The sequence below is a fragment of the Cupressus sempervirens genome, chromosome 3 (genome assembly GCF_028749045.1).
Source record: "Cupressus sempervirens isolate cs-2001-9-10 chromosome 3, ASM2874904v1, whole genome shotgun sequence".
Classification (NCBI taxonomy): Eukaryota; Viridiplantae; Streptophyta; class Pinopsida; order Cupressales; family Cupressaceae; genus Cupressus; species Cupressus sempervirens.
This window is the reverse complement of record NC_143120.1, coordinates 142837746-142909834: the sequence shown is the minus strand read 5'-3', so window position 1 is coordinate 142909834 and position 72089 is coordinate 142837746.

Sequence of the window (72089 nt, the reverse complement as noted above, 5' to 3'; positions counted from 1 at the left end):
AATTATGGTGAATTAGAAGGTATAAATTGGAGGGAGCATTAAAATTGTAATTTAGAACATTCCAAAAAGAGAATCAAGTCAAAAGGATGCATGGTTTGAAAGTTATCGCAGTTTTTCAGGTTTTGGAGACCTCCTAAGAATGCTTCAAAGTTAGGTTTGAGGCATTAAATGACATTGTATAAGGCCAAATAACGGGGGACAAGTGAAGCTGGTCCATAGGTCTATAGAGCACTCTAAGAGCTTTTCAAAAATGTAAACAGTTCGTTGATCGAATCTATGGTTCAAAAGTTATGCCTCCTGAAAGTTTGGCTACCATTTCTAGATTCTTCTAATTTTGTACTGACTTCTAAAGTGACTTCTGGAGCCTTCCATTTTGGCGGTGGATGCCAACTAGCACTTTCTAGAATGTATTCCTAATCCTTAACCCATTGGGGTCTATTTAAAGACATTTTTGGCATTGTAAAAGGCAGTTCGGAGTGGAGTTTGAGAGAAGGTACTGGGAGAAAAAATTATCTCTAGATTTATGCTACTGTAAACCCATAGGGCATGTTTTGGAGTTTGTTTCCTCTACACTAAGTGTACTAGCATATTTTCATAGTTAATAAAGTTTTCCCTTTATTATTGTGTCCATTTTTTTCTTAGAGCATACCTCCATCAAGTGGTATCAGAGCAAGTTTTCCTGAGTGTGTAGACAAAGCACCACCTGTGAGGCAGTTTGCACTAAGACTATATGGTTCCGGGTTTGAGTTAAGAAGATGCCTCCATGAAGAGAGTGTGGTGGAAGGGCTGGAGCTATTAATCCTAAGGAGGTTAGAGCTCTCCAAAGGCAGGTTCAAGCATTGCAGGATGAGCTCTGTAGAGGAACAAATGTTGTTGCAAGTGACAAAATGAGGACGACAATGAAGAAGAAGAAATTGGACCAGAAGGGGAAGTTGAAGGGGAAGTTCTAAATCAGACATAGGAGAGGCTTTTTAGGGCCATTACTAAGTTTGGGAAAAGACCTACAATTGATGTGGGTGTATTTTCAAGAAATCTGAAACTAGATGAGTTGATCAACTGGATCAATGAACTAGAAGAGTACTTTGAGTATGAGGATATCAGGGATCCAGATAGGGTTAAGTTTGCAAAGGCCAAACTGAAAGGCCATGCCAAAATTTGGTGGCAAGAGGTTAAATTTGAAAGAAATAAAAGAAGAAAGGAGAAGATCACAAGGTGGGATCGCATGGTGGACAAACTAAAGAAGCAGTTCATTCATGTTGACTATGAGCTTGATTTGTTTAAGAAGATGCATAGGTTAAAGAAAGTAGGAAAATTAGTCCAGGAATATACCAAGGAGTTTTATCAACTTCTGATTAGAGCAAGGCATGTAGAAGAAAATAAGGAGAAGGTTTCTCATTATATCAATGGGTTACGACCTAGCATCCAGGAGGAATTAAGTCTGGTAAGAATGACCAGCATTGAAGAGGCATAACATTTTTCCCTACGAGTGGAAGAGAAGCTAAATAAAAGGTTTGAAGGGAGATAAAGAGGGTGTGGTTAAGGAGGAAGGGGTAGTGGTAGGTCATCTAGAGGTCAAAATGAGACCCAAAAGAAAAATAAAGATGTGGATACTAGCAGGAACCAGAGGAATGAGGATTTCAACCACTCTCGTGATCAAAACTTTGGAGATTAGAGAGGAAGAGGTAGAGGATGTTGACAAGGTTCAGGAAGAGGAGGTTTTCCTGGTACCTATTTCCATTGCAATGAAGAAGGTCATCATGCCTTTGAATGCCCTCAATGACAAGGAAGGACAGATAGGAGAGTTGAGGGCCAAGCTAGGGTTACTCACGTGGATGAGGATGCATAGTCATCACATTCAAAGGATGCAAAAAGAGGAGAGACTTTAGTAAATGAAAGTGTTTTACTAAGTGGTGAGATTAAACCTGGACAAAGGAGGAGTCTATTTCGTACAAGGTGCAAGTGTGAGATTAAATGGTGTGATGTGATCATTGATGGTGGTAGCACTAACAACTTGGTGTCAGAAGAGATGGTCTCTAAGCTGAAGCTCAAGAGGGAGAAACATCCCCAATCCTATTGGATCGCTTGGGTGAAGGATGATCATAAGGTCTTGGTAAGTGAATAATGTTTAGTGAAGTTCAAAATTGGGAGTTACCATGATGAAGTTCTCTGTGATATTATTCCAATGGATGTCTGCCATCTACTGTTGGGAAGACCGTGGCAGTTTAACAAGCATGCATTACATGATGGTCATGCAAACATATACTCTCTAATAAAGGATGGAGTTTGCCACAAACTAAAGCCCATGGTAATGGAAGGTGAAAAGTTATGCAGCAGTGCTAGGATCTATCTTGTTGATGGAAAAAAGGTTTTAGATGGCATGAAACATCAGCGTATGTGTTATGCTTTGATTCCAAGAAAAGATAAGGAAGGTAGTAGTGAAATACTACTTGAAGTTTCAGATTTATTAAGTGAGTTTGGAGATATCATTTATGATAATGTTTTAGAAGGATTGCCACCAGTAAGGCAAATCAGTCATTAGATAGATTTAATCCCTGGAGCTAGTTTTACTAATAAGGTTGCTCATAGGATGACTCCTACTGAAACCGAGGAGCTAAATAGACAAGTTCAAGAGCTATTGAGGAAGGGTTTGATTTGAGAGAGCCTGAGTCCATGTGCATTACCTATAGTACTAGCATCAAAGAAGGATGGAGACTGGAGAATGGATATAGACTCTTGAGCTATAAATAGGATAACCATCAAGTACCAGTTTCCTTTGCCAAGAATGGATGATCTTATGGACTGCTTGAGTGGAGCTCAGTACTTCACAAAGATAGATCTCAAGAGTGGCTATCACCAGATATGGATACGAGAAGGAGATGAGTGGAAAACTGCCTTCAAGACCAAGGAGGGTCTTTATGAGTGGCTAGTCATGCCCTTTGAATTGATGAATGCCCCAAGCACCTTCATGCGGCTTATGAATGAGATACTTAAGGAGTTCTTGGCAAAAAAATTTATTGTCTATTTGGATGATATTTTAATTTTTAGCAAGACTTTGGAAGAACATTTATTGCATATTTGTAGTGTCCTTGAAAGGTTAAGGGAAGAGAAATTATTAATTAATTTGAAGAAGTGTAGCTTTGCTAAAAAAGAGTTAGTCTACCTAGGATTTGTTGTATTACCTGAAGGTCTCAAAATGGGTCCAAAGAAAGTAAAAGCCATCTTGGAATGGCCTACTCCAAGGTCTGCTGCTGAGGTGAGATCATTTCATGGTTTGGTTAGTTTCTATAGGAAGTTCATTAAGAATTTTAGTGGCATATGTGCACCCCTAACTGACACAATAAGAAGGGATAGAAAAGAGTTCAAATGGACTACGGCAGCTACGAGAAGTTTTGAATTGTTGAAGAAGAGGGTGATAGAACAACCTGTGTTGGCACTTCTTGATTTTAGAAAAGTGTTCCAGGTGGATTGTGATGCTAGTGGCAGTGCTATTAGGGCTATATTAAGCCAAGAAGGTAAGCCTATTGCATATTTTAGTGAAAAATTGAATGATACAAAAAAGAAGTATTATGTTTATGATCAAAAGTTCTATGCAATAGTTCAGGCCTTAAAGAAATGGAGGCATTATTTATTGCCAAAGGAATTTGTTTTATATACTGATCACCATGCATTATAGTATCTAAATAGCCAAGGTAAATTGAACCAAAGGCATATGAAGTGGGTAGAGTTCTTGTAGAGCTATACATTTGTGTTGAAGCATAGAAGTGGAAAATCTAACAGGGTTGCAGATGTATTAAGTAGGAGGCAATTGTTGCTTACAGTAATGCAGGTTGAAGTAGTTGGGTTTGATGAACTCAAGAATCTGTACCCTGAGGGTCCTAATTTTGTTGAAGAATGGAAAGCTTGTAAAGAACCTATTGTTGTAGACAGAACTAAATGGTTAGACTATTTGATTCAGGATCGTATGTTGTTCAAGGGCAGTCAATTATGCATTCCAAGGAGTTCCATGAGGGAAAATCTAATTAAGGAGAAACATAGTGGAGGGATGGCAGTACATTTTAGTCAGGATAAGACCATAGCCATTCTTAGAGAACATTATTTTTGGCCTCAAATTTCACAAGATGTGAAGAAGTTTGTACAGATTTGCCAAGTTTGTCAAGCGGCCAAGGGATTTAGTTACAATACTGGACTTTATCAGCCATTACCTATTCCATCAAAGCCATGGGAGGACATAAGTATGGATTTTGTTCTTGGATTGCCGAGGACACAAAGGGGTAATGACTCATTATTTGTGGTGGTTGATAGGTTCTCCAAAATGGCACATTTCATTCCATGCCATAAAACTCATGATGCTATCCATATTGAAAACTTATTTTTCAGAGAGGTGGTAAGACTACATGGCCTCCCAAAGAGTATAGTTTCTGATAGAAATGCTAAATTTGTGGGGTATTTTTGGAGAACATTGTGGAAGAAGTTGAGAACGGACTTGAAATTCAATTCCACACATCATCCATAGATTGACGGCCAGATAGAAGTGGTAAACAGAAGTCTGGGAAACTTGCTAAGATATTTAGTTGGGGATAAGCCCAAGGGATGGGATTTGATTCTACTACAAGCAGAATTTGCTTACAATAACTCTATAAATAGGAGTACTATTAAATCACCATTCCAAATTGTATATGGAAGTAGCCCAAGGACTGCACCAGAATTGAGGAAGATGGAGCAAGGGGAGAGGACAAGTGCTGAAGCAGAAGAGTTTGTTGAACATATCAAGCACCTACATGAGGAGGTCCAGGCACACATTATCAAGATGAATAAATAGGATAAAGCTAGGGTTAATCAAAGGAGAAGACATAAGGAGTTCCAAGTAGGGGATCTGGTCATGGTACACTTAAGAAAAGAAAGATTTACAGTAGGCACTTACAACAAGTTGAAGATGAAGAAATTTGGCTCTCGCAAAATTTTGAAGAAACATGACTCAGGAAATGCATATGAGGTGGAGTTTCCAGATGGAATTCACATTTCTATTATCTTCAACATTGCAGACTTAACAGACTATCATGATGATGGTACAGATGAGGAGCTAATGTTAGAGCCATGTCCAATTCTTGCTTCTAAGAAGGAGGAGATAGAAGAGATTCTGAATAGTCGTGTGGGCAGGAGTACCAAAAATAGGCAGTATGAAGAGTATTTGGTTAAGTGGAAAGGACAACCGATAGAGGACTCAACTTGGATATCAACAGCTAAGGTTTCCCATTTGGGATTTTCTCTACCATCCATAAAGTGATAGGGTTACTTTTCAATCTACCCTAGGTATCTGATGCAGGAGCATCCAAAGGTATAAGGGCAATCCTATGTCACCCAAAAAAATGTACCTAGACATAGTTTTTGTTTCATGCATTTTCATTTCTAGATACCCATTTGTGTCAAATAAAGGTTCCAACTCTCACAATTCAACTATTAGTGTTTTGGGTTAGAGTATTTAAGCACCTTGGGATATGTGTAAATGCCAAAAAAATAGGACTATGTAATTGAGCCATAATTATGGTGAATTAGAAGGTATAAATTGGAGGGAGGTTTTAAATTGTAATTTAGAACATTCTAGAAAAAGAATCAGGTCAAAAGGTCGCACGGTTTGAAAGTTATCGTAGTTTTTTGAGTTTTGGAGACCTCCTAAGCATACTTCAAAGTCAAATTTGAGGCATTAAATGATCTCATACATGGCCGAAAAATGGGGGATGAGCAAAGCTGGTCCATAGGGCTATAGAGCACTCTAAGAGCTTTTCAGAAATGTAAACGGTTCATCGATCAGAGCTACGGTTCAGAAGTTATGCCTCCTGAAAGTTTGGCTACTATTTTTGGATTCTTCTAATTTTGTACCGACTTCTAAAGTGACTTTTGGAACCTTCCATTTTGGCGGTGGATGCCAACTAGCACTTTCTAGAATGTATTCCTAATCCTTAACCCATTTGGGTCTATTTAAGGACATTTCTGGCATTGTAAAAGGCAGTTCGGAGTGGAGTTTAAGAGAAGGTACTGGGAGAAGAAATTATCTCTACATTTATGCTATTGTAAGCACATAGGGCATGTTTTGGAGTTTTTTTCCTCTACACTAAGTGTACTAGCATATTTTCATAGTTAATAAAGTTTTCCCTTTCCTATTGTGTCCATTCTATGCTCAGAGCATACCTCCATCAGATTTGAAAAGATGTAAAGTTTGGTAATATCTTAATAAGGTCCCTTTATAATTAATTGGAAAAGCCTTAAGGCTAACTCAAGGAATTATTATGAGGATATGTATAAAGAAAGGTTACTTTCCTTGTGGTGATGTGTGTGATTAATGCATTAATGTGTGTGATATGTGAAGTATTTGGTAAATGTAAGTAAGTGATCCAAGAAATTATTGGATGTGAAGTTGGAAATTTGGTATTGAGATCTAAAGAGGATAAGTCTAGTCAGAGGACAGAGAAGGAGCTATACATTTCTATTATCCTACAAGGAATAATACAAAGACCAATTGGAGAGTGAATTCAATGGTCTTACTCCTAAATTTGTTTAGAAAGTAGGTCCCTCTACCTTCTACAACTCCTATCAAGGTTGGCACAATTACTAATAGGGTTGGAATCTCCTGATAGTGATTCAAAGTCTCCTAACAGGGACTAATATGTATTGAATGCATTTCATTGGCTCCTAATAGAGTCCATCCTCTGACAAGGAACATTTATATCATTTTGGGCGTACCATCCCCACCAATGTTTTCCCTCTGATCAAGGGTTTCCCTAGTTAACATATATGGTATTATTGTGTATGAGTATCTTGTTATGATTATAATTAATTATATTGTTCACATTCTTAAGGATTAATAAGGTTGATAAATGTTTTAATAATTGGATAATTGATTCACCCCCCACTCTCTCTTAATTATCTTGGTGGACTTTACTTTCAAATGATTGCTTCACTCATAAAAAAAAAGATCATCAAGCATATGAGTGTAGATATAAGGTCAATAAAGCACCACTACTTCTAGATTCAAAGGTTACTATTATACATGTAAGAAGTATGGCCATAAGTCACAAGATAGCAAATCTAAGGAAAAGAACAATTGGACACCTAAAGGACAAGGCAAAGCATCTAAGCAAGGTAATACCATAAATTGGGATTACAATATTTGGGTATATTGTCAATATTATGAAAGTATGGACAAATTACAAAAAATTATGCTAGGATACATCTCAAAGGAAGATCTATAAACTAGAGGAATTTTGGACTAGTATGTTTTAATTGTTAGAAGGTTGGTCATCTAAGAAAGGATGGTATGAACTAAGAGTCAACATCAAATGTTGAGATAAACAATGGAAAGGCATAGGTCAATATTGTTGAAGGAGTGAAATGAATCAAACATGGAGAAAGAAGTCAGATGAAAGCAATAATGCAAATGGAGAAGTTGTGATCATTAAATCCAGTAGATTAGGTGATCCCCCACCTCAAACTAAATGATAAGGTATGTATGGAACTATGTTTCAAATTGCTATATCATACATTGGTTCCTAATACCCTATTCATGTAAGTCCAAATCATCATGATTCAAGATGCATAAGGACAAAGGTTAATGTTTGAGCTAAGATGATTTTCTGTACTGAGTTAAACATTTGCTAGAGACTGAGTGCTAGTATTGCATATTAGTATGAACCAAGTCTTGATACTAACCAAGAAAAATTGAAGGATGTGTTTGTGTCAAGTTTCATTGATTAAGTTGAGACAAATTTTATACACCCATTGTTTACCTAAATATCATATAGAGAATTTAATGGAAACTCAATTCAACCGTTTGAAGCTATACAATGGATTTTGAAGTTCATATTTACTCACTAGGTTTTTGAGTTTATAGAGTGATGAATTTAGGAAATTTTCATGGCTATTTGTGCAAAGTTGTGAAGAGATTCAAGAGTGTGTCATTGATTTAACAAGTAAGTTGTGTAAATTATTTCAGTCAAGTTGCAAATTTATTTGATTTTGAAGCCTTAGATTGCAAAAATGGCATCATTTGCATTTATAAGTTAGAAGATGGAGGCATTAAGAGATAACAATGCATAGATTGTTCAAAATGATGCGTGTCCTCCACCAATGTTCAAGGAATATCCTAATATGATTCCACATAGGGTGATTATCTATGATTCCACGTAGGGTGATTATGGTACATGAAGCATATCATGTTATATTTGTAAGATCAGAGAGATAAGTGATTTTGAGCTAAAGAATGCTTATGTTAAGTTGTGTGATAATGAGATATTGAAAGATGAGAAAAAGTTCATGGCTGAGAAAGGATTAACTCTTGCACTAGCATTTCCAAAAGTATTCAAAGTTGAATGGATAAAGATTGTGTGGAGCAAGATACATGACATGAAATTATGGTTGGAGAACAAACCAGTCATGATCACAAAGTCCATTATTCATCACGTTATTGGATACCCTATTTTGGATCGAGTGAAGACTTTTTGATGTCAAGCAAGGGATGTGATTATAAATCTCACAAATGAAAAATGGAATGGTTGAGGTACATCAATCAATACTATTGAGGACCTTGTGATAGAGTTTTTAGTTTAGTTAATTGCTCAAAAGTTTTATCAGTCAAGTTGACTGAACATCATGCCATATGTAATTGTTGACATGGGCTATAAATTGGTGAAGAAGGGCTACAACTATGATTTGGTTGAGTTGCAACTTATACAATAGGTAGAGAACCTCAAAGCCATAAGGAAGGTGAAGAATACATCTTTTAAGTTTGATTCTCTTATTATATGCATATTTTTCTATGTACATAATTCATGTCCTTATGTTAGAGATGTTATTTGGGATAAAAATAGACCAATGAGAAAGCATGTAAATGAGATCATTAATCAGATGGGTGAGAACTTTGAAACCATAATGGATGGATACTTTAAGGACTTCAAGAAGAAGATGAAGAACATATTCAAAATACCTAAATTGTTCATTGACCAGTACTACGATCACATATATTTTCTTGCTGATATAGATTATACATATGTTCAAGTTGTTATTCCTAAAGTGGCATGGCTAAGACCTCTACACTATGAGGTAAATGTTGATGAAGTTTCAGCGGCAATTACAACTTTGTTAGCCAAGGAAATCAATAAGAATGTCAAACCCTATGAAATTGCTAAAATCAAAATGATGATGAAAACCAAGGTTCCCAAGATGGATAGGAAAAGAAAGAATACTATCCAAGATTTAGAAGGAAAACTTGGAGATGCGCCACTACAGATTACTAAAGGAAAAGTTGAAGATCTCAATAGGGATGATGATAAAGAAGAACATAAAAGCAAAGGCAAGGAGCTATTTTTTGTTGATCCTAAGGCAAACAAAGGAAAATAATTTGTTGTGGTTGAGCCTAAAGTGAAGAAGAGTTTGTAAAAAGTTGTAGTCCACCCCACTACCACACCACAATGGATTACTAGGCAAAGATCTAAGGCAACAAGTCTTGTATCTACCAAGCAAGTGAGAAAAGGGATTTTGAAGATCACAAGGTTGATTAAAGGAAAAATTCCTAGGAAGAGGACATTAGATGCTATAGGGGTCAAGAAAGGCCAATAAAAGAAGCTAAGAAGAATATTAGTTTTTAAACCCAATGATGATGAAGAAGATGAGGTTGAACGGACCAAATCAAATAACTTGAGCCAATTTCAAATTATGCCTAGAAAATATCCTCAAGACCTTGAAAAGTTATGTAAAAATTTGAGTTATGTAAGATTAGAAGGTTTTAAATATATTAAGTATGATAATTTAGAAAAGGTAAACAAGGAGAAAGTAGAACAAGTTGTTATTGACATGATGGTGAATTTTAAATATACACCAATTGAGTTAGGAAAATAATTACCAAAAGAGATGTACAATAAGATAGATTCTAAATAGAAATGGGCTTTGACTAATGAAAGAGACTAGATTATCCCAAATCATGCTTGATTTAGACAAGCATAATATGTCAGTAGCTATGAAATACTATGCAAAAAAGTTTGTGCCAAAGAGAAGGGCATACAAAATTTTGATAAATAAAATTAAAGAGGTTGTAAAAAAAAGAAAAATAGTATGGAAGAAATTGTTTGGGCTTATGCCTCTAGATGAAGATAAAGAAGATAAGGAAGAAAAGGATGAAGGAGAAGTAGAGCTAGATAATAACAAAGACATCTATAATGATGTTGAGAAATTGGTTGAAATACTTCAAAAGATAGCAAAGGAGAGTGTAAAGAAGATTGAGGTAGTCACTATTGAGTATGAAACTCTAGATAATACATTGCCTAATGTGACTACTGACGATCAAGAGTGAGAGAAGGCCATGACTACCGAGCTAGAAAAGAAGGAGAAAGCTCCTAAATCTTTTAAAGAGATATTGATGGAGACAAATCTATTGATTTTGAAAATCAAGGAATATCCAAAGATTAGTGAGCAATAACAATCTTAATAGGTAACACTAAATATAATTGATACATATATAGTTATTGTTGATACTAATGTACAAGTGGTAGAAGAGGCAAAGGATGTTGCTACTGTCAAGTGACAGAGTGGGCCAACAAATAAGGAGAAAGATCAAGTAGAGGAGAGAAAGGAACAAGAGAGTCAAAAAGATCAATTAGAGTAATATACTACCAACAATGAGAGGCTAAATGTCTGAAGACCTCTGATTGAGGGTGAAAAGGAGATAGTGCAACTGAGTTTAACTAGTGAAATCATAATGACTAAGGACTAGAATAAAAGTGTTGAGGGCATACATGCAATAGTTTAGAGACCGAGTTTGGAGATCCCAACACAAACCCTATAGGTATCTATGTTGAGCTCCAACACTCCAAGCAAAAGGACTAAAAGGAAGAAAGTTCATTCTCTTAGTTCATTTCAAGCTAAGCTCATTACACTTGATGAAGATATTGTTATACTAGATTGGGACAACTCAAACCCTATTGAAAAAATGAAAATTTTGAGTGAGCTATTTTCACACAAGGAAAAACAACTTGAATTGAGGAGATAGCACTAGCAGAAGCAAGCACAAAAATAGTTTCTATATGATATTAAAGATATATTTGTTGATTCTTTTGTTATTGATAATTTCAATGAGAATGCTCCTATTGAGGCTTATTTTTGTCTTCTACATCCTTGTATTAGGTCTTTTGCAACCCGGTAGTATTTTCAAACACCAAAAAAATGGTGACTCTAGTGGGGAGTTGTTTAATACAATCTATTGTTCAAAGTATACTGCAGTCTCTAGTGTAAAGTTATATGTCAATATTTTTTTATTTATACATTTCCCATTTTTACATTAGTCTTTTATACTGACAAATCTTGAGAATCTACAAAATTCCAAATAACACAGGAGTATAGTGATGTATAGTGTCCTTGCATTAGTGCCTTATCTACTAAAGAAGAGTTGTAATCCCCAAAGTGTGTTGTCTTGAAAGTATTTTTTCTTGGCCATTTGTGTCAAATCTATTTTAAATTTTTCCCATGATATTTTTCCAAATCCCAAAGCCATTTCAATTTTTTTCCCTCAATAGGGTGGCAACTCGGTCAAGGTTTTGAAGCTAGTGTTATATTTTCAACTAAAAAAAATGGCAGACAAGAGGAAAACTACACGAGCATTTACAAAGGTCAATCTAGAAGCGTTATTATACACTGACTTACCTCATGGAGGTAGGATTAAACACGCAAAAAAGAAGATAGATTCTTATTCTACCTGGAAACCTAGAGGTAGTGTGTCAATACATTCTTAATACTAGCCTATGGCAGAGAGAGAATCTTTTTCCTTGAATTCTGAATCAAAAACCACTAAATTCTTGGGAGAGATGTTCACCACCCCATTGCAAAAAGAAAGAGTTTATCATGATAAAAATGTTTCTTCTATGGGGGATATTCCTTGTAGAATAGATGTGATGAAGGAAATGAACCATAGGTGGGGACATAAAGGTAATGTTGATTCTGGATTCAATCTCAAACAAATCCTATTAAATATGCAAAAAACCAAGCCAACATACCTAATTTTTTTAATTTTTAAATTTTGTTGGTGTTTGAAAATACTACCAGATTGCAAAAGACCTAATACCATGATGTAAAAGACAAAAATAAGCCTAAGGACTAGCTAGATCTGATATTTAGTAGGATTTTCTTCATATTTGGACCAACTTCAATAGAATCATAGAGACTCTACACTTCAGGCTCTACAGGGTTGATATTCTTCTTCACAATTCATTCATTCACACTTTTCTCTTCTTTTCAAATCTATCCCCTATGGCAGAAAGTGGTCAACAATTCTTCTTAAATATGTAATGACTCCTTGATTACAATAGCTAACTATAATTTAGAGGGAAACTATCACAAAAAAGCAATGACCAAAAGTTTCATTCTTCATATAGAAAACTAAATATTGATTTGATTTTATATGTGCTTTGTGAAACCATGTGAATTTATCAATTTGCATCTAAATTGATGATTAGTGCCTTATCCATTGCTATGCATAGTCATACTAGTAAAAATTTGACCTATTTAATTTCTTTGCAATCAAATTTATCAGTTGCTAACCCTAAACCCCATTCTTATGATATCCTTTCATATGACTAGAAACCCTATCAATTTATGGAAGTATTTACTTAACTCCTTGAATTAAAGGCAACAACAAATTGATACACAACCTATCCAAGTTGCATGAACCTTGCTCACTCAATCCCAAGATAACATGCATATGAAAATGGAGACATGAATTTTAGAGATATAGTTATTGTAGAATATTCCTTTGTATTAATCTTCCTTGAAAAATAATACATTATTGGTATAAACTCATGAATAACTCAAGACATGATAGAACTATCATTCAAGATTCATTTGTATTCTCAAATTTGCACAATTGAATCCATCACAAAAATTGACACAAAGACTAACTAGACCCCCTACAAAATAGCATAAACACTAAAAATATACATACTTCAGACCCTCCTCTAGCCTTGGAAACTCACTTATATAGTGTGAGATGGAACAAGCTACGGGTATAGAGGGAAAAAGATAGATGTCCTTAGAACAAAAGATTTACAAAAAGGACAAAATTTATCACTATCACAAAAAGACAAAAATTGGTGCTTGCTTGCATCTTTGCAATAGAATGGCTTTATCATTGATTTTCTTGTGGTGGGGCCATTTTTTTCATGGAAAATTCTTGTGGATCCAATAAATTTTATGATTGGCCCTATTGTATATGTTTCTCTTCTAGTTGTGGGACCACTTGGCTTGCATGCGATGTATCAGGTTTGGCAATCTGGATATTAATCAAAATTGGTTGATCCTCTACAGATCATTAGTTTGAATGGCCATGTCCATGGTTGCAACTAGTTTTTCTTTTTCTCTCTCATCTATTTGAACTAATTTATCAAATATTTACACCTTTTTTATGGCAACTTCTTTGTCCACACTCTTTGTTTCAACTATCATTTGCAATAACTATGTTGTTGATGAGTAATCTGTTATCCACTTGTCAAAAAGTGCATCATCAGGCTAGTTGAAGCTTAATATTTCTTGTTCCTTCTTCAGGACCCCTCTTCTTATTCTCCTTAACTAAAAAAAATCTTTCTTGAATGAACAAAAATTAGTTTTACCTGTACAACTTCCTCAGTAGTTTTAGCAAACTAGATTTATTTTTCATCATTAATTACTTTATTAAGCCCGATGCTTATCAATTGTTTCAATTTTTTGGCCCATTCCTCCTTTTCTCTTATTTGATTCATGCCCCTGAGTGCATTTCCAAAGAGATCAAAAATTTTACCAAGATACTTTAGGAAATAATTATTTGTCTATCTACAAAAAATGTATCTTATGATCAAAATCTAAGAGATCAGTAGGTTAGTCAAAAGTTGTTTCAATCTGCTCATCAGAAAAATCAATGACATGACAACAAAGGGTTGTTATGGCATCATCCCTGCTAATCCATTTGTTTAGAATTGGCCTTAAGGTTGCCTCATTACTTATTAATTCATTCCATATCTCTATTAATTTTGAAATTCCAAATAGAATGAGGGCCAACCTACACTATCTACTAGATACAAAACTGTATCTATAATTCTATCTTCATGTTTAATACCCAATTCCACATGTAGTGACCATATGTTTTCTTTCTCCTCATCAAACTCCTCTTTTGTATACATTTTTGGCTCTTGAGGAGTACTTAGGATTCTACAATTGGAATGGTGTTAAAAGGTGGTACTAAGAGAGGAGGAGGAGTGATCCTAAGTTGTCTTGATTGCCCTTTATATATTGACCTAGGACTTGTTCATATTTCTCTAGAAACTTTTACATGTATTTCTTCTCTTTCCTGGAAGTAGCTAAAGTTAGATTTATTTTTTCAATATTTAATTCTATTGCCTTTTCATTTAGAGTGTCCTCTACTCTTTTGACAATTAATTTTCCCATTAGATCAGAATCACCAGGATCAGAAGAATTTGTTCTAGATCCTTTATTCAATGACCAAATAACCAAGATATCATGATCATCACTATATTTAGCACCATTAAGTGCCCTTTTCTTTTGTTCTTCAATCTTCAACTCTTTTGTAATGGTATTAAATACCATTACGTTCATAATGTCCCAATTAGGAAGAAATAAAACTCTAGCTAATTTGATCATCTTTCTTCCTTCTTCTAGAGTCACATTATTGAACTCTTGTACTATTTCCTCTTTGACCTCATTCTATATGGCCAATTCTTCTTTCTCTGGCTATTCAATTTTCTTCTTGTTACATATTTCTTCAAAATTTACAATGTTCATTCTCCATGCAAATTTATAAAAGTCTCTTGACTTAATAAAATTATCATCAGAAAAAAATTCATGGCTAGCCTGTTCAATTACAGGATCTAGCTCTTTACCTTAGAAATCAGCAATAGTCAATTCTAAGCTAGGCATAGGAGGTTCCTTAGGGTTTCCTTTGTTCTACCATAGTGATAAACACTCCACTCTCGGATCCAAGTTGCTCAATTTTCTCACTAGAAAGTTTTTTTCTCCTATACACAAGGGAGATTGGGATGGTGTATAATCTTTTTCTTGTAAAAATTTCTTTCCTTCTATTTTTTTGCCTCTTGGGCATTGGTTCTAACTATAGACACCTAAAAACCTTTAGAAAATAAAGTATTTTTATTTTCTGAAAAAATCCTGATGACATCATCATTTATTAATTATTTAATTATTTAATTTATTTAATTTATTTACTTATTTTTATGCCATTAAATCCCTTTATCTTAATTAAAAATATTTAATTAAGGAATCCCTCCCAAAAATGTTTAAATATTATTTAAACATGATTTTCTTATTTATTAATTATTTAATTAATAAATTGACCAAAAAACCCAAAATAAATTAAAAAATTATTTTTTGCCCAAAACTTGGCCAATTTCCTTAAGACCACTAACCTCTTCCAAAATCTTCTAATCCTTCTTTAATTTTGATTAAAGGCTAATCCCATCATTTCCTAACCCTAATCCCAACTCAAAATATTTAATTAAGATTAAATATTAATCCTCATGTTTATTAAAAAAGTTTTAATAAATATCTCCTCAACTCAAACCCTTGAAATAAATAAAACTTTATTTATTTTCTAAAAATCTAATTTATCCTCATCCTAAGAAGTTTTAGACTCTTCTAGAAAGTCTTCATCCTCATCCTAGGAAATTCTAGACTATTCTAGAAAGTCTTTATCCTCATCCAAAGTCTAGACTCTTCTAGAAGATGTCTTTAAACCTAATCCTATCCCCTCCTAACCTTGTCACATTCTCTAAACATGGGTTAAGACTTACTAACCCAAGCCAAAGTTAACAAATATCTCCTCCTTCACCCACCCTCATTAAATGCCATCCACTTGCCTATCCCTAAGCTAATCCTAAACCATCCTAATCCATCCTCTAATCATTTGCACAAGCCTAAGCAAGCTTAAAACCCTCCTAATCAAGCCCAAGTCAAAATTGCTCTCATCTCCCTCAAAATATCTCAACCATAAAACTTTATGAAGCCCACTAGGCCATAAATGACTCTTCCAAGCCCTTTTATTGCTCTTACAAGCCATTATGAGGGTCTTTATGAAGATTTTATCCCTTGAGCCTCCTTTGTTGACTCATCCTTCCCCTTTCCTCCATCCTCTCACCTTGTGACATGTGTCACTCCCTGATTGGTACTAAACAAGCACAAACCATGTGCTCTCCTCTCATTCAATCTAAGCCCTCCATGAGATTTTTCCCATCCTTGCATCTTAGCCCGCCATCCCTCAAGCCCTTTGCCTATTTAAGGAATCCCCTCTCAAACCATTTTAATACAATCCATGAAGTAAAGTCATAATGCCATTTTAAGAAGCCATTTTACATCAAAACCATACACTCACACCCAAATTCCAACTCCATTTGTAGCCCTTTTTGAAGCATAAGCTTGAGCATACATCCTATCTATTTAGACAAAGCCACTCAACAAGAGAGCTTCTCATTGAGAGAGTTCATTAATGGCTCATATTCTCAATTGAGAGTTCATCTTAGTCTATCTTGAAGTTTATGAATTTTGTTTAGTTTGTAGAAGCTTTATTTAAATTTGGTTTCTATTAGCATACTAACATTGCTCATATACACTAACGGCCTTTCTTCAAGATGAAGTTTCCTTGTTAGGACATTGGTGTTTGATCCTAGCTTTTTCTTCCCCTTGTCATTAATATGATCCCCAGTTATGACTATGTTGTAACAACTTTTCTTTTGAATAATAATTTTCTTGTACCTACATCAAGGGTAAAAGATAGTATTTTCATTACCTCTCTTTCTCTATCAAGGTAAGTACTAATAAGGAGGGCTTTCTTTTCATTCATAGTGTCCATGATTTCTGTAAAAGTCATTATTAACTTATTCACCTTGTCAACTGATGTCTTGGCCTCTTTCAATGGACTATACTCATTTTCAAAACAATTAATGAATTCCAAAACTCTAGAATAAACTCTCCACTTTTCTTTCTTTATTTCTTGTTCTTACAGGGAGAACTCATTTCTTATTATATCCTCTAGAAAATTGAATTCATGTTGGTGAGCTTTGGCTTTGGACCTTTGTCTAAAAATTTCAAAGAATCCCTCACTGTTATTGAATTTGGGATGGGAAACTATCATTTTATAAGGGTTCAAAATTTAATAAAGGAAAATCCAACCACCTATTGTAATTACAAACTGATGGGCCATAGTACAAGATTAAAAAATGGAACCATTTGATCTACCAATCAACTCTACCTCTTTAACCCACCTATCTGCCACCAAATTTCAACTATCCCTACCTTAAAAGGTACCTGGTAAGGTAGTATATGTGGGGTTCTGTAGGATCCATATACCCTAAAAATTGTAGATACTAGATATGGAATAATGTCTGCCCAATTGTGGGAGACTTTTAGATTGTTAGAGCAATCCATAGGTTTAATAAAATCAAATAACAGTTTACATATCCTAGGATTATCATTTGACAAGAGGATCCTCAACCTAGATGCAAAGTATCTATCGAATCTTACAAAGCTAGCTTCTTTTGCATCCTATGTCATACTATGCTCCATAATTGGACTAGTAAAGGCTCTATTTCGTGCTCTCTAGTCAATTCCATTTCTCTCTCAAAATAATGAACTCCCTTTAAAAGAATCATATGCATTAACATAGAGTAGAAACCCAATTTTTTTCAATTTTTCCTTTAGCAATCCCTACCAATCCAACATGGATTTCTTTAGCCAAAAAAGATTGAAAATTAAAAATAGCATCAACCCCAAAGGAAAAAATTTGAATCATCATATACATAAACTTTATGGGCATGTAATCTTGCTCACCTTCACCAAAAACCCTACATAGAGACATGTATATGTTTACGGCTCTAGAATTAAATAATTTATTTTTAAGATGTTCCTTAGTTGAGGCTGTGACTAATGTCAAATTTCCAATTGTGGCCAAATTTCCTCTTAGTGCCCCTTGCCTAATCTGATCTTTGTTAGCCATATACTCTTTTACCAAACATTGAAAATCAATGACCTTGGAGGTTTCCAAAATAAGTCAAGATAATCACACCACTATTCCTCTCACAAGAATACTATATCCATTTTAAGGACTATCTATTCCATTACGAAAATACATTTGAATTGTCAACCCAAGGATGTAGGACTTGAAATGGGTCAGCACAGTTTGTGCACTAAGTTCCTTTAAGAATCTTAACACCTATGTTGCAGGAGAATAAAATGCATGAAAGGAATCTATACTACTGACATAGAATAGTAAACACACTTAGACTATCAACAAAGAACTATGAAAACTATAGAAAAGAGAAGTCTAAACTAATTAACAATTCAAACATCCACTATGATCTTTTTCCACAAGTGCTACAAGAACTTTCACAATAATTATGTTGCAGGACTAATATAGTAAATCTATCTTAAATAGGAAATTGCAATAAATGAATCTACTCTACCTAAATCTATTCCACCTCCCAAGTGGGCCCCCTTGGTTGGCTTCAACTAACTAAGACCACAACAGGTAGTCCAAAATCACTCTTTCATTATAACTCTTCTTTTGTTACATGACTGAATAATTTGTAGAGAATAGAAAACCAACTTCAGAATCATTTTCAACTAACTCTAAATTTTTTCTATATTTCCCTTATATATAGAGGATCGGAACTTATTGCAAACATAACATAAAAGAAACTGAGAGCAAACATTGTCAAAAGAAAAAAGTAGAATGTCAACCATGACTTTAGAACATTGATTAAGCAACAGAATAATGGTCCATAGATAATGTAACAAGTTGGGTCTCTTGGAATAACTCCCCTTTCATACACGGCTTATCACCCAAAATTGACTTGTGCTTCTCATGCTATGACTGGTCTTCATTACTCCTTTTTAATACGGTGCTCTCCACTCTTTGTACCACTTTTGAATTTCCTAAAAATTAGAAAAATTTGAACCATATACATAGCAACATATCTACTCTCATTCAAATGTTAAAACATAGCTGAAAATATTTATATGAAATATTGCACTTTATATATAATATTAAGCAAGGTATGTTATATCCACTATCCATAGGTTTAATAGGTTCTAGCTACATTTAGCATAAGTTCACAAGACATTTAAAATAGATATATTGGAAATGTTTTTCCCATAGCTCAAAGAGTAAGTTTAGACTATAGAAGAACTATATCAAATTTGAGACATTAATATGCCTCATCAAATCTCATAGTATTGGGAAGAGGTATCCATTCCAAACACTCCCTGAATTTCTTCAAAACTAATTTTTATCAAGAATTCTTCATTCATTCCCCTTGCCATGTGGGTTGTAGGGTCATGATTTTGGGTTACAGAAGTGAGGAGGTTTGAGTGCATGAACACTCCTAGGACTACAAGCTTCCCTAAGTCAAAATTCCAAATATAGCCATGAGGAATGAACAACTTCCTCTCAAAGAACCATTTCTTAAACAATTGTAATATGGTTTTGGATGCCACTGCATCCCAGATCCAGTTCCCTCTATCATACAAACCCTCTTCTATCTTCAACATAGGGCTTACAAGGATTAATTTTTTCATTTGTACAGCCTTATTAGAGGACTCACTCAATTTCTCTAGAAAATCATCATGAACATTTCTATGAGTGTAATCCCTTTGCCCCAAAAAACCATTCTTTGGAGGCATTGTAACTATCAAACACAAAATGCCCAAATTCTGCTTTGCAGGCTGAGAGAGGTTCTTACTTGTTTTATTCAGTTCATTTTTTTTTTTTGTAGTAGATTGTTGATGCAATGGTTCTCATGCAGAGGCTCTAGACCAACTTCAATAGAATTACAAAGACTCTCTATTTAAGCTCTGTAGGGCCAAGTCAGGTGCACCTTAGGGATGGAAATGTGTAGATATTTTGATATTCATCTTCGAAATTCATTCATTCACACTCTTATCTTCTTTGTAGATCTATCCCCTATAGTAGAAAATGGTCAAAAATTCTTCTTAAATTTTCAATGACTCCTTGACTACAGTAGCTAACTATAAGTTAGATGGAAACTATCACGAATCAGTAATGACAAGTAGTTTGATCCTTCATACAAAAAAGTAAATATTGATTTTATTTTAAATGTGCTTTGTGCAACCACATAAATTTATCAGTGCATTTGAATTGATTATTAGTGCCTTATCCATTGCTATAAAAAGTCACACCAGTAAAAAGTTCACCTATTTAATTGCCTTACAATCAAATTTATCAATTGTTAACCCTAAACCCCATTCTTATGATATCCCTTTCATATAACTAGAAACCCTATCAATTTATGGAAGCATTTACTTAATTCCTTGAATTAAAAGCTATAACAAATTGACACACAACCTATCCAAGTTGCATTAAATTGTATAAACCTTGCTCACTCAATCTCAAGATAACATGCATATAAAAATGGAGATAGAAATTTTAGAGACATGGATATTGCAGAACATTCCTTTTTATTAATCTTCCTTGAAAATAATATATTACTTCTATAAACTCATGAATAACTCAAGACACGATAGAACTGACATTCAAGATTCATTTGTATTCTCATATTTGCACAATTGAATACATCACAAAAATTGACACAAAGACTAACTAGACCCCCTGCAAAATAGCATAACCACTAAAAATATACATACTTTAGACCCTCCTCTAGCCTTGGCAACTCACTTATATAGTGTGAGATGCAACAAGCTATAGGCATAGAGGAAAAATGACAGTTGTCCTTAGAACAAAAGATTTACAAAAAGGACAAAAACTATCACTATCACGAAAAGATAAAAAATGGTGCTTGCTTGCATCTTTGCAATAGAATGGCTTTATCATTGACTTTCTTGTGGTGGGGCTAGTTCTGTTGTGGCAACTTCTTGTTGATCTACTACATTTGATGATTGGTCATGTCATATCTATTTCTCTTCGAGCTCTAGGACCACTTGGCTTTCATGTGATGCATTAGGTTCAACAATCTAGATATTAATCACAATTAGTTGATCCTCTACCAGATCAACAGTTTTGAATGGCCATGTCCATAGTTGCAATTGGTTGCTCTTTTTCTCTCTCATCTGTTTGTATTGATTTATCAAATATTTGCACATTTTTGTTAGGATTAAACCACAGACAGAAATAATAATTACATCCAAATATAAACAATATCAAAAAATATTGAATCACACAAAAGAGAAAACAAGACACCAAGATTTAACGATATTCACCCAAACCTTGGGTTACGTACACCAAATAGTGAGTCCAATATTATTACAATATAGTAATTACAACTTGATTACAATTCATAATCCCTTACATCTCAATAACATAGCAAGAAACAATTTTTGCATCACGCATTATGAAAAAGTCCCTAACCCTAAGCCCTTTCATATAAGTGTTTTTCTACTTTAGGGTTAAAATTAGTTACAACATGTCAACCATAAAATGCCAATAAAATAGCCATTATGGAGTATGTATAGTACTTCCCTAATCAGTCACCACAATCTAACACTTTTCAATGGAAACTACTTTGTCTACACTCTCTATTTCAACAGTCATTTCCAACAACTATGTTGTTGGTGAGTAATCTATTATCCACTTGTCAAAAAGTGCATCATCAGGCTAGTTGAAGCTTAATATTTCTTTTTCCTTCTTCAGGGCCTCTCTTCCTATTCTCCTCATCTCAACAAAATCTTGCTTGAAAGAATCAAAAAATAGTTGTACCTGCACAATTTCCTCAATAGTTCTAGAAAACTAGATATATTTTTCATCATTTACTATATTATTAAGCTTGATTCTCATCAATTGATTTAGTTCTTTGGCTCATTCCTCCTTTTCTCTTATTTGATTCATGCCCCTGAGTGCATGTGGAAAGAGATCAAAAATTTTAACAAGATACTTTAGGAAATAATTATTTATCTTTCTCTGTAACAAATTTCTCCTATGATCAAAATCTAAGAGATTGGTAGCTTGGTCAAAAGTTTTTCAACCTATTCATCAAAAAAATCATTGACATGACAATAAAGGGTTGTTATGGCATCATCTCTACTAATCCATTTGTTGAGAATTTTCCTTAAGGTTGCTTTGTTATTTATTAATTCATTCCATATCTCTATTAATTTTGACAATTCCAAATCAAATGGGGGGCAACCTACTATGTCTACTAGATAGAAAATTGTGTCTCTGATTCTATCTTCATGTTTAATACGCAATTCCACATGTAGTGACCATATTTATGCTTTCTCCTCATCAAGCTCCTATTTTTTATACATTTGTGGCTCTTGAGGAGTATTTAGGATTTCTACAATTGGAATGGTGTTAAAAGGTGGTATTGGGGGAGGAGGAGGAGCGATCCTGAGTTGTCTTGATTGCCCTTTATATCTTGACCCCCTATTTTCAAAACTAATCCTTTTTTGGATTTCATTACTATAGGCAACTAGGACTTATTCATATTTCTCTAGTAACTCCTACACATAGTTATTCTCTTTCTCGGTAGTAGCTAAAGTTAGATTTATTGTTTCAATATTTAAATTTGTTGCCTCTTCATTTGGGGTGTCCTCTACTCTTTTGACAATTAAATTGCCCATTAGATTAGAATCACTAGGATCAAAAGAATTTTTTCTAGATCCTCTCTTTAATGACTAGATAACCAGGGCAGCATGATCTTCACTATATTTAGCACCATTGAGTTCCCTTTTCTTTTGTTCTCCAGTCTTCAACTCCTTTGTAATAGTATTAAATACCATTGCATCTGCAATGTCCTAATTAAGAAGAAGTAAAAATAGAGCTAATTTTATCATCTTTCTTCCTTCTTCTAGAGTCACATTATTGAACTCTTGTATCATTTCCTCTTTGACCTCATTCTATATGAACAATTCTTCTTTCTTTGGCTATTCAATTTTCTTATTGGTACATCTTTCTTCAAATTTTGCAATGTTTGTTGTCCATGAAAATTGATAAAAAGCTCTTGACTTATTAAAATTATCATTAGACAAAAATTCATGGCTAGCCTATTCAATTACATGATTTAGCTCTTTACCTTTGAAATCAGAAATAATCAATTCTAAGCTAGGCATAGGAGGTTCCTTAGGGTTTCCTTCTTCCAGTTCTAATGTACTGATAAACACTCCATCTTGGGATCCAAGTTACTCAATTTTCTCACTAGTAAGTTTTTCTTCTCCTATACAGAGGGGAGAATGGGATGGTGTATAATCCCCATCTTGTAAAAATTGATTTCCTTCTATTTTCTAACTCTTAGGCATTAGTTATGAAGGCCTTTATTCAAGAAAAAGTTTCCTTGTTAGGACATTGGTGCTTGATCCTACCTTTTCCTTCCCCTTGTCATTAATATGATCCCTAGTTCTAACTATGTTGCAACCACTTTTCTTCTTGATGGGGACACAACCCAACAACAGAATGGACACAATAGAAAAGGGGAATTATATTAACTGAGAAAATAAGCTAGTACAAATAGTGCAGAGAAAATAAACTTCAAAACATGCCCTACGGGCTTACAATAGCATAAATCTGGAGAATATTTCTCCTTTTAACACCTCCTCTCAAGCTCCAATCTGAACTGCCTTTTACAATGCCAAAATCTCCTTAAATAGACCCCGAAGGGTTAAGGACTAGGAGTACATTGTAGAAAGTGCTAGTAGGCATTCACTGACAAAATGGAAGGTTCCAGAAGCTGCGTTAGAAGTCGGTGCAAATCTAGAAGAATCCAGAAACGATAGCCTAACTTCCGGGAGGCATAACTTTTGAACCGTAGCTTTGATTGACGAACCGTTTACATTTTCGGAAAGCTCTCGAAGCGCTCTATAGCCCTATGGACAAGCTTCACTCGTCCCCCATTTTTTGACCCTTTTTGAGGTCATTTAATGCCCCAAACCTGACTTTGAAGCATTCTTAAGAGGTCTCCAAAACCTGAAAAACTGCAATAACTTTCAAACTATGGGGCCTTTTGACCTAATTCTTTTTCTAGAATGCTCTAAATCTCAATTACATTCATCTGGCCAAGTCGCACCTTCCAGGTCACCAAAATGATGGTCAAATTGCATGCTCCTATTTTTTCGGGATTTTCAAATGCACTGATAGTTGAACTATGAGAGTTGGAACCTTTATTTGAGCCAAATGGGTATCCAAAAATGTAAAGACATAAAATAGAAACTAAGTCTAAGTACATTTTTTGGGTGACACAGGATTGCCCTTATACCTCTAGATGCTCCTGCATCACTTCTGAATAATCAATTTGCATGTACCTACAACAAGGGTAAAAGATAGTCTTTTCATTACCTCCCTTTATTTATTTGCATTCATAGTGCCCATGATTTCTACAAAAGTCATCATTAACTTATTCACCTTGATAGCTAATGTCATGGTCTCTTTCAATGGGCTATACTCCTTTTCAAAACAATTAATGAATTCCAAAACTTTGAAATAAACTCTCCACTTTTCTCTCTTTATTTCTTGTTCTTACAGGGAGAACTCATTTCTTACTCTATCCTCTAGAAAATAGAATTCATGTTGACGAGCTTTGGCTTTGGCCCTTTGTCTAAAAATTTAAAAAAAATCCCTCACTATCATTGAATCTAGGATGGGAAACTACCATTTTATGAGGGTTCAAAATTTTATAAAGGAAAATCCAACCACCATTTGTAATTACAAACTAATGGGCCATAATACAAGATGGAAAAATGGAACCCCTTGATCTACTAGTCAACTCTGCCTCTTCTAACCCACCTATCTGCCATAGAATTTTAGTTAGCCCTACCTTAAAAGGTACTTGGTAGGGTAGTAAATGTGGGGTTTCCTAGAATCCATATACCCTAAAAATAATAGATACTAGATATGGAATAATGTCTGCCCAATTATGGGAGACTTTAAAATTGTTAGGGCAATTCATAGGTCTAATAAAGTCCAATAACAATTTAGTTATCCTAGGATTATCATCTAACAAGAGGATCCTAAACCTAGATGCAAAGTATTTATTGAGTCTCACAAAGCTAGCTTCTTCTACATCCCAAATCATATCAACATTCCATAATTGGACTAGTAAAGGCTCTCCTTCATGCTCTCTAATCAATTACATTTCTCTCTCAAAATAATGAACTCCCTTAAAAAGAATCATATGCATTAAAAGATTATAGACCAAAAGTTTTTTCAATTTTTCCTTTAGCAATCCTTACTAATCCAACATGGATTTATTTAGAAAGAAAAGACACAAAATTGAAAATAGCATCAACTTGTAAGGATGAAATTTGAATCATCATATACATAAACTTTATGGTCATGTAATCTTACTCATCTTCACCAAAAAACCTACATAGAGACATGTATATGTCTACGGCTCTAGAATTAAAGAATTACTTTTTAAAAGGTTTCTTATTTGAGCTTGTGACTAATGTTAGATTTCTAATTATGCCCAAATGTCCTCTTAGTTCCCCTTGCCTAATCTGATCTGGGCCAAATGCATTGTTTTAAGCAGTAACTGTGCTATTTCAGTGTCTTTCAGCAGTTTTCTCATTTTGAACTTGGTTTCTCATATCAATTTATAGTTATGTCTTTTGGAAGGATTTTGATCCAAACTGGAGTTTGTTATTAAGTTTTAAGACACCTCCAAGCATAATAATAATAGAAACCATAATAAAATATAAAACCACACACACCTAGAAAATGGAAGAAAAGGGATTCCTAACAAGGTTGTCTAGAGCTGGTGACTAGTGGGTTTTAGTTTTTAACCAACAATGTTCAAATTTACCTCTCTTGTGACAGAGAGCAGAGGAAGGTTGTATTTCAAACATGGGTGTCTTGTATTTGATTGGCAATACAAGATTGGGAGGCATTCCCTCTCATCAACCCTACTAAGGAAACTCGAGAGGTAACCTTTCTATGGCTGAATAATCCTACCTAGTAGAAAGTAGGAAAATGGAAATCAAAAAGAGGTTTGGAAATTTGATCACTCTAGGAGAGTGAGAGCATATCCCTACTATCCTAACCTCCCAAATACAACAAATATAGTTTTTCAATTATAGGCCCTTATACTACAGAAGACAAAAGGGCTCCTAATTAAGCTATGTGTGGGTTCTTTTGTCATTCAATTGTAACTGATCATTATACAAGGTTGGGCATTCTGATAAACTCAAAAGAGTTGAAATCATAGGTGTACTCTTGTTTAGGTTAGTGAGATCAAATTTTTTTATTAAACTAAGTTTTGAACTTAGAAATGCCACACTTTGAATTGAAAAGGGCCAAGGTCCACTTATCTAATTCAACGCTAGCAAAGGCTAGGTGCATTTATAAGTGTCTTCATTCTTGTCACACACTGTCAGCAGTCTGGGAGTTCCTATTAGCTTAGAAGAGACCTGTAAGTAGCTGATAATTAGATCTAGAAGCTAAATTCAACAATTTAGAAATTTTATTAGATGCACTACATGAATAAGCATTTTCATTACATAATGTATCATATGCACTATTTAAACTAGTAAATGCTCTATAGAAAGTGGCAAATGTGTTGTGGGAAACTTTAAATGCACTACATAAATTTTTAGATGTGCTACAAAAATCTTTAAAAGTGTTATAGAAAGCTTTAAATGCATTAAAAGATTGCTTGAAAGCATTAAAACAAAGTTTAGAAGCATTGTAGTGTCTAAAGATTACAGGTCCAACATTTGTGCATTTGGGGAAGCCTCTGAGAGTTTGTTGTCACTGTTGTGAAGCCTCCAAAATGTTGTAGAACTTGTAACCAATTAGATCTACACAAGAAACCAACAAAAAATACACAAATCTACAATAAAAATAAAATATTAGGTAGAAATATTGAAGAATAGAGAGGCTTTGAGTTCAAACCCCACTGTGGGCACCAATTTGTACATGGTATATTCATGTATTCATGAGACTTTAATGCAAAATGTAGATAAAATGACAATGAACTAAGCTAAACCCAAGAAATCATTGTCAAAATATAAACTCTATGAGCATCTCATGTTTCCCTAACTACAACTGGTAAGAAAGCTCTCAGACCAACATCTCATTGACAGTTCTAGAATGAGAGTATGCTTAAAATGTAGATCTACAATAAAGTATGCAAGATCTATGACTATAATGCAGATTATATGCAGGTAACAACTCTAGAATGCTAGTAAATAGATATGCAATGAGCTAAACATGTGCTAAAATGATACTAAATAACATGAAAAAAAAGATAAAATGCTATCAAAATGACATGAACTTGCTATAATGACAATGCTAAAAAGATGATAACTCAAAAAGTGCCTATAATGTAGATGCCTAAAACTTGGGTCATTTAGTTCTTGAATTTCCATCCTATTTATAGGATTTCAAAAGGGGTTGGGGTAAGAATCAAGATTTTTACCTTTGACTAGTGGATGGAGGTGAAATTAAAATTATCTCATAAGGGACCACGAGGAAGGGTCCAACAGACTTAGTTTTGAGGATAAATGAGGATTTTTCCAATTCTTTTAAATGTAAAAGGAGGATTTTCACTTTTCTGAGGATAAGTGACTTTATTGATTTAATAAATGTTCTATTTATTTTCAAAAGTTTGTCTTTTTCCTTTTCCCTTTTTGAATTTCATTTTATGATTTTGAATTATTTTTCTCCTCTTTTTGAAGTTGATATAGGTATTATTGATTGGATAGATGATTAATGACCCAATGTGACCCTTGATATGAAAGTATGTTGTGTTCCTATGATTTCCTCCTTAATTTGTGTTGATTGATTAAAATTGTGTATTTTAGGTCTTTGCAAATTTTTGGCTATCTACAATTCAAGTAAAGATATATTTTAGGCCATGGTGATTGGATTGAAGTCTGAAAAGTTTCCCAATCAAATAGTGCATCCACATTTGGAGGGCATGCACTATAGCTCCTATTTCTAGATCATGAGGAGAATAATTTTTCTCATAATGATTTAACTTCCTTGACTCATATGCAATCACTTTCTCTTCCTGCATTAGTACACCTCCTACTCCTTCCCCTGATGCATCAGTTATGACTACAAATTTAGTTTGTGGGTCAAGTACTTTAGTACAGGTGTAGTAGTTAACTTTTATTTCAAATATTTAAAAGCTAATTGACATTTTTCAGTCTATATGCTTTTTTTTTCCCTTCCTCTAAAGTGATGTGATTGGGTAAGCTATTTTGGGGAAATTCTAAAAAACTTTCTATAGAATCCTGGCAACCCCATGAAACTTTTGATTTCTGTCACATTCTTAGGTATAGACGATTTGCTAATTGCTTTGATTTTTGAAGGATCTATGACTATTCGCTTAGCCAAAATAATATTTCTTAAATATTAGATTTATTTCTAATAAAAAGTGCACTTAAACAACTTCTCATACAGTTTATGCTCTTTCAGCCTTCGTAGGACTTTTTCTAGATGCTCTTGATGTTCTTTTTCATTTTTTGAGTAGATTAGGATATCATCTAAGAAGACCAATACAAAATTATTCAAACAATCTTGAAAAATGTTGTTCATAAAATTCATGAAAGCTTTTAGAGCATTGGTTAACCCAAAGGGTAATATTGTAAACTCATAATGCTCATATCTAGTTCTGAATGTAGTCTTGTGAATGTCTTCATCCTTGATCCGAAGCTTGTGATATCCAAACCTTAAATCAATCTTTGAAAATAATGTAGTGCCTTTCATTTGATCAAAGAGGTCATTGATTCTAGGAAGTGGGTATCAATTCTTAATTTTGACTTTATTGAGCATCCTATAGTCTATGCAAAATCTCATAGTTCCATCCTTCTTCTTAACGAACAATACTTGGGCTCCTAGGGTGAAACACTGGGTTGATTAAGTTGCTTATCTAGCATATCTCGCAACTATAATTGTAATTCCATTAACTTTGTGATGGTCATCTTATAAGGAGCTTGAGAAATTAGTTTTGCTCTAGGTATTAAATCTATGGTAAAATTAAAAAACTCTAGATGGAGGTAGTCTGGGGAGTTCTTTTGGAAACACATCCTAAAATTTCTTAAGGTATGGATACTCCTCCTTGAAGGATTCCTTCAATTTTTCTCTAATTTCTCCCTCTTCAAGGATGTGGTCTTCTCTATACGTGGCATCCATAGGTTTTCTTGAATCTTCAATCCTTACTGCAAAAATCTAACAACCTTTTCTTCTACATTTCTTGAGTTGCATGACAGATATCTATCTTGGTTTAATTTCATGTACTACTCCCTTAGTGCTTACAAGTTTTCCTTGGTCATCCCAATAGTCTATAGTTTTGGAAAGATAATCAACCTTGGCCTTATGCTCACTAAGCCACTTAATGCGTATAATAATGTCGTAAGACCTAAGAGGTACTACATACAAGTTCAGTTCGGTGGAGAAGTTTGGAAAATCAACCCATGCCTCAAATAGACACTGCTCTACCTTATCTCTTGACTAGTTTGTGTACTCAACTATCCATGGTTTTGACATAAAACTAGATCTCTTTGGAATTCTACTTAATATTTTAGGTGATATAAAGCATTCAAAGACTCTAGTATCAATTAATATAGAAACATGGTTTCTATAGATCTTACCCAGAGTTTTGATTAGGCCTATCTATTGTTTTTCCTATTGATTATCAAGTTTTGTGTGAATACTTTGTTGATAAACATGTTGTTGTGGTGGAAGGGGTGGTCAGGATTATTGATTGGTGTTTTTCTTATCAAGGCATTTGTTTGCATAGTGATCTCCTTCACAATTGTAGCATCTTGAAGGCAACCCCTTCTTCTCATTTCCCTTGCCATTCTTACTTGTATTGGGGTTAATTTTGAAATCCTTAATACTATTTCCTCTTGGTTCTAGTTTTTTGAAATTGTAGTCCTTAAACTATTTCTTTCCTTCTATATTCCAATTTGTTTTCCTTTTTTTATCTCAAATAGAATCATCTCTCTTAATTTTATATTCCTGACGAACAATTTTTTCTAGGGCCTCTTCCATGGTTCGAGGAATGAGAACATCAACTGCCCCTCGAATCCTATTGTTCAACCCCATGATAAATTTCCTCACCTTCATATTCCTATCTTGTTAGTAGGGAGGTACATATCTCAACAGTCAAGTGATTTTCTCCCAATACTTATGTACGATCACATCTCCTTGTTTGAGATTTTGGAAATCCAATAACTTTTGGTCATAGAAGGTTTGCACTAACCAATAGTTTCTAAAGATGGTTACAAACTTATCACAGGTAATTTCAATTGTTTTTATATACAGTTCAACCTTGGTGTTTCTCCACCATGTGGCAGTGTCTCCTAAAAAATGATATATCCCCCAAACTACCTTTGAGGTCTCTAAAAAATTCCTAATTTTAAAATATCATGCCATTTCTATTAACCTAGCCTCTACATCCTCTCTGGATTCAAAACCAAAACTTAGGTGGTTTGATCTTTTTAATGTCTGCAGATAGGTCACTTACTATTTCAAGTTTCTTCTATTTTTTAGTTTGGGTAAGTGTGGCTTGAGGGTTTTTCTCATTGTGTTTAGAGATTTCTATTTCTATTCTAGGAGGGGGTGAGGATTTCATTTCCTCTTGGTTTTTCCCAATCTGGGCTAACAATTCATTCATCCTCTTCTCCATATTGTCTAACTTCATTTGTGCATCTTGCAAAATCTAAAGTAGCAAATCAGTAGGAGGTTGTGGATTTTTCTCATGGACCATTTTGTGCTCTAGAACATTCTCGTCGATGCTCATGTTTTCTTCGTTATTTTCCCTGAAAATATTTGCAAGATTCTTATGTCAAATTTTTATTTTTATTTTACACATTTATGATAAAATAAGATAAATTATGAGTAGAAGGAACAAACAAATAAACCAATTTATTCATTCAATTCTAAATCTTCTTTGATACATTTACAATAGCCTTTATTTACAAAAAAATCCTCTTTTGAGGGCATTACATTATAAATTCAATTACTCTAAAATTTTATTGTTAGCTTCTCATTCGGTTTCAATTTTGGTTTTATACATATCCTGCACCATCCAAGACCTATGGAAATGCATTAGAAGGTTGGCCTGGGGGGTCTTCCAAGTTTGAATCATTTTTTTTCTGTAGGCTACTTTCTTGGTAGGAGTCCACCTGATTCTTTCCTTCCTCATTCATTGCAGAGCTTATTTTAAGGTTTCATTGTCAAGGCATGGAACAACAAGTGTAATCATAGTTTGGCATGTTCCTAATCAAGTATGGAAAGATGAGATGTCATTCTTTCTTGTGAGGTATCTTATGTACTTGCATCCTACTATATTTAATCTAAGAAAATCTTATATTTACTAATCTTGTTAAGTAGTGTACCCAAGGTTCAGTGTTGAACCCAATGCTCTGATACCATATGTAACAAAAAAAATTTCTAAACTAAAAAAGATAGAGCTATATTGCAAATTAAGAACATATATGAAACCAATACTTCAACTAATTTACCGAAGTGAACATCTTTAATTCCATTTCATGTGAAACTAACTAAATTAACATTCAATTCAAATAACAACCAACTAAAATAATTGATTTTCATCATAATTACAAAAGGGACTTAAGTCATTAACATTAATTCTATGATATTCAATATTCACAAGAGAGAGTAAATACATAGTAAAAGGTGGTAGAAAAACATACAAAATCTAATTGGAGAATCTCGTATTGGTTGTGCAAGCCTTGAATGTTGGATAAGAAAAGAAGCATTAGCTTAGTCTTAACCTCCCAACCTTAGACCATATCAATCCCCACACAATCTTTTGATAAGAAAGGCCCTCCCTACCCCGGGGCTAGGCTTGGGACATTATTAGTCCACCCATCTGAGCAATACCGATGTTTAGAATGTTCGCTCAATAATAAATAGGAATGTCTAATTAATTAGTGCCACCAACATATGTGATCTTTAGAAGGAAAGAATTTCATTAATGACCTTGGCTAAGGTTTTTGGATGGGTTCCTAATACTCAATCACCACTACTCAACTTGACAATAGGGTAATTGAATGGACATGCACGAGCTATTGAATAGTTCTTTAAAGGTAATAAAATTATCATATTAAATGTTATTTCATTTTCTTGTTCTTGCAAAACTTTCTTTCCACCTCTTCACCTTCTTTCTTGGCCAACCAACTGAGTGATTCCTAGGTGTCTATTCATAGATGATATCAATTCATTTGCTAAAACTCAACTGATGGAATAATATTTTAGTATTGGCATGATACAATCCTTAAGACTCAAGAGCTTCACTTAAGAAAACTTTAGAGGATTATAACTCAAATCTAAAAGACCAACTAAAATAAAGAGGAAATCATAACATGACATGTGTATTTGGTTCAAACTTAACATGGTGAGATAACTTGGTGTACTTGATCAAATGTGTTATTCAATAGTCTTAATTTACATCACAACCAAGCATTTTTATTTGAAAATCCTTGAAACTATTCTTGCATCTATACTTTTGAATGCAGTACATATACCAAAATAAGATTAGGAAAATTGATTACATAACCTAATCAATGAAAGAATGGATCTTTGCTTAACTCTGAATGATTAGCTCTTGAAAGTCTGATTTTTAAATGCAAATTTCAGATTTGAAGACCATTTAATGATAGGAACAATAGCTTGGTTTCTCTTTAATATCAATCATAAGAAATAAGGAAAGAAAAAGGGAAGAGGAAACAAAAGTAGAACTACAGTATTGGGTGCTTTCTCTCAGACTTCTATTCGAGCATAAATCATATGAGAATAATATAGAAGGCTTAAAATGAAGTAGTGACTCTTGGTAGAAGTTATAGAAAGATAATTGGCTTCTTGGTTTATTGATTTTTTTTTAAAAAGATCCTAAGTGTACTCCTCGTCTCTTATAGTGACTTGTAAAAATGAGAAAAAGAATTTGAAGGTCTCCTTATTAAAAGAAATTATATATTTATTTATTTATTTATTTATTTTTCATATTTATATATTATTTTTGAATGGTGTCAACATATTATTATTGTGTCCAAGGTTATACCTATTAGGATACACATGTCTATATACTTGCATAATTGAGAGATTATTTTATCTTCAATTCCTCTCAATGCATATGCATATATATGTATGTATGTACGTATGTATGTATGTTAATAGAGATGAGTTTGAATGATTTAATACTATGGTGAAACCATACTTTTTATACTTATGTGCACAAGTGTGCACATGCATGCGCGCGCGCGCACACACACACACACACAATGAAATGATAAGAATGTCAACATAAACCATTTAAAGGTACGTATCTTGATTATGTTTAAATGTTCAATGTTTTATTGATTGTCCAATAGTTCATGTGTGTCCAATGTATGTACTTTGTTATGCAGTCACTAGGTCCTTACCAAGATAGTTAGAGGTCATACATGTTGATCAGACAATTGGACTCAGGTAGTGCCCCATTTCATAGATCTTGTTAAGCAATGCTTCCCCTCTTTGTTTTCTCCTATAACCACCTGTGCAACATTTCCCACAATAATAACAAGTTCCCATGATAAATCCATATCAACATATAACATAGATAGTAGTAAACAAATTAGTTAATAACCATCATTCAGAAAACAAGCAACTACTAACTACAATCATCCACATATGACAAGTAATTGTTAACTACCATAATCAACAAATAGTTATACATAATAATTGATAACAACCAATTTCATATGAAACAATAGTTACATATAACTACCCTTTTCACATGAACAAGGAAAAAAATAGTTTTTAAATAATCATCTGAATGGCTATAATAATTTTTAAATAGACAAAAATTTTGGGATGTAACAATGAAGGTAAAATTGCAGTGGGGATGACACCCACAAAATCTTCACTACTACAACAATAAAGTTGTACCTATTAAGGTTCCAATGATTTGACCACTTATGGTGATCTACCCTATTAAAGGCTAAAAGAACTGGTAGGTTCTACCTTGGTTAAAGGATTTTACATCACAATGAATTGAGTACCCTATTATGAGATTTACATAAGCTTATTGAAGATACTTTGTTAAGAGATTTAAACCCTAAAACACATGTTAGAATTTTTAGTACCTAATCCTTTGGTTATCACTTCAATGTTTGATAATGGATCTCCTCTATTCAATATAATATCACCTTACTATGCTGGGTCTTCTCTGTCTCTTCTCAAAACTCTTCACTACACTATTTAGTCTCTACCTTTGATTCACCTCCAAAACTTCTCATGCAATCAAAATCTCCACACACATGCACCCATATGTTGATTACTTTGAATTAGGTCATAGACCCTCCTTAAATATATCTTTGGATGAACCATCTAGATCCAAATCAACAATCTAGAATCAATCATTTTATCATTTAGTCCTTGCATTTTCTGATTGGTAGATTGTCTTACCTAGGGATTAATGATCTTCCTTTGAAAACGTAATAATCCCCTTGATTACCTCTTTGATCTTCAAAACATTCTTCCATCTCGATAAAAATCATTAACATAGTATTCAATGTCATTCGAAATAAAAATGTTAAATTGTGTTACTTGACACTTACATCACACTGATGCTCAACATAAACTATTTCTTTATATTTTCCCTCAACCTAAACTGAATAACTCAACCTTTGTATCACTCGACATCCATTATTATCTCTAACAAGCTTAACAATCACTAGAGTACACAAAAACCATTAGCTCGCTTCATAGTAACTACTGCTCAACATATGATAGTAAATTTACAAGTCTTCACTCCTTTGCTTGTCCTATATAGAATAACTTAGTCATAGTGATGACCAAATAATCTTTCCTTGTGAATAACTAAGTATTTGACACTAATAGACACCATGTATTAGGGATCAATAATATCCCCCTTTGACATTAGTGGCAAAAATACTTCTTCATGATCAAAAACATTGTTCAGTACAAAAATGAAACACAAGTACTCCCCCTAAGAATATAATCCATACCTTTGTTTGGTATACATTATACATGTTTTTACTCTGCACTCGTTATATACATGTTCAAAATTTCAAAACTTGCAATGAAATCTATCCTCCTTTATTACCTTTATATAACACTTGTGTTCTTCTCAATATCACCCCTTGTTTTTTTCACTTATGTCTTCTAGGGTGGGAATGTCAAACCAAACTTATCCAAAAATGGTTTATGTATTTGTAAACTACTATTCAAATTATAATCCCAATTAGTCCACATGGATTCAATAGACTGAATCTCTAGCTCCAACTTGGGCAAGACCCACCAGACTGTCAATAAATGACAAATTTGGATCAACATGGACTAATTCCTTTACATCCTTAAAATGTAACTACATAATCTCAAGGTGAGGTGTCATCATGGCTTCTATAGAGATCAACTTTTCTCTCATTCTACTATATTCAACAGTCACTTTTGTAAGCCTTGCATATTAAAAATTTACCTTGGATAAATGTGCAACACTAGAACATGCATAAGATGTTAGTAGAATTGCACTATATTAAAATTCAACTTCTAGCTGATCCATCCTCTCTCTAATATCCTTTGTATAGATGGAGCTATCACACTATTTTCTAAACATTATATTTACATTAGTTGAAACTTGTTCCAAATTGGTCACAAGTTTAGACAAGTCAACCTAACTTACACCAATCTTAGTTGCAACTTTTTCTATTACCTTATTTTCAAATTTTTTCTTTGACCATTACATTAATTTTTCATTGGCATCGGGGTCATTTGTTTCCCTACAATTTTAATCAATTTCACTGTTGGACTAGTTTTTTGCATTTTTTATTTTTTTGCAAAATTATAGTGAAAAAATAAGTTATTATATTGCAATTAGGGACCACATGTCTTTTAATTGGTTGTGCCCTAGAAAAATCCCTAATTTGTGTTTCCCTAATGTCCATTGTGCCCTAGATTCCTTAAAAATGATTTTACATTGTTCATATTTTCTAAATGTGTATAGGAAGATTTTTGAAAAAAAAAATTGTGTTATTTTTGCCCTACCCTAGTTCCTTGTTATTAACCTAAGGTCTTATCATAATACATGTTTCTCTTACTAAGGGTTACTTTTAATTTCAAATTTATGGTTATATAACAACAACCCTTGATCTTCCTCAAGATCAAGGGTTGTCATTTTGTCGCTATGGAAAACTGGAGGTATTTTAATCTTAATGACATGGCAATAGGGTGACACCTATCCATGAGACCCAGTTGTGGTAAGACTTCAAGAATAAATCACTATTGTAGATCAAGTTAGAAATCTATGGTCATTTCTATATCATTAGTAGAAGTTTCTTGATCTTTAACTATGGTGACATAGTGATACGATGACACGTGTCCTAGTGGGCCATCTCCTTTTATGATTGGTGGGGTTTTCAGATGAGATGACAGTTGTTCATATTTGATTAGCAATTATGAAAAGTAAGTTAGGTCCTTAAAGTGTTCTATTCACCATTGATCTAGGGGGTAATCAATGGATGTCGTTATGTCACCATAGAAAGTTGCACAATTTTTAATCATAGCGGCATAATGACAATAGGACACGTGGAATTGGCAAGAGCCCTTTTTCTTCTCGAGCCACCTTTTTGAGATAACTAAAGAAAATCAAGAGGATCATTAGATCAAAGGGTGATCAATGGTTATCATTTTATTGTTATGGAAATATATAGGTTTTATAACCATAGCGAGATAGTGATAAGGCAACACGTGTCCCAATGGGCCTGTCATTGTTTATAATATGGTTTTATGTTTTGCCATCAAATTGAAGATTGATCAAAGGTTGTCACTATCTAAAAGTGCAAGGTTGTTAACTATAGATTAATGGTGATAACTTGACACATAGAACAAGTGGCCCACTTTCAAATAAGGCTGAAGTCTTAATTCTCAATCATTAGATTTGTGGAAGATCTACAGTTGTCACTATGTCATTAACAAGAGTTGCTCAGTTTTTAATTCATGTGACATGATGATAGGCTGACATGTATCTTAGAGCATGCAATAAGTACACGGTGAATGCCAAAAATATAAAAAATTTCCAAGTGTCAAATTTTAATTGGTTTGACTACCAACTCAAATAATGGAAGATGAATCAAAGCACAAATTGAGTTCTAATCATCCAATTTTTGTAAATCAATGACTCTTTTTCAAATTTTAAGAAAGAATTCCATCCTATTCTCTACAACATATTTATGGAAATTAAAGACTCTTCATGTGAATTAATACAAAAGTTGCAACAAAAGGATTGGAAATTCTATTCTACAAACAGATTGTCAAAGAAGTGAAGCATGCTGGTTGTTGAAGAATTGTTACTTAGTTAAGCCAAATTGAGAGCCCACACATAAACAATCTACTACAAAAACTAGAAATGAATTGAATAAAATAAGTACTTCTCTCTACTTGCAAAGCAGAATTTGGGTATTTTGTGTCTGATAGTTACAATGCCTCCAAAGAAGGGTTTTTTGGGGCAAAGGAATTACACTCATAGAAATGTTCATGATGATTTTCTAGAGGAGTTGAGTGAGTCCATTAATGATGTTGTACAAATGAAAAAATTAATCTCTATAAACCCTAGGTTGAAGATAGCAAAGGGTTTGTATGATAGAGGGAATTGGACCTGGGATGCAGTGACATCCAAAACTAGACTACAATTGTTTAAGAAATGGTTCTCTAAGAGGAAGTTGTTCGCTCCTCATGGCAATATTTAGAATTTTGACTTAGGGAAGCTTGTAGTCCTAGGAGTGTTCATGGACCCAAACCTCCTCACTTCTATAGCTTGAAACTATGACCCTATAACTCGCACGGTAAGGGGAATGAACGGAGAATGCTTGATAAAAATTAATACCAAAGAAATTTAAGGAGTGTTTGAAATAGATCCCTCTTTGTAATATGATAAGGTCATTGATTATTAGGGTTTGGAAAAAGAGTATATTTCTAACAAATTTGTGATGCATCTGAGCTCTATTATAGAGCATATGACTATGAAATAGCACATTTGAAGATTTAAATAGCGCATTTTCTCTACATAATAATGCATTTAAACCCTGAAATAGTGCATTTGAATGATAAAATAACACATTTGAACATTTAAATAGCACATATAATCAATGGAGTAGAACATTTGAGCAATCATGTAGTGCATCTAAGAAAAGACTTAAAATAGAGGCTATCTGCATACATGACACTTACAAACAAATAATGGATTAGGATACCCTTTTTCCTCATTGATATTTTCTGACACTAAGAGATCCTAACATTGACTAAAATTATTTTGAAACAAGAAAAGTTATGGTCCCCTTTAGAGATTCTTAATCCAACAGTCATTATTGCTTCACTTTTCATATCAAGTTAGAAACATCCAAAGAGACACATCCATTCCCTACCTAACTTCACAAAAGTGAACTCACCCTATCAACATTTCCAAACATCTTGTCAAACTTAGCTTGTTACTCCAAAAAAATCATGATCAACAAAAACCCTCACATTGCAAAAATGCATGAGAGATAGAAGAATCCTATTCACATCTCATGCCACTGCATAAAACTAGTGTAGCCACAAAACTAAAATGATCACCTATATAGTAAGTGGTAGAATAGCCAACAAAACCATCAAACACACGAACCTCTAAATCTTATTGAACCTATCACACCAACAGAGTGTTTACCAAATACAGTTACCCACAACTAACCCTTTTTTAACCAAATTTCATAACCTTTTTCTAAAATGGGTTTATCCACCATGTGGGATGAAAAGAGCATCAAAACTAAAATTGAATATTTTCAAAAAAATCTTGAACTTATTGATGTCATGGACAAGATATTTGAAAAACACAAAGAATGTTACATACTAGCATTAGCACAACAGGATGCAAAACTATCATATGACTTTGATGTGACCAATCTAAAATGAGATGAAGAAGAGTCACCCTTAGATATTTTCACACAAAAATTACAAGACCTACAATTAGAAATGGAAAGGATAAAATGAGGAAAAATACAAACTGCTAAATTTAACCTCGAAAAGTCGTGTCCTTTTCCATTTGATAAAAGCATTACCTTCACACCTTTCTCTCAAGATTTGTGCATATACCAAAATATGATAAATATTTTGGTACATTAGATCCACAAGATCATCTTAGACAATTCTATACCATAATTATGGAGTTTGTCCATGACATGAATTACCTAATGTGTCTATTTCTAGGAGCCTCATAGGGCAAGCTATGTAGTGGTTCTCCAAGCTACCCTCTAATATTAAGACCTTACATCAATTGGCTTTCATTTTCATTGCCTAGTATTCTTATAATATCGAAAGGGAAGTTACAATGATCAACTTGTGTAACACAAAACAACTTTCTAGTCAATCATTTAAGGTCTTCCTATAGTAGTGGAGACACACATTTGCCAAGTATCATAGAGACATACTAGACAAAGAGAAGACTGACATCTTCACCAATAGTCTCTCAAAACCCATGAATTACTGGCTCCAACTCCAAGGGCCTAAAGACTTTAAGACTATCTCAAAGAATGCTACTAAGGTGGAAGAGACCTTGATAAATAACAACATTATTAAATTATCAAAAGATGGTAAGATTTTTTCAAACAATTCCACATAGACTCATAATTCCTCTTATCAGTCCACTAATAAACAAAAGTCTTGGTGGATAAAAAACAATAGAAACACTATCAATGATGGGGTGGTCAAAGCTAACCATGTTAAACCACAAACCCAACCCCATCCAAATCAGCAGTATCCTATCATCAATAACACCAATCCAAAGACACCTCAACAAGATAATGCCTATCCATTTTACTGACGTGACATGGTAATTCCCTCGATGTCTAATCAATAAGTTGCTTATAATCAAGCTCCTCCTCCATAAAGATATCAGTCTTCCAATATACCCAAGGAGTATACACCTATTGGAATGTCTTATGAGAGTGCTTTACAAACTCTCTTGGCCAAAATACTCATTGTACTCCCCAAGGCCAAACCCTATGAACCTCAAGTTAAACCAAAGTGGTGGAATGACAAGTACAATTGTTCCTACCACTAAAATAGGGGGCACTTAACAAAAAATTATTTCACCCTTAAGGGGGTCGTACAAAAATTAATCAATGATGGAACCATTGAAGTGAATAACCTTAACAACAATGAAGACCATGTGGCCTTCAAGAACCCTTTCATGAGTCATGAAAAGAATGAATCCTCTAGAGTTAATTAGAATACTCCTCCTCACACTAAGGTTAATTGTTCTTATCATTATGACAACACCATCAACGTGATCTCCAAATTTGATGATGTTGGTAAATGTCATCATAGTTAAAGATAAAAACAAGAAATAGTCATCAAATGCAAGTACCCGAGTACAAGCCTCTAAATTCATTTTACCAAGGCCTATGATGAATTCTGACCATGCAACTACGAGTTCCACTCTACCAAAATATAGCTTGCTCAACTAGTTACTCAAGACTCCTACTCATATCTCCATTTTTGAGTTTTTGCAAATCTCACTTGAGCATAAAGAAATCCTCACCAAAGCCTTAGTTCCAAATTACCCTAAAGTTAGTAGATTTTAAAACATGGTCAGCAATCTAGTTACCCCTCATTACATATCCTTTTCAACCCAAAATGACATGTCTGTCATCTAGCCACAAAATTTCCCTTTGCATATTGAAGTCTTTATCCATAGAAATAGAGTTAAGAGAGCATTGGTTGATGGTGGGGCAGGTCTCAATATTTGCACACTAAATTTAGATAAAGCCCTAGGATATACAGAGGATGTTGTTGATCCAAGGAAGAAAATCACTATTAAAGCTTATGATGATGAGGAGAGATCTTCCAAAGGCATGGTTATTATGTCAATTAGGGTAGGCCTAATTGTGAAATAAAATGTTTGTCAAGTCTTGGACTTACAATTAACTTACAATATCATGTTGGGGAGACTGTGGGTTCATGACATGAAAGTTGTTCCCTCCACTTTCCATCAATGTCTCAAATTTCCATACATGGGTCAAGAGGTGGCCATACTCAATGATAAAAACCTTGCCCAATATTGTAACTACCTTGTTCCTCATAATAGGGAAGAAGTTGACACCCTAAAAAATGACATTAGTTGGTCCACATCAACAAACATGTCATATTCTACTAGCCAAAACAATGACCTCTCATCTACATCAACTAAGGGTAAAGAGAAAGTTTGTTATTCAAGTTCTTCCCTTCCTTCACCATCATCATCAGAGGACCCTAAATAGTCACATTATGAAAAAATAGATAGGTTGATTAAGGAGTATGATAAGAAGTAAAAACTGCAACACAAAGGAGTAGGTGAGTACTCAGTCTCATTATTTGATCCTATTGTGATATGGAGCCTAATTAGACTCAGAGGTTTCTTCGATGTGATTTCTCTCCAAATTATTTCTACAAGGGTTTGGGGACAACACCTCCAAGATAGGGTCAAGCAGAAGTGCACATGCAGGGTCCTAGGGTAGCACCCTAAGTGCACTCCCTATCACAATATAGGGTGGGGTCGAGGGGTAACACCCCCATAGAGGTTTTCAGGGGCAGTGCCCTCGAAGCCAAAAATGCCCTTATATTGTAAAAGGAGTTAGCTACTGCTTTTCTATTATTCTAGCCATAATTTTGAGGACTATCTTTATTAGAAAGATTTATGGAAGCCATTGGAAGGAAAAACCAAGAATCGGGGATCTATGACTTATGCTTACCACCATCCATGGCATTCAATATTATAGAAGTGAAGATGATAAAAGAGTTGATGCAAACCCTAGCAAAACTATATGAAAATCCCTCTGCTTCAAACAAGGTATTTCTAATGAAGCATTTATTTAATATGAAAATTACAAAAGGTGGATTTGTTGCAAATCATTTAAATGAGTTTAATACTATTAATAGCCAGTTATCTTCTCTAGGTATCAATTTTGATGAAGAAATTAGGGCTCTCTCAATTTTGTGTTCTTTGCCTAAAAGCTAGAATGGCTTGGTAATGGTTGTGAATAATTCTATTTCTAGATCTAGTACCCTAAAATATGATGATGTGATTGGTGTTATTTTGAGTGAGGAAACTTGTAGGAAAACCTCAAGTGGATCTACATCAGGAAGTGCTTTGAATGCACAAAGTAGAGGTCGAATGACTGAGAGAGAAAATAATTCTAGAAATCATAGGAAATCAAGAGAAAATTCAAAGGGGAAGAGGTCTCAATCCAAAGGACTGAGAGATTATTGGTACTATGGGAAATCAAGGCATAAGAAGAAAGATTGATGGAGTCAAAAGAACAATGGAGGAGATAAACCATAAGGGAACAAGGAGGTAAATGTGGTAAGTAACAAATTTGAAGAGGATGCTTTGCTTCTATCTTTAGAAAGTGTTGATGATTCATGGGTTTTAGGTTCTGGTGCTTCATTTCATGTTATACTTCATAGAGGTTATTTCATTGATTATGTCCAAGTGGATTTTGGGCTTATTTATTTGGGCGATAATGAACCCTGTTAGATTGTTCGAAAGGGAAAAGTTAAGTTTAAGTTGTAGAATGGGAATTATTGACTACTACATGAGGTAAAACATGTTCCAAAGCTGAGTAGGAATTTAATCTTAGCAAGGCAACTCAGTGATGAGGGTTGTGCAGTTACTTTTAATGATAAAAATTGGAAGGTTTCAAAAGGTTCCCTTGTAGTAGCAAAAGGTGTGAAAGTAGGCACCTTATATCTTTATACATGTCATATTGTTCCTTCTTGTTGGTGTAAATAAGTATTTACTTATTACACTTTACTTAAGTTTACTTAGGCCAATGCATTATTTTTTATTATATATTCTTTTATTATTTCTTAGGTGAGACACTTAGGAGTTTGCGTACTCTTAATGAGTTGTCATGTTGACAACATTGGAGTAAGAAACTCTAATTCAACACATGGTGTCTACAACACTGGAGTTAGCATAATTAACTAAGTTTTCATGTAGACAACATAGTTATTCATACTCCTATTATAGCACATGGTGTTTACAACATTATTTTGCATGCTACACCTTTGTAGGCTTATCCCCTCATCATTGCACTTACTCCTATGCTTAATGGAGGATAACCTACACTTGGTGAACATGTGCTTGGTTGTATGACTTATCATGTTGTTAATTCCTAGGCATTCTAGAAGAATTCCAAAGGCCTTTATATACAAGCACTCCTAGTGTACTTACACATTGAATTGAATACATATCGATATTCTGATCATACTCTTTTGGTCTACTATTGTGCTTGTGCTTGAGTTCCTTGATCTTGGGTGAATTTTTCCCTAAGGAAATTTTTTACATGGTATCAAAGCTTGGAGAATTTATCTTAACATAGTCATTTGAGACCATTGTTGCTTTAGCACCTTGACCTCAACCCAGAGTATCACAGTCATTGGGAGCATCTAAAGCCAGAACGGACCTTGCTATTACATCTAGAACATCAATTCGATGAAAATTGACTATAAATTTACTTATATTGGGTCAACGTCAATTTTGAGGCAAAAAAAATTTGCAAACCGACACCCAAAGGCCCAATTTGCAACTGTGGTATGATCATTCTTTAGATCTATATTTTATTTTCAGATTGAATTAATTTTTCCTCTACAATTTCTATCTACTTTCTCGTGGAAATTTTTGAAAATTTTTTACCTTTCGGGCCTGTAAAAAAAAAATTTGTATAGGCACCAGGTGGTCAAATCCTAGCCCTGTGTACTTCTATGGTAGTTTATTATTCAACACCAGCCTACACATACATTTCCAACCACACACAGGACTATGTTCAAATTTTGGCAATCACTTACCAGTGGGCTTCTATTTTCCAACCGATGAACGACCAACGTTCACAAAGTTTGGCACAATCTATCACTAGAAGCACCACTCTTTTTTTAAAGCACTACGGCTTTAGGCTTTTAAATAGCTATGGAGTCTATCCCACAACGAATATGGGATAAACCCATGCTGCAAAAAGACTCTGGTGTCATTTCTTACAACGTCCTAGTGCTAATTTAAAATTTTGACCCTGCAAAGAGCTCCGGCGGATCCGAAACCCTCCCCGGTAGTGAGTTCTATTCTGACATCAACCACATCCCTTCGACATGCAATGTCATCACCTTTGTTCCACATGGACTATTCAAAATCATCCAGTCGAGTAGAGCTCCTCGTCACTTTTGACATGTGGACCATGCATTCCCAATCATCGCATCCAAACAGCCAATTAGTTACACATATCTATCCTATGGCAACCCATGCAGTGCCTTCCATAAAAAAATTTTTATGGTCCATACCATATAGTCAGAAGACTACCATACTACCCAATTAGCAAGCTGTACACTGACATCATCTGCCACATCACCTAGGTGGCTTTTTTTGCTAACATCAACCAGGCAGGGCATTAAATTTGATAGCAATTTGACCATCATTTCTAGACAAATTTGAACTACTAACACAATTGTTTGACCAAAAAATTTAACCTCATAGTTTTCTGGTCAGACCCCTCTCCAAATCTAGTTCTGATTTGATAGTTCGACTATGGGAGGCCATAACTCAGTCATCCAGACTCCAAATCAAGTGCAATTTTTTTTAATTTTGGGTAGAATTTCCTAAAAAATTTAGTGGTGCTACTATTTTTTGGTTTTGGTGCATGGATTTGTCAAAAATTGTATTCTTTGGTGACTATACCTATTCAATCCTACTTTTTGGAACTTGAAACACTCTGTACGGGCTCATCTAGACTCGAAAATAGGTTCTTTTTTTTTTTTTGAAGTGCTTAATTTTTTTTCTACTTTCTAGATCTACAATCAAATTATAGGGTTGTGTGGACAAATATCTCACTTTCATAATTAGGGCCTTTTCTGCATTGTAATGCTTTGATTACTTTTCAAAATTGTTGTACATTTGAGCTACAGTGCTTAGTGACAAATTTGAGCCTCAAATGGTAGTTGTAAATAGAAAAATTAGAAGTCTTTTTTTACATTTTGACAAGTTGCCTATTGTACATGCACTACATATAAAGTGCCAAAAGCATCTTCTTCTTCTTCTTCTTCTTCTTCTTCTTCTTTTGGGGGGGGTGGGGGGTGGGTTTGATTGAGTGAATGGGGGGGTGTACTATGTTTTTTGTGTCTCTTTTATGCTCTTTTCATTTCCTACATCATGAGTTCACCTAAAGGTCCACTTCCAACTTCACACAATTATTCTACATGGAAAGATATTGTATGGAGTAGATTAATGGAAAAAGGGCTAAATCTTTATGTTGATGGTACAATTCCTAAACCCACTGATGCTACAGCAATCTTTGATTATCAAATTAAAGACCAACAGGCTTTAGGAATTATTATGAGTTGTGTACATAGAGATCTCTTCTTCCACATTTCCAGTTTCAAGGAAGCCAAACCTATTTGGGACAAACTTGAGGCATTCTATGGTAAGGTGGATGAGGAAAAAGGATTCCAAATTGAGTATAATCTATTTCTATTGGATCCAAAGAATTTTGACACAATTCAAGATTACATCAACAAATCCAATGAGTATAGATCACTTGTTAAAGATTGTGGTAATCCCATAAAGGATGATCGGTTGATTCATCACATCCTGAAGAGGCTACCTTCAGAGTATGCTTTCTTTTTTTGAGTTATAACACTCACAAGTTGACCATGGGAAGTTCTTTCCAAAAGCCTACATTTTATGCATTCACAAAAATGTTGATGATGGAACAATCCAAGTTGATAGATATGGGACTTTTTACGTCATCAAAGACCTAGTGATGAGAACCGATCAAGTCAAGGAGGAAAATGTTCTAACAATAGCAAGAAAAAGTAGTGGAAGCGAAAATCACAATCTAAGATAGAACAATCCTTCTCACAACAAGAAGGGAAACAATGAAAAGAAGGACAAAAATTTTTGTCCATATTGCAAGAAACCAAATCATGATGAGCATCATTTGAAGACTAAGAGAATTGATGAGTTGGAAAACCTACTCAAGAAAAACAAAATCAATGTGCCAAATGCTTCCAAGGATTCAACTCCCACTACTTCAAAAGGAAAAGGGAAAGCACTTATGGCTAGTTCAAGCTCTTCATCAGAATGGATTCTTGACTCAGATGCCTCATATCATATGGGTTCTTCAAAAGGAGACTTTTCTTCATTGAACCAACCATAGGTACCGCACATCTTTGTAGGAGATGATACAACAATGGAAGTTGAAGGGAAATGACATGTGGAGATGGAAAATGGGGAATTCAAAGATGTTCATTATGTTCCAAATCTTAGCTCTAATCTCCTCTCAATTTACCAAATCACTCACCTTGGAGATGGCAAAAAAGTTGAGTTCCTTCCAGATTCAGTAATGATGCATAGTCTCAATGATGATTCATTGGTCACAGTGGGGAAAGTCAATCATGACAAAAGGCTTTATTCTTTTTCCCACTTTGTGCCTGTAGGAGTTGAGAATCTGACTCCGATAATGCACCAAGATCACCTGCAGTGCAAATAGCTTGCTAAAGAGAAACCTAGGGAGCAAAGAGCTTGAAGTAAATACCGTACAAGAATATTTCACAATAAAAAATTAGAATTGCTATGTGAAAATGTAAAATGGAATGAATTTACAATGAGTGAGAGACCGCTTATAAAGGCCTCATGGAAGCTTGTAGAACAAGCTGGAATGAGGTAGAAGATAAGGATGACAACTCAGCACACATCCACAAAAGGTGGAAAAGATAAGTATGCTAAAGGGAACAAACTCCCGCGTTGTCAACAACTAACCTCAACTACATATATTAACCTAAGTAAGCTTAAGCAATAGAATAAATAATTAACAATTAATTAATTATTTACTCTAACACCCCCCCTTAAGTGAAACTTAGGGGAATGCCTTAAGCTCACAAAATAAGGAAAAAATGCAAAATGGGTCCCAGCAACGAGGCCATTTTAGGTACCCAAGTACAATGCAACTAGTGCAACCTCTGTAAAATGGGGAAAGAGAGAAAACCCCATGGGAAAAACTCTCCCCTAAAAAGAGATAAAAAACAACACGCTGAAAAAAACATGAAGAGAAGGAAGGCCTCAACCAATCCCCCCAAGGACAACTTTCATAACCCCAAGCATTGACCATGCTAAAGAAAGTGTGGCGATGCAAAAGGTTTAGTGAAGATGTCTGCAACCTAACCAGTAGTAGGAATGTACTCCAATACAATAACACCATCCTGGATCAACTGATGGATGAAATGCATATGCAACTCAATGTGCTTGGTACGCTGATGTTCCACTGGGTTGCATGAAATGTGGATGGCACTTTGATTATCGCACCACAAAACAATAGGGCGATCAGGAGAAAATCCAAACTCAGTCATCAACTGATGAAGCCGTAAAGCCTCCTGACTAGCAAGAACTGAAGCCCTGTACCCAGCCTCTGTAGATGAAAGTGGTTGAGCATGTTGTTTCTTGCACGACCATGTGATGGGATCAAAGACAAGGCAAAACACAAAGCCAGAAGTAGACTTATGATCATCAACATCACTGGCCCAATCTAAGTCAGCGTAGCCAACAATGTGTGGAGTCCCTATAGTGTAGTGAATGCCATACATAAGTGTGCCCTGAATGTAGCACAGAATATGCTTGATAGCTTGCCAATGACTCTCATGAGGGTTCTAAGAAAATTAAGAGACTAGGCCAACCGCAAAAGATAAATCAAGGTGGGTGTGTGTCAGGTATAATAGGCTACCAACCAACTACCGATACAAAGTAGCATCCACTATAGGTGAAGAGCAGGAGGTAGACAAAGTAACACCTGACTGAAATGGTGTAGGAGCAGCCTTACAATCAAGCATGTGAAAGTGACAAAGCATGTCAAGAGCATACTTTTGCTGATACACAAAAATGCCAGTAGGAGACTGATGAATCTAAAGACCAAGAAAGTAGTGCAACAAACCAAGATTAGTCATCTCGAACTAGTCCATCAGTGCACTCTTAACATCCTGGAGCATGGATGATGAACTACCTGTAAGGATAATATTATCAACATACAAAACAAGAATTAGAATCTCATCACCAAGACGTTGAATGTACACTGTGGGATCGGAATGGCAGTGAGTGAAGCCTGTAGATAGTAGAAATGAGTCCATCTTCTCATACCAAGCCCTAGGGGCTTGTTTGAGACCATAAATGAATGTCAAAGCCTTCAAACCAAGGTGGGATCCTGCACAAAACCTGGAGACTGCTCCATATAAATCTCCTCGGTGATATCACCGTGCAGGAAGGCACTTTTCACATCCATCTGATAGACTAACCATCCTTGTGAAGCTGTGAGGGATAAGACAAGGTGAATAGAATTCATCTTAGCAACAAGGGAAAATGTCTTGGAGTAATCAACACCCTTGACTTGCAAAAAACCCTTCACAATAAGATGAGCCTTATACTTATCAATGGAACCATCAGCAGCATACTTAGCACAATAAATCCACTTACAACACAATAGTTTTCTCCCCTTTGGAAGAGAAAAAAGATCCCATGTGTGGTTCTTCATCAAAGAATAATATTCCTCCTCTATTGCACTATCCCATTATGAATTTCCTGTCGCCTCCACAAAAGTCTGAGGATCAGTACTAACAACATGATTGAGTAGACTATAACCTGCAGTGTGAGAATGGGTGTGAAGGGATGTGGATGGGTCACCAACTAGAGATCCTACGCCTCAATAGTAGCTCAAGCCCATTTAGGCATCTGGGGAGGATCCTGTGGTGGAGGTATATCGGGATCACTATGATCATCATCCTCATCATCCATGAAACAAATTGTCAATGAAGAGGGAGTAGTGGGTGCTGGAGGTGAGGAATGAACTATAGGAGGGATCTCATCAAACTGGACATCTCATCAAAATAGGACCTCTCTGGAATTAGGATCAAACAACCTGTAAGCCTTTACATCTTTGTAGTAGCCAACAAAAATCAATCGGTGACTTTTCAGTTCCATTGCTTTCCTCTGAGTATTAGGTACAAATGCATATGTTGTACTCCCAAAAACTTTAAATGACAACACATTAGGCTTGACATGGGACCAAGCCTCTTCAGGAATCATATGTTGAAGTGCCTTGTGAGGCATCCGATTCTGAATATAGTTGGCATAATTGACTACCTCTGCCCAAAAACATGAATCCATGGACTTAGACTAAATCATGCAATTTGCCATCTCCCAAAGGGTTTTGTTCTTTCTCTCAGCCACACCATTCTGCTGAGGAGTGTAGGGCACTAAAAGCTGATGCTGAAGACCATGCTTAGAATAGAAATCTCTAAAAGCCTAGTTCACATACTCCCCCCCCCCCCCCCATTATTTGTGCATATGCGCTAAATAGAAAATCTAGACTGCTTCTCTAAAAATGCCTTAAAAACTCAAAATGAGTCCAAGGCATCAGACTTGTACTTAAGAAAGTACACCCATGTGTGTCTGGAGAAGTCATCAATGAATGTAAGCACATATCTAGCACCTGAAAAAGATGGAGTCAAAAATGACATAAGGTCACTATGAATCAACTCCAAAGGTGCTAAAGCACGAGTGGCTCGTCCATGTGGAAAGGAATCCCTATGTTGCTTGCCAAGTGCACATCCTTGACAAACAACATTTGGATAGGAAATTTGGGGATGCCCAAGAACAAGTGCCTATGTGCTCATCTGCTGTAGATATTTGTAATTGACATTCCCAAAATGTTCATGCTAAAGTCTACTTACTGAATCTACATGTGCAACTAAGGATGAACCTATGTCATCAGAAGACTCAAATCCATCAAATCTATAGAGGTGTGATGTAGAGTCAACACTCCCAGTGGCCACAATCATCCCTAGATCATGCAAGTCCTGAATAACCACATCATGTGGTGAAAACTCAACTGTCTTCCCAGAGCCAAATTGGCAAATCTGATAGACAAATAGAAGGTTCATCAAAATATCAAGAACATAAAGTACATCTTGAAGAGAGCCCCCGGCCAAAGCAACAGTACCAAAACCCAAAACTAACAATTATGAAGAGTTCCCAACTACAATCTATGTGGTGGCACAAGGTGCAAGTGAAGTAAGCAACTTAGGAGTGTTTGTTAAGTAGTGAGAAGCCCCAGAATCAAGAATCCATAAAGGCGTTGAAGTCATAGCTCATGGAGAAAGAGCATGACCTTTCCCTATAGATGGAGATGAAGACTGAGGAGCTGAAATGTGATGCTCCTTCATGGCTTCTTCTAAAGCCTCTAATCATTTCCAACACCTGAAAACTGAATGTCCATCTTTCCCACAAAAGCTACAATTCTCACTTGATTTCTTCTTGGTCTTGGAGGTAGACTCACCCGACTTTGAAGAATCTTTACCCTTGGGAGGGTTTGCTGGAGGATTAGTTGGAGGATTATATTTCGATGTGTCTCTCTCTGATTTTCCTTTCTTCTTTGATTTCCCTTTAGAATTTTGAGCAACCAAAGCTTGGCTGGAAGAGCCAGAGCCATCCACCTGCTGGACTTTTGCTTGTTCCCTAGTCAACCTATCACAAAATATCTCAAATATAGGCATCCTATGTCTATCTCCAAGGGCATCCATGGTGGAGTAGAAAGTAGAAGAAAAGACTTGATACTGCCCCTTTAGCTTTGACAGTATCAAAAATATGCACTCATTATCCGTTTTGTTCTTCCCACATCCCTGTAAAATTGCACATAGGGATTTGAACTTCATCAGAAAGTCCTCGATGGTGGGAAAGTTGCTTGGTGACAAAGATGTCAATTCTGCATCCAACTAAAGTTCTCAAAACTCAGTCACCTGTCCAAACAAAGTCTAAAATTTCTACCAATAAGCCCGTGGAATAGTCAAACCATCCAGGTGAAATAGTAGACTGTCTAAAATGTTGATTGCAATCAGCCCCATGGCTTCATCCATCTTCTTCCTGTGTTGTAGAACCTCAAAAGGTCATATAAGATTAGGTTGATTCTCATCCAGACAAGACCATAGACCTCTTGACATGAGAAGTCTAGTCATTTGTGCCTTCCAGGTGTGGTAGTTGTGTGGTGTGAGATGGGTTATAAATGAATCTACCATTGAGAGAAAGATAAGACGAAAGTAGAAGGGTCTTAACTGAAGTAAATTACAAAAAAGAAAGACACCCCCCCCCCCCCAACAAACATACAAGTATATCCCTCAAATACCACAAAAATAACTATGGAAAGCAAAAAACTGGAAAAGAACCTAGATTCGTTGATGCAAAATAGGAGGAAACACAAGCCTCTACTTTGACACCAAAAATGGGAGCTCAAACGAACTCAGAATCTAACAAAACTAGCACCAATGTCTCTGTCTTTGAGTCAACTTTTTTACATTTCTTTCAGATCGGAAAAAGACCTCGATATGCTCAAGTTATAGCCAAAAAACTGACTGCTACCCCAAAAATGCACCTTGCTAGAAAATTACAGTTATTGGCTTAAATTTGACGCTTGTACGACTGTCACGGGACTGTCACTAGAAAATGATGTCAGTCACTAAAATGATGATGTCAGCTCGCTGATAAATGGCATCAGCAGGTCTGCCAGATAGGATAACGTCAGCTGACAGAAAGATGATGTCAGTGGATGAAAAGGTGACATCACCTGATGGAGAATGATGTCAATTATCGGTGTTGTAGGGGTCCACATGTCACGCAGTGAGTAGTCCATGTGGTGGAGACAGTACTCTCGATGACTGTGCAAAAAATTTGACATGGGTGCTAAGATCTGCTGACTGTACACCACGTGTACACTAACTGTTCAAAAGCAAAGCGAAGAGGAGCTGGTGGTGAGAGCCGGTGGTGCCGCCTGTCTGAGTAGAGCCTCAGCAGCAGAATGTGAAGGTGCTATCGATGGTGGGTAATGGCTGGGTTGAGGCACTGCAAGGGTGGCGCTGCTAACGGGAACTACCGGCGGAGCGAGAAGCTGGTGGTGCCCAGGTGGCACACGGACGGCCCCACGGTGGTGCATGAGAACTGCTGCACTGGCGCATGCATTTTTTATTTTTTTTAAATTTTTTCGCTTCAAAATTTCGTACAGCTACCTGGGAGGCCAAAAAAATTCCAAAAAAATGCCTGAAGCCAAAAACAAAAAGTTTTATATGAATCTTAGTTGTAAATAGCATTTTGGATCCAATGGCAGTGTCCGTTTGGGTTGAAAATGCTCTGAAAATTCACTCTACCCTCAATTTGAAGAAAATTGCACAAATAAACTAGGGTTTGTGATTCCAAATTACGACTTCAAAAATCCTTCGAACAAGAAGCAACAGGGAGGTTCTGATACCATGTATGAGTTGATAATCTGACTCTGATAATGCACCAAGATCATCTATAGTGCAAATAGCTTGTTGAAGAAAAACCTAGGGAGCAAAGAGCTTGAAGAAAATACCGCACAAGAATATTTCACAATAGGAAATTAGAATTGCTATGTGAAAATGTAAAATGGAATGAATTTACAATGAGTGAGAGACCGCTTATAAAGGCCTCATGGAAGCTTGTAGAACAAGCTGGAATGAGGTAGAAGATAAGGATGACAACTCAGCACACATCCACAAAAGGTGGAAAAGATAAGTATGCTAAAGGGAACAAACTCTTGTGTTGTCAACAACTAATCTCAACTACATGCATTAACCTAAGTAAGCTTAAGCAATAGAACAAATAATTAACAATTAATTAATTATTTACTCTAACAGTGCCTAAGTCTCCTTCACATGCCTTGTTGACTCAATCTCATTCACAAATCAAATTATGGCATGAGTGGTATGGACATCTTGCCTTCCACTATCTTCAGCAACTTTTCCCAAAAAATATGGTCAAAGGTCTACCTATAATCAACTTTTATAAGGGTGAATGTTCAACATGTTCAGTGGATATGCATCTAGAGGAGAAGTTTGATAAAGGGAAGTCTTCAAGAGCACCAGTTGTTCTTTAGTTGGTTCACATGGTTTTAGAAAGCCCTTTTGCAATGACATCAATCAACCAAGGCTGCTACATCCTTACTTTCATTGATGACTTTTCCCTCTACACATGGGTCTACTTTCTTCATCATAAGAATGAAGTGGTTGATAAGCTTCAATCCTTCAAGAGTCATGTTGAACAGCAATCAAGGAAAGTCATCAAGGTTCTTCGGATGGATAATGAAAATAGATATGTGAACACAAGACTTAAAGACTTTTACAAACTTGAGGGTATTGACCTTTAGAATCCACCAACATTTAGCCTGCACAAGACAGATGTTGCAGCACTAAGGATACAAACTCTTAAGGCAATGGTAAGTTGTATGATACAAGCCAAGTCTCTTGATCCAACACTTGAAGTCAAAGCTATCAGTAGTGCCAATTACATACTTAATAGGTCTCCTCGTAGTGCCTTAGATGGTAAGACTCCTTTTGAGGCATGGTGTGGTAGAAACTAGTTGTAAAACACTTTAGAGTCTTCGGTTGTCCAGCATGGGCAAACATATCTTCTAAGGAATGCAAGGCACCACCACCAAGGCCTTGTACTTTCATCAAATATGAAGAAAGTGTTAAGGCATATAGACTTATGGATCCTGAGACTCATGAGACTTTTGTGAAGAGGAGTGTCCACTTTAAGAAAAGTTCACCCGGCTTATCCTCTAATCATCTCCGCACTTTATATATTGTGGAAACTAATAGTGATATAAGCGATAGTGATTCAATAGATTCTTATATGTGGGATCCTATTGACATATGCAAAGAGAGGTCACATCATTAGCATATTCCAGATGCATACATTGCCATAGTGATAGGTCCAACACAATAGGGTACACCTTGTCTTCCAGCTCCAACAATAGGGGATGACTACATAGCAGATATTTTAGGTTTTTTTGTGGGGTCATACATAGCAGATTTGGGAGACATCATTGATGATATACATCTTCTCTTTGATGATGACAATCCTTCTTTAGTTGTTATGAGGGCTCACTCTGACCCTCTTGTCCATTCTCTACATGATTAGTCTTCACAAGTTGATATGATTGTGGATCCTTATCTACAACAGTTGCAGGAGGTCTCTTTATCATTTGAGGAGACAATCGATTCTTTGGGATAGGTTTTACATCCATCCTTACTAGATCTGCACTTGTTCTGAGTAGGTTTTAGAGACACCATTCATCATTGAGATTCTTTCTACACACAGGGGAGGCATCTCACTTGTACCTTTGCCCTTGTTTCTTCCAAAGGGGAGAAACATTGTTTAACACTCATGGACCAGCTTCTACATTGGAGAAGCTATCACTAATCAGTACCTTATATTTGAGAGGGGGGGGGACTATCTTGTTTCGCTCCTTCTTCTCTCTTAAGGGGGGACTTTTTCCTCTTATGGGGTTTTGTTCTTCCCATACTTCTCTTTTGTATATACTTGATGTTTGTCATAATGGGGGGTCTTTATTACTTGATCCATCCATGCATCTTGTCTTTTCATCTCTCTTTTTAGTGGAGGGTTTTTCTCATGAGGTTTCCCTCTTTTTTCATTTTATCGCTTTATGAGAGATTTCATTTCATTAAATGGGTACCTAACATCTTTGTAGGCTTATCCTCTCATCATCGCACTTACTCCTGTGCTTAATAGAGGATAACCCACACCTGGTGGACATGTGCCTAGTTGTATGAGTTATCATATTGTTGATTCCTAGGCATTTTAGAAGTATTCCAGAGGCCTTTATATATAGGCACACCTAGTGTACTTACACATTGAATTGAATACATATCGATATTTTGATCATACTCGTTTGGTCTACTATTGTGTTGGTGCTTGAGTTCCTTGATCTTGGGTGAATTTTTCCCTAAGGCAAATTCTTACACTTCTACTTTGATTGTTTAGAGAAAAATGAGTGTTTAGGAACAGTTGTTGTAGTTGAGCATGGAGAACAAATAACTACTATAAATTTTGATACAACGTTGTGGCACAATAGACTTGGGCACATGACTGAGAAAGGTGTTAAAGTACTTCATCTAAAGAAAGTGTTACCAATTCTGAAATGTGTTAATATGGATTTTTTTGAAAGTTGTGTACATGGAAAATAAACAAGAGTGAGTTTTGTGAAGACTGGGAAGGAAAATAAAAGTGAGAAATTAGAGCTTGTGCATACAGATGTATGGGGACTAGCTCAGGTATCTTCCCTTGGTGGCTCTCATTATTATGTTACATTTATTGATGATACAACTAGAAAAGTATGGGTTTATTTCCTTAGAAATCTTGTGTATTTCAAACTTTTAAGAAATAGAAATGCTTGGTTGAAAATGAGACAAGAAAGAAATTAAAATACCTCAGATCTGATAATGATGGTGATTATTACAATCAAGAATTTGAAGATTATTTCTCCACTAATGGTATTCATAGATAGAAAATTGTTCCAAGGACTCCATAGGAAAATGGAGTGGCTGAACACATGAATATGACTATAATGGAGTGTGCAAGAAGCATGAGGTTGCATGTTGGATTTCCTTTAAACATGTGGATGGAGGATGTTAATAGTGTTGTATTTTTTATTAATATATGTCACTCTACTTCTTTGGGTTGTGGTATTCTAGAGGAAGCATGGACTAGTAAGAAGTTGAGTTATTCTTTTCTCAAAACCTTTAGTTGTGAAGCATTTACTCATATAGATTCTAAAGATAGAACCAAGCTGGAAGCAAAGTTAAAGAAATGTGTATTTATTGGATATGGCATTAATGAATTTGGTTATAGGTGTATACGAGCAATGTTAGTATGCTAATAGAAACCAAATTTAAATAAAGCTTCTACAAACTAAACAAAATTCATAAACTTCAAGATAGACTAAGATGAGCTCTCAATTGAGAATATGAGCCATTAATGGGCTCTCTCAATGAGAAGCTCTCTTGTTGAGTAACTTTGTCTAAATGGATAGGATGTATGCGCAATATGCTTCCAAAGGCTTCAATGGATGATTGTGGATTTTTGGTGTGGATAGATGGCTTTAGTATGGATTTGGCTCTCAAAATAGCATTATAACTTTACTTCATGGATTGTGTTATTTTGCAAAGGGAAAGGATCCAATTTATAGGCAAGAGGCTTGAGGGATTGAGGGCTAAGATGCAAGGATGGGAAAAAGCTTATGGAGGGCTCAGATTGCATGAGAGGAGAGCACATGGATTGTGCTTCCTTATAGCCAATCAAGGAGTGACACATGTCACATGGTGAGAGGATGGAGGAAAGGGGAAGGATGAGTCAACAAAGGAGGCTCAAGAGATAAAATCTTCATAAAGACCTTCATAATGACTTGTAAGAGCAATAAAAGGGCTTGTAAGAGTCATTTATGGCCTAGTGGACTTCATAAAGTTTTATGGTTGAGATATTTTGAGGGTGATGAGAGCAATTTTTACTTGGACTTGATTAGGAAGGTTTTAAGCTTGCTTAGGCTTGTGCAAATGATTAGAGGATGGATTAGGATGGTTTAGGATTAGCTTAGGGATAGGCAAGTGGATGGCATTTAATGAGGGTGGGTGAAGGAGGAGATATTTGTTAACTTTGGCTTGGGTTAGTAATTCTTAACCCATGTTTAGGGAATGTGACAAGGTTAGGAGGGGATTAGGATTAGGTTTAAAGACATCTTCTAGAAGAGTCTAGGCTTTGGATGAGGATGAAGACTTTCTAGAAGAGTCTAGAATTTCCTAGGATGAGGATGAAGACTTTCTAGAAGAGTCTAGAACTTCTTAGGATGAGGATAAATTAGATTTTTAGGAAATAAATAAAGTTTTATTTATTTCAAGGGTTTGGGTTGAGGAGATATTTATTAAAACTTTTTTAATAAACATGAAGATTAATATTTAATCTTAATTAAATATTTTCAGTTGGGATTAGGGGTAGCAAATGATGGGATTAGCCTTTAATCAAAATTAAAGAAGGATTAGAAGATTTTGGAAGAGGTTAGTGGTCTTAAGGAAATTGGCCAAGTTTTGGGCAAAAAATAAATTTTTTATTTATTTTGGGTTTTTTGGTCAATTTATTAATTAAATAATTAATAAATAAGGAAATAATGTTTAAATAAGATTTAAACATTTTTGGGAGGGATTCCTTAATTAAATATTTTTAATTAAGATAAAGGGATTTAATGGCATAAAAATTAATTAATTAATAAATGATGATGTCATCAGGACTTTTTCAGAAAATAAAAATACTTTATTTTCTAAAGGTTTTTAGGTGTCTACATTTTGCCCCTCTTTGATGTGATGCCACAAGTGGCATGGCATCAAAGATAAGAAAATAAGATTCCCAAGGCTAGAGCAGAAGAGGAGAGAATGGACTGCAAGATGCCCCCTCAAGTAGGCGGCGGGGAGAGAAAGCGAGGCTCAATGACTTCTTGAAAAGTACAAGAATTCGAGATGAGAAAGAAGACTTAGATTGGCTTAAGAGAAGAGGTTTAGTTAGCTCAAACTCTCACTATGGGAGAATGATAAAGGGAGAATCAGAGGCACAAGAGGAAGCAAGCTTAAGATCTCAGGGATTGCAGAGGATGAAGGAGTGGAGCGCTATAAAAGGAATCCAGGATCGGGAGATGGATGAGGGGATTAAAAAAGCTGATGCAATAGGATTTCAAAGAGTTAGATTGGTGGAAGATGGGTTTCGGAGATCCCTAGGACTAGGATTGTGGATCTCGAAAGATGAGGCTTGGTGGATTGATTTGGATTGGTGGATCCCTAAGACTAGGATTGTGGATCCCTAAAGCTAAAGGTGAGGAGTGATTCAAAGAGATACTGATGCATAAGCTAGGGTAGGAGAGACAGATGTGGGATATGGATGGGGGATAATGGAGATGAAGGAAAACCATTGAAGCTTTTTGAGCGGGGGGGATACTTCAAAGAGAAGTACCACCATGTAGTTGAGCACTAGATTTGCTATAGGACTGTTGGTTAATTGCCAAGGTTACCAAGAACATCAAGGCCTTTTCACCAACTATCCAGAGGACTGACAAACTGACTCAAAATAAACACGCAAGGATTGTCCCAATATCACACATGAATCCCAGAGGAAGCAGTGTGGAAATGACACTAGGTAACCCACAAGCAAAAAAGAAAACAAGCAAAAGACATGATCAAGACCTAACGCTCTGATTGCCCCATTCACAGTATACCATGATATGGAAGATCGTGGCAACCTTGAGGAGGGAACAAGGACATTGCTTGGAAAAGATATTTCAAGACCCAATAGGGAAGAGTCCAAATCAAAAGAAAGCAAAAATCCAAAAGAGAACCGTTTGCCAACGAGATGGGTAGGACGAGGTACTAACAGACCAAGATCAGACATGAGGAAAGCTATATCCTGCAAGGACCTATCGGAGAGCACCTAAGCTGGTGGATTTGGATGGGTGATGCGTCTGGCAAGCTGAACTAAGAAAGATAACACTTTGGTGATAGGAAATCTAGCTAAAGGATGCATTGGAATTGCTAACCAAGATGTGCGATGGGTGCAAGATGCTGATCAAGGACGAACTGACACGAATGCTGGATAGATGCAATGGTACTAAGCTAAAGAGGATGTACAAGCTGACAGACCAAGATATTTACAAGTGAGCTAATCAAGATATGGTACAAGCTAACGGACCAAGATAGTTACAAGCAGGAAAAAGCTCAGGATGATAGGATAGCGGGATGGTTCGATGTTGTGCAAGATGTGAAAGCTAAGGGTGGGGTGATAGTGAAAGATATGGATTTGGCAGGATGCATCCAATGATGATGAGAGATTTTGTGACCAAGGATAGCTAGAGGAGCAGGATGAGATGGCTGGATAGGATGGTAGATAGCTAGGATTATGATGGATATAAAGAGATGACATTGGGTTTGCATGAGGATAGCCTAGAGCTAGATATCAATGACAATGGAGGATGGACAAGACAAGATCTCCAAGGAATATAGTGCCCCCAATCAGAAGATAACATGCGGAAGGAGGTCTTATGATGGATGTGATAGGATTGAAGCTAGGATGGAAAAAGCTGAAGGGGCTAGGGAGATGGATGATAGCTAAGATGATTGGCTAAAGCTGCATAAGATTAGTGGATGGTGTGAGATGGAAGCTGGAGGATGGAGGATAGGTGGATAGATTGGAAGATGGAGGTGGATGTCAAGAGATGACCAAAAGCATGAGGGTGATAGGCTAAGCTGGGGATGGCAGGATTACGCATGACGCTTGTTTGCCAAGTTTTCATCATGGTACTTGTCCAAGGTGCTTGAATTGCCAAGTTTTCACCAGTGGACGCTTTATTTTTCTTTTCTTTTTTTGACTTTTTGACTTTGGACTTAGCTGGAATGATTTTGGCTTTCTTCAGCTATTTTGGCTTTTTTGAGATTTTTCACTGGCTGTTGGAATGTTCAATTTTGTTGCTAGCTGTTGGTATACCAGATGTGTGATTTATGCAATAGATCGGATTAGATGGGATTGATGGTAGGAGATGGAGGGATGAAAATGTTGGAAAGGAGCATGAGATGGGGATGCTTGCAAGAGCAACATTGGCACATGTTGGAACGGGTGTGAAAAGAGCATATGGGGGATAGATGGTAGATGCGGGCGTGATGGAGGATTTGTGGAAGCGTGCTTGGGGATATAGGCACCCAAGATGGAGTTAGGAGATGGGGGACATGAGTCACTAGATGGGGGATTAGCAATGGTGGATGCCATTATGCATTGGGTTTCAACTTTTTTCTTGGGGATCCACATGGTTTTGGATTTTCTTTTCATAGGCTTTTGCATTGTTTTGCATTCTTTGATTGGATTTTTCCTTTTTGGAGTATGTCTTTTAGAATAGACATATGATTGCCTAGGATGTGGATTTTTAGCTTTATGCATTTTGAAGTTGGCATTTGCATTGCTGTGGTAAGCTTTGGGAAGATGGTTAGGAGAAGCTTTGTGAGATGGAGAGGATATGAAAGAGCATGTAGGGGGATGATGATGGATGATGTGCCCTGATATGTGCCTTTGTTGATCTTGCATAGAAATGGATGGAATAGGATTTTTATGATGGCTGATAGGAGGATGGAGGATGGTAGATTTTGGGACATAGGGACCCAAAATAGATTTAGCGGATGAAGGGGGGATATGGTAGGTTGTTTTGGGTTGCAAAGATGGTGGAGGGGGGATGACATAAGATTTCTTGAAGGAGTGATGGGAGGCTGGCATGGTGGGCTTGGAGATAGGCTTGGTTTGGGGGTGTGGTGTACCAACACCTTTAGATGGTGAGCCTTTGGATACATATCCAAGACCATGAAATCCTAGATTTTTTTGTGCAATAATAGGCTCTCTGATTCCTTGCTCTTGTGGTCCTAAACCTTGACCTTGATAATGCCATCGATTGAGAATTTGAACAAGCTGAGGAAACTTTTTGCTTGCAGAAAATGGTAGAAGTGATTTATTAGGTGTATTGCAATGGGGAGATACTATTCTTAATTCTTCTGCTCAGAGAGGGCCACCGTGGATGAATGTAAGTGAACCAAGAGGGTAGATTATAGATGGTGGAATAGCTTGGATAGGTGGTAAGATGGAAGCATTGAGCGGGGGAGATGGAAGGATAGGATCTTGATGTAGCTGGTGGGATGACAAGATATCTTGTAGTGGAGGAGATATGGCTCGAGGTTTCGGAGATGGAGGAGATGGTGACTGCACTATGGATGGAAGACATGGTATGATGATATCTTCATTTATGCTTTGGGGGATGTCAACATTATTTTGGGAAGGATCTTGATAGGATTGGTTTGGAGTGGATGGTGCGATAGGAGGTGAAGGGATGGATTCTTCAAAGGCAGCGGATGGATAGATGGGAGATTCAGTAGTGGAGATGGGTGAGTAGAAGATGGATGCATAAGGGTCATTACGAGAGATTTGGGAAATGCTTGGAGGCGATGTGGATAGGATTTGGAGGGATTTGATAGGTGGTGGGATTTTGATGCTTGTGGGAAGTGGAAGGATTTTAAGCAATTTGATGGATGGTATGGGGATGATAGCTATGGGAGATGGAGGTGATATTATAGATGGGGAAGCTTCATCACTGACTACTTCACATGGTTGGATTAGATGACATGGCTTATCGGCTGTTGGAGGCAAATTTTTTTGTATTTCCTCTAGGAGATTCCTTGGAGACTAGTGTGTCGAAGGTGGAGGTGGATTGACAGGAATAGCTAGTGTGATGGGGGTGGAAGATTGGAAGCTTGGTTGATGGGGTGATGGAGGGGAAGCTGGAATATCAGATGGCATGACTAGATAGTTTGGAATAACTCTTGGATTTTGGGGGATGCTTGGGGGAATGTTTCTAAGGCTTTCAATATACCCGTCATAGTCAACAAGATTTTCATCATCATTGGAATAGGAGGTGGCAGGAGCAAGGACAATGCGACCAAACACATCATGATAGGATTGGTACTTCATGCTTTGATGATGAGTTTGATGGGGATGGGGTCTTGCGTATGGATGAACACGGAAGCTCATGGTTGGATTTGGGTTAAGCGCAGATTTTGGATTGGCTGATCAAAGATTTTCTAGGGAGAGTCAAAGTTGTATGACAGACCTAAGGAGGATTGGCCGGAGATTTTTGGCTTTGCTGTGGATGGAAGACTTCAAGGGCATGCTGTCAAAAAGTGAGAGTTTTTCTTTCCTATGTGCAGGATTCGTGGTGATTGTGTCAACTTGAGGATAGACTAGTGATCCTATGGCATGACACGAGATTGACCACTTGTGGATCCCAACCTTTAGCTCAAGGTGATGAGGGATACAAGTGACAAAGCTGGATTACCCTAGACAATGCTCTGTCAAATGGATAACCTTGGTGAGATTGGTTGATTGGTAGGATTGATTGGATAGCAAAATCTAGCAAAGTGACAACAACTCTTTAAAGGCTTGGGTGATTTTGGATTGGGTTGCTAGCTGGCTGGGGGGATGATTTGGATGGACTTTGGATTTGGGATTGTTCTAAGGCAAAGAACTAGATAGATTCGGTTGCATCGGGGGAGCTTGGATGATTTTCTGATAAGGCAGTGACTACGCTAAGTATGCCTTGAGTTGGGAGATTTTTTCTTTTCTGAGATTTCGACCAAAATTGGCAAACATTCATTCAAAAGCTATGAACAAACAAGCAGACAAAAGTTTTGAGCAAGCACGTCAAACACACCAACATCTTAGGAAGCTTTCTACAAGGATGAAATTTGGTTTAGCTAGGGAGTCCTCGATATACAAAAGGTACGTGAGGCTCAAATCTGTAGATGAAACCAAAAAGATGTCACACAGCCGAGAGGAGCGGTAACCCACTTCTCCTCTTTCACTTCTCAAGGGTATAAAGTTCCTTGAGGCTTAGCCCGAGTGACAAAATTTTGATCCCAAGAGAGGTTTCTTTGGATTCACCTCCTGATCTTTATACTCCACCGGAACGCTGGAGTTGAGGTCATCCCAAGGGGTGATGAAATCCCCAAGCAGGCCTCCTAAAAAGCTAAGACAAGATTTTGGATCCTAATCTTATGCACCCAAGATGGCCTCGAAAGACGACAAGGGGAGAGAAGACTTGGATGATCTCGGGCTAAAAAACACGCTTGTTCTTTTACCAACTGACGCTTAAGTTTTCTGATCTAGACTTTGCAAGCACTCATGTTTAAAATACAATGTTTATTCCAACTTTGAAGCGTCGACAAAAATAAAATTGATCGAAGAATGCGAACAAGAAGAAGAGTTAGGGTCAACAAGAAGGTAAACCCGTGCGCTCGGAGGCCCTCCACGTCAAGTATCGATTGATTTTTCTTTAAGGCATTCAAGATTGAGTGTGAGTTTATTTTAAGCCCAAAACAAAGGTGTGTGAGATTTGATTTCAAGCGCGCGCCCGGAGGCCCTCCACGTCAAGATTTGTCCAATTTTTATGCCCAAATGAAGTGTGAGCGAGATTAATGCGCATTCAAGGAATTTTCTAACTTAGAAAAACCACTAAAAACCCAAGTGAGTGGAGTTTGATTTGCGTGGAGCACTTAACACCCTCTTAGGTGGACCCATCCCCATAGATGGCACTGAGATTGCAACCAATGGTTAAATTGATGGGTGATTAAAGAGGGTGAGTCCAACGACAAACTCACTCAAAGCATTTTTATTTGTTTTTATAACTTAAAAGATTACAAAAATGTAGATTCTTTTTATGCTCCAAAAGATGATTATTTGATCTATGGCATTCAAGATTGGATTTGTTGTTTTAATCATGCATTCATAAAAAAACAAACTTTGATTTTAATCCATGGCACTCAAGAGTGATTTTAACAACATGCATTCAAAGACAAGTGATTAAACAATAAAGTTTTTTCCTTTGAGAATTCAAGATTGAGATTTTGTGTGTTGTTTTAAGAACTTTGAAGTGCTTTGTTTTAACCTTAGATCATTCAAGATTGTTTTTGGACTCAAAAGTGAAAATGACTCTTTGGACTTTGCTTTTCATTCAAGATTTTGTGTTCTAGTTTGCATGTTTTAAGCCCAAAAATGATATTCCTAGATTGTTTTGATGCATAAAAAACCTAAGAAACATTCAAGATTTTGCAACAAGACATTTGTTTGAAACAAATAACAAAGCTTTTTAGGAAAATTTTGGGAACCATTTAGGACTCTTAGTTTTCATGAGATTTTTAAAAGAACTTTAACATATTTGCAAATGAGGTTCATTTTATCCTTGATTGATGCTTTGAGTTTGATTTAGATTTTAGTGTGCACTGAGTGTTGATTTTGAACCTTTTGAAATGGAAACTTGAAGTTCTTTTTAAATTCCCAAAAATGAAATGTTCCTAACTTTTCATGAATGCATCTAAAACCTTGATGTTGCAAGGATGCAAATGATTAGATTGGTTTAGTTTCACTTGTTAAAAGATTTTTTCTTTTTTGCAAATTTTTAATTTTTTAATGGATTTAAGTATGATTTGGGGGTTCATTTTAAGCACTAAAAATAAGTGTGTATGATTTTGCTTCCTTAAAAAAAAAATGGCCAAGATCTCCCACAAGAAGAAGAAGAAGAAGTAGATGGAATAAGAAGAATATAGACAAGAAGAGGAAGAAGAATTCCAAGTGCTTTGTTCACCTATAAGCTTGAAAAATCTGCAAATACTATGAGATAGACTATGAGTTCCTTTGTCTTCTTCATGCTCATGTGGACCTACAAAACCAATTTATACAATCCTACCAATCACAAAAACAAGCAAAATTAGCCAAAATCAGCAAATGACATACAAAACTTGACTAAAAAAGCTAATGAAGATGACCCATGCGGGGTCCCACCGGGCGTGCCAAAATGTATACGAGCAATGTTAGTATGCTAATAGAAACCAAATTTAAATAAAGCTTCTACAAACTAAACAAAATTCATAAACTTTAAGATAGACTAAGATGAGCTCTCAATTGAGAATATGAGCCATTAATGGGCTCTCTCAATGAGAAGCTCTCTTGTTGAGTAGCTTTGTCTAAATGGATAGGATGTATGCTCAATATGCTTCCAAAGGCTTCAATGGATGATTATGGATTTTTGGTGTGGATAGATGGCTTTAGTATGGATTTGGCTCTCAAAATAAAATTATAACTTTACTTCATGGATTGTGTTATTTTGCAAAGGGAAAGGATCCAATTTATAGGCAAGAGGCTTGAGGGATTGAGGGCTAAGATGCAAGGATGGGAAAAAGCTTATGGAGGGCTCAGATTGCATGAGAGGAGAGCACATGGATTGTGCTTCCTTATAGCCAATCAAGGAGTGACACATGTCACATGGTGAGAGGATGGAGGAAAGGGGAAGGATGAGTCAACAAAGGAGGCTCAAGAGATAAAATCTTCATAAAGACCTTCATAATGACTTGTAAGAGCAATAAAAGGGCTTGTAAGAGTCATTTATGGCCTAGTGGACTTCATAAAGTTTTATGGTTGAGATATTTTGAGGGTGATGAGAGCAATTTCGACTTGGACTTGATTAGGAAGCTTTTAAGCTTGCTTAGGCTTGTGCAAATGATTAGAAGATGGATTAGGATGGTTTAGGATTAGCTTAGGGATAGGCAAGTGGATGGCATTTAATGAGGGTGGGTGAAGGAGGAGATATTTGTTAACTTTGGCTTGGGTTAGTAATTCTTAACCCATGTTTAGGGAATGTGACAAGGTTAGGAGGGGATTAGGATTAGGTTTAAAGACATCTTCTAGAAGAGTCTAGGCTTTGGATGAGGATGAAGACTTTCTAGAAGAGTCTAGAATTTCCTAGGATGAGGATGAAGACTTTCTAGAAGAGTCTAGAACTTCTTAGGATGAGGATAAATTAGATTTTTAGGAAATAAATAAAGTTTTATTTATTTCAAGGGTTTGGGTTGAGGAGATATTTATTAAAACTTTTTTTAATAAACATGAGTATTAATATTTAATCTTAATTAAATATTTTGAGTTGGGATTAGGGGTAGCAAATGATGGGATTAGCCTTTAATCAAAATTAAAGAAAGATTAGAAGATTTTGGAAGAGGTTAGTGGTCTTAAGGAAATTGGCCAAATTTTGGGCAAAAAATAAATTTTTTATTTATTTTGGGTTTTTTGGTCAATTTATTAATTAAATAATTAATAAATAAGGAAATAATGTTTAAATAAGATTTAAACATTTTTGGGAAGGATTCCTTAATTAAATATTTTTAATTAAGATAAAGGGATTTAATGGCATAAAAATTAATTAATAAATGATGATGTCATCAGGACTTTTTCAGAAAATAAAAATACTTTATTTTCTAAAGGTTTTTAGGTGTCTACAATAGGCTTTGGGATTTTTAAAATCGTAAAAATGCAAGAAGCAAGGATGTCATACTCAATGAGAAAGTGGTGTACAAAGATCTGTTGCAACAACATGAGAAGAAAGAAAATGATTATATAGTGTTGGATGATATTCCAAAACCTTATGTTCCAGCAATTCCTCATGATGTGCAACAGCCACAAAAACAAATACCACACACCTTAATGAATGTTATATGATCAACAAGGATAAGTAGAACTCCAAAAAGATTTTCTCCTTCCTTGTATTATATTTTACTTACTAATGCTGGTGAACCTGAATGTTATGATGGAGCTGTGTGGATGGATACAAAGATTCAGTGGGAGTCTGCCTTGAAAGAAGAAATGGACTCTTTGCTAAAAAATAAGACATAGGATTTATGCAAGTTTTTTATAGGTAAGAAGGCTTTACAGAATAAGTTGGTTTATAGTTTGAAAGAAGAGGATGGAGGAAAGAAAAGATTTAAAGCCATGTTAATTGTAAAAGGATTTGCAAAGAAAAAGGGCACTAATTTTGATGAGATATTTTCTCCTATTGCTAAAATTGTTAAAGTTGATAAATGATCAAACCAATAGCTCCTAAGAATCACCTGCATGCAAACACCTATTACAAAAGAGAGAAGAAAAATGCTATGGAGGCTTGAATAGCTAGATCAATAGATGAGACATTCTTGATGAGAAAAAAAAAAAATTGCTATAAAGATGAAATATCTCAAGTTAATGTTTACAATGAGAGATCAACCTTATAAAGGAGATCAAAACCCAAAAAGGTAACGTAAAACTCTTTAGGGTATTTAATAATTACTATGCAATTATTAAATACAGGAAGAGTATTTAATCTTAGGTTGTATCATAATAATTAATAAAATTATTATTATTAGATACCTAAATTTTAGCTTTAGACTAGAGTTAATTAGAAAATATCTAATTACTCTAACACCCCCCCTTAAGATAAACTTAGGGAGTAGCTAAAAACCTAGAAACTACTACAGAAAGTAGATTTGGGTCCTGGCAAACAATGCTTAATGAGGTACCCAAGCACACTCAAAACTCTAAAAAGAGGAGAAATAGAGAAAACCACATGGGAGAAACCCTACTTCAAAAAGAGATGGAAAAAATGTTAAAAATCTAGTGGAGGACTGCAGAAGCCTCCAACTAGAGGAATATCCCAGAAGATAGGAACAAGAGTGATCATGAAAAAAACCACTAAAGCATGAAGAAGACACAAACTCTATCAAAAGGAACTGCTAATCTGAAGAACCCTTACTAAAATAGAACCTGACCAAGTAGATAAGATTGTAACCTACATCGAATCAAGAGCCAAACAAAGTCAAACAACTAAACTTGAAAATACATATGGCATAAAACATCAAAGCTTGAAGCACTGATCAATCAAACCAAGGAAGGCTACAACCAAAGTGGGAACAAAAAGAAGAGTATCTATATGGTAGATGATCCATCTCACCGAAATACATAGGTTGTTGGATACAATTGGTTAATTGTGTCTTGTCTTTAATATTACACAAATGTCATAATTATTATCAGTTAGTATATGTTGAGCTCACTCAGGCAATGAAGATAGTTTTATAGTGTCTACCAAGCGTTCCTGTGTTTGCCTAGTTTTGAAAGCAATGTCTACCAAGTTCACTTGAGCATCAAAGGAAAGTTGGATGGAACCAGTGCTAACTGAGCTCACTTAGTTGCCAAAGGATTTTCATAAGTTTGCAATGTTAACCAATCTTCTATTGGTTAATGAAGGAAATCACTTCAAAGTTAGTTTCTACCGAGCAAGGTCGACTAGCAAAGGATTTTGCTATTTTGTTATCTATTGATTACATCCAACTGAGGTGATGAATATTGATTATCGTAAGTTGTATTTGAGCTAACTTGACAAAGTAAAAGGTATATGTATAAGGTCAAGTTGTGATTTCAAAGTGTGGTAGAGTGTGTGCAAGTGAGTGCAAGAGAATGTGGGAATTATGGTCATGTTTGAAGATCTATTAGTAAGCAGAAGAAGGGAATTTGAAGGATAAGAAGAATATCCTTGTGGTGCAACAAAGCCTTATTCAATCAGGAAGGATTAAGTACAAGCCTAAATAGAGATCTAAAAATCAAGTTGCATTCAAATCAGGTCAACTCATTGTTATTCTCTAACCATTGTAGCAGTGATCTAAATTTCTTAACAAAGTTAGCTTAACAGCTATTTACAAATCCTCTAACAAGGTGGCAATTCCATTGAGTTATTCTCAAGACCTCTGACCAAGCCACTCCTAATAGGGTGATCAAATCCTTTAATAGGGTCACACCTAATAGTGTGTTTTGTAACCTTTAATAGGGTTAGCTCCTAACAGGGCTCACTTTAGAAGAATTAAAATCAATAACTAGTTGCTATTAGTGGTTTTTCCCAAATTGGGTTTTGCATTAAACCCTGGTGTCAAATGTGTTCATGCTATTTTATTTATGTGTGTTCAACTAAGTTAAAGTAATGATAATCATAGATAACATCTAATGGTTTATAAGTTAATCTCTTACCAAGCTAATCTAGTTACTACCGAGTTACAGCATTCTGTACATTTACCAAACTTCAACAGTATTTAGTTATTTGTTTACTTTCTGAAATAACATCAAAAGGGATATGGGATTTATTTTTCTAGTAACTGATTCACCCCTCCCCTCTTAGTCACTCCTCTTATATTTCCAATAATTGGTATCAAAGCTTTTGGTGCTTATAGAGAAGGTTTCAAGGACCTAAGCTAAAGATCAGGATGTCTTGCAAAAGAGAGATTACCAAGTTGAATAGAGACAACTTTGCAGCATGGAAAGGACTAATGAGATTGCATCTAGCTACCATCAATGATTCAAGTTGCAAGTATCTTGATTCTAAATATAAGACTCCCACTTAAACATTATCAATTGAAGATATTACTGAAAAGAAGAATCATAATATCATGATGATTGATATTGCATCTGCTCTCAGTTATGTTGAATTTGATGAGGTCAAAGACTATAAAATTGCTTATGATATGTGGAACAAACTAAAAGATATCTATGGAGGAGATGAAAATGTGAGAAGAGCCAAAGCAAAAAGCCTTAGAGGACAATGTGATCAAATGAGAATGAGAGCAGATGAAAACACTAAAAAATATGTAGAAAGAATCAAGGCCAATGTTAGTGCAATCAAAGCATCTAGAGGAGACATCAAGGAGAAAAATATTGTAAGTAAAGTGCTCAGAAATCTTCTTTTGTTTATGTAATTAGAGTATCTTCTATTCAAGAAATGAGATGTGATCCAACTAATAAGATAGGGTTGGATTCTCTAGTTGGAAGATTAGCAGCTTTTGAGTTAGACAATTATGATAACTATGTTCCTACTTCAAATAATATTGAATCTGCATTCAAAGCTAAACTCTCACTCAAAGGAAAGGGCAAAAAGTCAAAATTCAGTCAATTAAGAAGTGAAGAAGATGGATCATCAGAAGAAAGTTCAGATAGTGATCTTGAAGTTGTTGAAGCCCTGCTTGCAAGAAAGTATTCTAAAGGAAGAGGGAAGTACAAAGGTAAAGTTCCTCTTATCTTCTTTTCTTGTGAAGAAATTGGTTACATTACTGCTAGGTGTACAAACAAGGAAATGAAGGATGAAAAGAAAAGCAACAAGCATAAAGGCAAGAAGGACTCCAAGAACTATAAGAACTTCAAGGACAAAGGTAAGAAATATTTCTTCATAGCTAATTATTGTGATAATAGTGAGGATGAAATGGTTTATATTATTGTCAAAGATGAATTTGATGATGAAAGAGACAAGATGGCACTTATCTCTCATGTTAAAAAAAATGATATATGGATTATTGATAGTGGCTACTCACATCATATGACTGGTGACAAAACAAAATTTGAGCATATGGAATATTACAATGGAGGTAGTGTAAGATTTGGAAATAATGAACCTTGTAATATAAAATAAAAAGGATGTATGTTGTTAACTAAAGAACTTGTGTGTGATAATGCTTATTTGGTTGAAGGACTAAAGCATAATCTACTAAGTGTGGCATAGTTGAATAACATTGGATTCAAGGTAGAATTCATGAATGGACAGGCCAAACTACTGGATGGAAAAGGAAATTTGGTTGGTTCTAGCAAGTAAACAAAAGGTAATCTATTTTATCTTGATCTCAGTGCTTGTTCATGTTTTATTGCTCACGTAGAAGAAAGCTAGTTATGGCACAAAAGAATTTTTCATGTGAATTTTGAAAATCTGGTTAAGATAAGCAAACGTAAAAGAGTAAGAGGTATTCCTAGTTTGAAGAAGCCTAACATGCGTCTATGCAAGAATTGCCAAATTGGTAAGATGGGAAAGACAAGCTTCAAAAGCAAAGACTATCAGTTAAAAGAAGTCCTAGAAATTGTTCATATAGACTTATGTAGACCTATTGGAATAGGGAGCTATAGTGGAGAAAAGTTTTTCATTCTCTTTTTTGATAACTACTCTAGGATGATGACAGTACTGTACCTAAAAGAAAAATCAGAAGCTTTTCAAAAATTCAAATGGTATCTGGAAAGAGTAGAAAAAGAAACTAGAAAGAAGTTGAAATGTCTAAGATTAGACCGAGGTGGTGAATTCATTTCCCATGAATTCAACAATTTCTACATTGAAAGAGGAATCAAAAGACAATTATCTACTCCTGATACACCACAGCAAAATGGTATAGCAGAAAGAAGAAATAGATCTATCATGGATTGTGCAAGAACCTTGATGATTGAAAAAAACATTTCTCTCAAATACTAGAAGGAAGCTATCAACATTGTAGTTCATACCTTGAATAGAGTTCAGTTAAAGAAAGCTTCAAATAAGACAAGACACCTTATTAGCTATGGTATGGCTACAAACCTAATGTAAGTTACATAAAGGTATTTGGCAGTAAATGTTACATATTGAAGGAATCTAGAAAAGGAAAATTTGATGTAAAAGGTGAATAAGGCATATCTCTAGGATACTCTTTCAGAAGTAAAGCATACAAATGTTTAAATTTATCTACTCACAAAATCATAGAGAGTGCACATGTCAGAATTGATGAATATGCAAAAAAGAGTGAAGAAGAAAGTAGCAAGGAACCTAAAGACTATAGAAAATTCATTTACTATGAACCTGATATCATTCCTAATCTATCTAAAAGAAAAGATGCTTTAACTCTTGAGTTCCCAAAAACTCCAATAGCTACCAAGTTGCAGACAATAGTCACAATTAGAGGCTACTGAGCTAGTCCAAACTGAGCCTAGTGGACCCAAGCTTGAAACTAAAATTCAAGAAGAAGATGATGGAACTCATTCAAAGACCAATGAGCCTATATTAGCAAGATATGTCAAAAGGCATCATGCACCTGATCAAATCATTGGAGAGAAATCCAATGGAACAATGATAAGAAGTAAATTAAAAGGTATATATTTACTTGTTGGATTTGAACCTAGAAGTGTTAAAGATGCTCTAGAAAATGAAAGTTAGATTGAAGCAATGAATCAAGAAATAGAACAAATAGATAAGAAAAAAACTTGGACTCTTGTTACTAGACCCAAGGATAAAAATGTAATTGATACAAAATGGGTATTTAGAAATAAGTTGAATGAAGATGGAAAAGTATCAAGAAACAAAGCAAGACTAGTATGCAAAGGCTATTCTCAAGAAGAAGGTATTGACTATGGTGAAATTTTTTCTCTTGTATCAAGACTCGAAGGTGTTAGAACCTTACTAGCATATGCAGCACATAGAGGATTTAAGGTATATCAAATGGATGTTAAATCTGCATTCTTGAATGGACTCCTTGATAAGGAAGTTTATATTCAACAACCAGAAGGTTTTGTAGATCTTAGCAAAGAAGACATGGTTTGAAAACTACACAAAGCTTTATATGGTCTCAAGCAAGCTCCCAAAGCTTGGTATGAAAGACTTCATAATTACTTGGTACAGATTGGTTTTTAAAGGACTAATGATAACAATAGTTTGTATATCAAGGAAGGACTAGATAAGAAGATTGTGTTAGCAGAAATATTTGTTGATGATACTTTATTCATAGAAAATGATGATCTATGCAAAGCATTCTCAGAAGAAATGAGGAAAGAATTTGAGATCTCCATGTTTGGTGAAATAAAATTCTTTGTTGGATTGCAAACATAGCAGAACAAGAATGGTATCTACATCACTCAATCTAAGTATATGAAGGAGATATTGAAGAAATTTGGAATGGAAGATTTAAAACCTGTTGGAACACCTATGTCTATTGGACATAAGCTTTCCAAAAATGATTATTC